This window comes from Marmota monax, unplaced genomic scaffold (assembly GCF_021218885.2).
Source record: "Marmota monax isolate L192 unplaced genomic scaffold, Marmota_monax_Labrador192_F-V1.1 WCK01_AAM20220418_F8-fsc00025, whole genome shotgun sequence".
NCBI lineage: Eukaryota > Metazoa > Chordata > Mammalia > Rodentia > Sciuridae > Marmota > Marmota monax.
This window is the reverse complement of record NW_026691950.1, coordinates 9,970,576-10,042,664: the sequence shown is the minus strand read 5'-3', so window position 1 is coordinate 10,042,664 and position 72,089 is coordinate 9,970,576. Positions and strand designations below refer to the sequence as shown.

Below are 72,089 nucleotides of genomic sequence, written 5' to 3'. Positions count from 1 at the left end.
CCTGTTCTGTTCTTAGTTGCTCTCTTTATATCAAAGAAGACATTTGGCATTTGTTTTTTAAGGATTGGCTAGGGCTGGGGATGTGGCTCAAGCTGTAGCGCGCTTGCCTGGCATGCGTGCGGCCCGGGTTCGATCCTCAGCACCACATACAAACAAAGATGTTGTGTCCGCCGAAAACTAAAAAATAAATATTAAAAAAAAAAAATTCTTAAAAAAAAAAAAAGAAGGTCAGATGCCTTCCTGGGGGGAAAAAAAAAAAAAGGATTGGCTAGCTTCGCTTAGCATAATCTGCTCTAATGCCATCCATTTCCCTGCAAATTCTATGATTTTGTCATTTTTTAGTGCTGCGTAATACTCCATTGTGTATAGATGCCACATTTTTTTTATCCATTCATCTATTGAAGGGCATCTAAGTTGGTTCCACAGTCTAGCTATTGTGAATTGTGCCGCTATGATCATTGATGTGGCAGTATCCCTATAGTACGCTCTTTTAAGATCCTCAGGGAATAGTCCGAGAAGGGCGATAGCTGGGTCAAATGGTGGATCCATTCCCAGCTTTCCCAGGAATCTCCATACTGCTTTCCAAATTGGCCTCACCAATTTGCAGTCCCACCAGCAGTGTACAAGTGTACCCTTTTCCCCACATCCTCGCCAACACTTATTGTTGTTTGACTTCATAATGGCTGCCAATCTTACTGGAGTGAGATGGTATCTTAGGGTGGTTTTGATTTGCATTTCTCTGACTGCTAGAGATGGTGAGCATTTTTTCATGTACTTGTTGATTGATTGTATGTCCTCCTCTGTGAAGTGTCTGTTCAGATCCTTGGCCCATTTGTTGATTGGGTTATTTGTTATCTTATTGTTTAATTTTTTGAGTTCTTTGTATATTCTGGATATTAGGGCTCTAACTGAAGTGTGAGGGGTAAAAATTTGTTCCCAGGATGTAGGCTCCCTATTTACCTCTCTTATTGTTTCTTTTGCTGAGAAAAAACTTTTTAGTTTAAGTAAGTCCCATTTGTTTATTCTTGTTATTAACTCTTGGGCTATGGGCGTCCTATTAAGGAATTTGGAGCCCGACCCCACAGTATATAGATCGTAGCCAACTTTTTCTTCTATCAGATGCAGTGTCTCTGATTTGATATCTAGCTCCTTGATCCATTTTGAGTTAACTTTTGTGCATGGCAAGAGAAAGGGATTCAGTTTCATTTTGTTGCATATAGATTTCCAATTTTCCCAGCACCATTTGTTGAAGATGCTATCCTTCCTCCATTGTAGGCTTTTAGCCCCTTTATCAAATATAAGAAAGTTGTAATTTTGTGGATTGGTTTCTGTGTCCTCTATTCTGTACCATTGGTCCACCTGCCTGTTTTGGTACCAGTACCATGCTGTTTTTGTTACTATTGCTTTGTAGTACAGTTTGAACTCTGGTATCGCTATACCTCCAGATTCACACTTCCTGCTTAGAATTGCTTTTGCTATTCTGGGTCTTTTGTTTTTCCATATGAATTTCATGATTGCTTTATCTATTTCTACAAGAAATGCCATTGGGATTTTGATTGGCATCACATTAAACCTGTAGAGAACTTTGGGTAATATCGCCATTTTGATGATGTTAGTTCTGCCTATCCATGAACAGGGTATATTTTTCCATCTTCTAAGATCTTCTTCTATCTCTCTCTTTAGGGTTCTGTAGTTTTCATTGTATAAATCTTTCACCTCTTTTGTTAGGTTGATTCCCAAGTATCTTATTTTCTTTGAGGATATTATGAATGGAGTGGTTTTCCTCATTTCCATTTCAGAAGTTTTGTTGCTGATATACAGGAATGCCTTTGATTTTATGCATGTTGATTTTATATCCTGCCACTTTGCTGAATTCATTTATTAACTCTAGTAGTTTCTTTGTAGACCCTTTTGGGTCTGTTAAATATATTATCATGTCATCCGCAAATAGTGATAATTTAAGTTCTTCTTTTCCTATTTTTATGCCTTTAATTTCTTTTGTCTGTCTAATTGCTCTGGCTAGCATTTCAAGAACTAAATTGAATAGAAGTGGTGATAGAGGGCATCCCTGTCTTGTTCCAGATTTTAGAGGGAATGCCTTCAGTTTTTCTCCATTTAGGATGATGCTAGCCTGAGGTTTAGCATATATAGCTTTTACAATGTTGAGGTAAGTTCCTGTTATCCCTAGTTTTTCTAGTGTTTTGAACATAAAGGGATCCTGTACTTTGTCGAATGCTTTTTCTGCATCTATCGAGATGATCATATGGTTCTTGTCTTTAAGCCTATTGATGTGGTGAATAGCATTTATTGATTTCCATATATTGAACCAGCCTTGCATCCCAGGGATGAATCCTACTTGATCATGGTGCACAATTTTTTTGATATGCTTTTGTATTCAATTTGCCAGGATTTTATTGAGAATTTTTGCATCCAAGTTCATTAGAGATATTGGTCTGTAGTTTTCTTTCTTTGAAGTGTCTTTGTCTGGTTTCGGGATCAGGGTGATGTTGGCCTCATAGAATGAATTTGGAAGAGCTCCTTCTTTTTCTATTTCTTGAAATAGCTTGAAAAGTATTGGTATTAATTCTTCTTTGAAGGTTTTGTAAAACTCCACTGTATACCCATCCTGTCCAGGGCTTTTCTTGGTTGGTAATCTTTTGATGGCTTCTTCTATTTCTTCCTTTGTTATTGGTCTGTTTAAATTGTGTGTGTCTTCCTGACTCAATCTGGGCAGATCATATGACTTAAGAAATTTATCGATATCTTCACTATCTTCTATTTTATTGGAATATAGGGTTTCAAAATACTTTCTAATTATCTTCTGTATTTCTGTAGTGTCTGTTGTGATATTGCCTTTTTCATCCCGTATGTTAGTAATTTGAGTTCTCTCTCTGCTTCTCTTCGTTAGCATGGCTAAGGGCCTGTTGATCTTATTTATTTTTTCAAAGAACCACCTTTTAGTTTTATCAATTTTTTCAATGTTTTTTTTTGTTTCAATTTCGTCTCTAATTTTAATTATTTCTTGTCTTCTACTACATTTGCTGTTGTTTTGCTCTTCCTTTTCTAGGTTTTTGAGGTGTAGTGTGAGTTCATTTATTTGTTGGTTTTTTTCTTTTTTTGAGGAAAGAACTCCAAGAAATGAATTTCCCTCTTAAAACTGCTTTCATTGTGTCCCATAGATTCCGGTATGTTGTGTCTGTATTGTCATTTGTCTCTAAGAATTTTTTTATCTCCTCCTTTATGTCTTCTGTAACCCATTGATCATTCAGTAACATATTGTTCATTTTCCATGTGATGTAGGATTTTTCCTTCCTTCTTTTATCATTGATTTCCAGTTTCATTCCATTATGATCAGATATGGTGCATGGTATTATCTCCATGCCTTTATATTTACTAAGAGTTGCCCTATGGCATAATATATGGTCTATCTTTGAGTAGGATCCATGTGCTGCTGAGAAGAATGTGTATCCACTTGATGATGGTTGATATATTCTATATATGTTGGTTAAGTCTAGGTTATTGATTGTGCTATTGAGTTCTATAGTTTCTTTATTCAGCTTTTGTCTAGAGGATCTGTCTAATGGCGAGATCGGTGTGTTAAAGTCACCCATAATTATTGTGTTGTAGTCTATTTGACTCTTGAACTTGAGGAGAGTTTGTTTTATGAACGTTGCACCTCCATTGTTTGGTGCATACAAATTGATAATTGTTATGTCTTGTTGGTGGATGGTTCCTTTTAACAGTATATAGTGTCCTTCTTTATCCCTTTTGATTAACTTAGGTTTGAAGTTGATTTTATTCGATATGAGTATGGCCACTCCTGCTTGCTTCCGAGGGCCATGTGAGTGGTATGATTTTTCCCAACCTTTTACCTTCAGCCTGTGTCCTATCATATGAGTCTCCTGAAGGCAGCATATTGTTGGATTTGTTTTTTTGATCCAGGTTACTAGCCTATGTCTCTTGATTGGTGAGTTTAGGCCATTAACATTTAAGGTTACAATTGAAATATGATTTGTACTTCCAGTCATGTTTATTTATTTATTTATTTTAGTTTGGCTAGTTTTTACTTTTTGGTTATTTTCCTCCCCTTTACTGAGATACCTCCCGCTGTTAGTTTTGGGAACTATTTTTCAATTCCTCTTCTTGTAGTATTTTGCTCAAAATGCTTTGCAGTGCTGGTTTTCTGGCTGTGAATTTTTTTAGCTTTTGTTTATCGTGAAAGATTTTAATTTCATTGTCAGATCTGAAGCTTAATTTTTCTGGATACAGTATTCTTGGTTGGAATCCATTATTTTTCAGCATTTCAAATACATTGTTCCAGGATCTTCTCGCTTTCAAAGTCTGTGATGAAAAATCAGTCATTAACCTAATTGGTTTACCCCTGAATGTAATCTGCCTCCTTTCTCTTGTAGCTTTTAATATTCTCTCCTTGTTCTGTATGTTGGCTATCTTCATAATTATATGTCTTGGAGTTGGTCTATTATGGTTTTGAATGTTTGTGGTCCTGTAGGCTTCCAGGATTTGGCAATCCATTCCATCTTTCATCTCTGGGAAGTTTTCTAGAATTATTTCATTTAATATGTTGTCCATTCCTTTGGTTTGAATCTCTATGCCTTCTTCTATCCCGGTGACTCTCAAATTTAGTTTTTTTATGACATCCCATGTCTCTTGAATAGATTGCTCGTGGGATTTAAGCATCTTTTCTGTGTTGACTATATTCTTTTCAAGTTGATAAACTTTGTCTTCATTATCTGAAGTTCTGACTTCTACTTGATCTAGTCTATTTGTAATATTCTTGTTTGAGTTTTTAATTTGGTTTATAGTTTCCTGCATTTCTAGGATTACTGTTTGATTTTTTTTTAAGATCTCTATCTCCTGGTAAAGCTCGTTCTTTGCCATTTGAATTTGTTTGTTTAATTCATTTTCAAAATATACTTTTATTGCTTGGACTTGCTGCCTCATGTCTTCTCTAATATTCCTTTCCATCTGAGTTAGGTATGCCTAGAGTTCTTTCCCTATCCATGTTTCTGATGCTTCTAGGTCCTCCTGTAGATTAAAGTTGTCCTGCATTGTTTGTACTCCTTTTTTCCCTTGTTTTTTCATGATGTTCACGTTACTTTCCAGCTGTATTTGATTGCTGTGTTTCTGCTCTCTTCTATAGATTTGTTTTGGTTTTGTATATCTCTGTTGTCTCTCCTTTGTGTTGGTAGACTATGCCTGCTAAAGTGGATTCTGCTGGGAAGGAATTCCGATGGCCGAGCTCCAGTGACGTCACCTCTCTGCTATGGCGGGCCCCAGGCTCCTTGCCGGGGTGTCCGAATGGGGGGGTGGGACTGGACTGTCTCTGGTTGGTTTCAGCTCCCAGTCACCGGAGGGCGGGTGGACTCCAGCCGCCGAGTCGCGCAGGCAGCGGATGGGCTGTCGCTGGCGGGCGGGCAATATCTAGCCGCCCAGTCGCGCGGTCGGTCGCCAGCGGGCGTGCGGTCTCCAGCCGCCCAGTCGCGAGGGCCTGGCCTCTAGTCCCCTGGTTTCTCCTGCTGGTCCTGGTTTCTCCTGCTAGACCAGATTTCCCCTGAGTGATGCCTCTCGGCAGTTCAAACTGTACTCTGGGCCTGCCGTTTGTTGGGTGTGGAGGGTGGCTATTGGGAACCCCAGCACTCTATTGTTTTGATTTTTTCTGCTTGCCCCTCCCCCAGCGCTGGCAAAACAGGTTTTGTTTTCACCGCTGATGGGAGGGGGAGTTGAAGGTCAGGTGTCTCTAGTTTTCCCCGCGTCTTTATGCAGGCTCGCTCTGATAATCCCTCCCCCAGAAAGCCTAGGAGAGATTTTATGTGAATTCCCCGCTGTATGGGAGATGAGCTGAGTAACACACACCTGTTTTATTGTTGCAATCTGTCGGAGAGTGGTGGTGGTTACTTCAGCTCTCCAAGTTGGTGGCCGCTGGTTTCCTTGGTGGAGTTTCCGTTGTGGGGGATAGAGCTGTCCCGCTTCCTTCCCCGTCTGAAATCCCGAACTCAGCCCGGGGCTCCGTGAGGGCTCAGCCGGCAGGATTCCACAGAATCCGCAGCAACGTTTCTCCCTGCTTGCTGGTCGCTTCTCGGCGGGGCCCAGCCGTCTGTAGCTGCGGGGCGGGCCGTGCGGATCAGTCAGCCCGGATCTCCGGTCGCACAGTTGGCTCGTGTTTGAGACTCAATTACCGGACCTTGGTGCTGGAAATCCTTCCTCTAGGTTTCGGTTCACCCCCATTTTGCTGTAAGTTCCTAACAAGATAGTTTTTTGTCGTTTTAACTCGTTATTCACCTGCACAGTGGCGCGGTACACAGGGTGTGATGCACTCTATTCACAGCCATCTTAGAGTCAATCCTAATATTTTGTTTAAATCAGTTTATGTTTCCGTTTTAGCCATGCCTTAAGCAATGATATCCATGAAATCATGAAAAAGTGTGCAATTTGACTAATACATTTTAAAATAAATACAAAATCATTAAAATAACAAATTTTGCATCCAGGCCAAATCATCTCATGCAATATTTTTTGGAAAACACTATTGTAATTCAGTCATTTAGCAAATAGCCTTTGAATCTGTACTTCCTGCCACATACTACCCTAAGTGTCAGTTACACACAAATTATCAAGGGGTTAGTGTGATGTTATTTCTGGCTAAGGTGATGTGCATGGTACTGAGGTCCCAGGTGCCAAAATGAAGTTATTTAATTATTTAATCTCACTTTATGCCAGAGGTAAACCTGTATCTTTGAAAAAGAATCCATTTCATGAAAAGGGTGCATGTGGGCTGGGGCTGAAATTCAGTGGTAGAGCGCTTGCCTCCACGTGTGAGGCACTGGGTTCAATCCTCAGCACCACATAAAAAATAAATTAATAAACAAAGATATTGTGTGTCCATCTACAACTAAAAATTTTTTTAAAGGGTGCATGTGTGTTTAAGGTTTTTATTTTGTTGTTGTTGTTGTTGTTTTATTTTTTGTTAACCATGTCATGTGACCATCATTCATAGTTCAATCATTGTCACTAGAAATTCCTGGAATAAAAAGAGTTTATGGCTTTTTTTTAATGTACTCAGGGTTTAACCCAAGGGTGCTCAACCATTGAGCCACATCCGAACACTTTCTATTTTTTGAGACAGGGTTGCCCTAAGTTCCTTAGGGCCTCACTAAGTTGCTGAGGCTACACTTGAACTTGCAATCTTCCTGCCTCAGGCTCCCAACTCACTAGGATTATAGGTGAGTGTGTGCCACTGCACCCAGCTGAGTTTGTGCTCTTTGAAAGCACTTTTGCAAGGAAGGAGATACCCACACCTCAATTAGTCAGGAACTTAAGTGGCCCCCAGTTCCTACTTCAGTATATGACAGCATCTGCCAAATTACTTAGAGTTATTATTATTATTCTTAAAAAGATTCCCTGGGCAAACAAATGGAAACCACTGGATTATAAAAGGAGGAAATGTGGAAATGTTTTTACTGGAACACATTTCAGTGCTAGTATGTATTGCAGCTTTCCGAGAGAGGGTTGTTGCTTCATTGTTTCTCAAAGTCATCTGAACCTGGAACCCTTTCTTAAGAATCATTGTATTGGACTTGTTTTTCATAAATACACTTGGGAAAAATATTCTAGAAACCTCCTGCAGTATAACATCAGCCAAGATCAAAAGACCTGGGAGAAGGGAGGCAGCAATTTTGTCCCTTCCTCCTTTGCAATGGATCCTGGCTGGCAAAAAACTTTCCTACGATCCAATCCTGAGGGCTGGAGAAATGGAATTTCATTGAGAATTAACAATTCTCAGACTCAATGTTAGAAGTAGAATAAGAAGAGAAATTCTAGAGTCTAGAGCATACCCTGAGCCCCTAACAGAAGGAAAGAGCTTCAGCTCACTCAGAGGCATGTCCTAGATACTGGGGTCAAGAGAGGACAGACAGCTTGAGGTGTGTTTGGGGCAGAGGTGGGCTCAACATTTACATTCAGAAGCTGATGGTGTTTGGAGTTCTTCCCTTGGAACATCTGAAGTCCCACAGGGAGCCAATGAAGATGACTCCAAATATTTTCCTAGGGCTGAGAATATAAATTCAACTTCAAAACTGGAAAATTTTCAAACCTATTTCTCCATAATGTGGTGTTTGGGTTTCTTTTAAAATACCATTCCAGTAAAGTTGCATAGTGCTTGTCCTCAGACGTAAACAGCGGCCCAAGGGCAGATGGTGAAAACCATGGTTCTCAGACCACGAGTTGTAAGAACATTTCTCCCTCAATTGTCATGGAACTTCTGAAGCCAAGTGCAGCACAACATGTGGGCCATGTTTATTCCCAAGGCAGCTCTTATTCTTATTCTCACCAGCAAAGGTTATGAGTCATGTTTGGGTGTCTCATAAATTGTGGTAAATTGAGTCAAATTTGTCTTTTTTTCCAATGTAATTGAGCAACAAAAATCACTACTCTTGAAAACACAAAATTCGAGTTGTTGGCATGTGCTACAGGACCTGCAACAGGTTTATAGGCACCTCTCAGGAGATCTCCCATATTTTAAGGCCCATGCGTTTCCAGGGAAGACTTGAGTGCCTGCTGTAGTGATTTTATTATTATTATTATTCCATTAGTTTCCTAGATTAAAATCTTAGGCCCTGGTCAAGTTCAATTTTTCAATTAAAAAACTCCAAATAGATTTAAAAAAAAAAGTGGCAGGGCTATAGTCAACTTTATCTAGTAAAAGGGTCTGAAGGCCCTAAGTAACCTCACAGGGACAGGTAAGCAGAAAACCTCCATTAATATCAGCTTGGTAGATGTTTCTAAACAAAGATTGCCGCAGTCTGGCTGGGCACAAAATAACCGAGCCACCACAAAAGCCTTGTAGATTCAAACAGCAACTCTTTATTCCCGAACTCTTACCGGCACTCTACATGCACGTTCTGGGAAAAAACACTCCCTCCACCGGGCTCTGCCTACCAATACTCTCAGAACCCCGGGAGAACTCAAGGGGAACTCCAAAGGAGCGGGCAGGCACCTGAGGCAGCAGGATACACCCTAAACCTGGAGCCGCCCTATTCCCAGCAGGATCCACCCTAAACCTGGAGCCACCCTAATCCCTGAGCAGGGTCACCTTTCAACCCAAAATGCCATGCATCATTCCTACTTGGCTATGGCTCTCAGCAAAAGATGGCTGCAACTATCCCCTCTCTGCACCCGAGTCCCTTGCAGAATGATGTGGCACCTCCTACTGTCAAGAGATGTAGTCTGTTTCTCCAGCCTGTGGATCCAGGTTGAATTGTATTTGGGGCCAATAAAATATAAAAGAGTAACAGTGTGCTAGGCCTTGCACATTTAGCCTCCCTTGGACCCTCGTGAGTAACCTATGGAGAAATAGATTTGAAAATTTTCCAGCTGCTGAAGAACTCAATTACACATGGCCTGTGGTCAGTCAACGCCATCATAGCAGCTGAGGCCTGAGCTGGTACATGTGGTATATGATATAGGAACCACATGTGACAAAGCCCAGCCAACATGAACAGCCCAGTTGAAATCGGCCAAGCCTGCCCAAATCGTCAGAACCCACCAGTTGCCTCATGAGCAATAATGCTTAGTTATTTTCTTAAACCACTCAGATTTGGGGTGGCTTGGTATGCAGCCATACTAACTGATATAAGCTTAACCACCACATCATCTTCATCACCCATATCATCATTCATTTTAACATTTTCGCATATACATCCTCCCCACACATTTCCTCTACTATTAACATTTTGCATTTTTTTTACAAATGATTAGCTAATATTGACATAATATTATTAATTCAAGTCCATAGCTCCAGCAGGGTTCACTGTGTTGTATAGCCTTTGGGTTTTGACAAAAGTATAATAGCCCATATCCACCAATACAGTATTGTCCAGAATAGTTTCACTGCCCTTTAAAATCCCTGGTTCTCTACCTGTTCATCCTTCTTTCCCTCCCCTGGATTCCTGGCAAACACTTGACATTTTATTGTCTCCATAGTTTCTAGAATGTCACGTGGTTGAAATCATACACTATGTAGCCTTGTCAGATTCGGTTACCTTACCGTGTTCTATATATCTAGCACTATGTTTCTTTCAACCCTGGGGTTATGTCACTTAACCTCGAAAGGTGTTTTACTATTATGTTCAGTTTACTAAACTCAGAGGAGAAAAGTTACACACACAGGTAATAAATGCTGGAGCTTGGGAAACACAGACCTACCTTTAGAGTCTGAGCTCTTAACTACCACAGCGAAAGTTGGGAAGGATGACCCAGAGGCCATATGCAGCCTCCAGTTTTGTTTCACTTGGCTCACCTGCTATTTTAAATACCAGAAAATGTCAGCTTTTCTTTTAAAATTGTAGATGTGGCAATTTTAGGCCTGCATTCTCACAAGGAATTATCTTAGTCAGCTTGGGGTGCTGTAACAGACCCTAAGGACTAGGGGGCTTAAACAGAAGACATTTATTGCTCACAGTCTTGGAGGCTGGAAGGTCAAGCTCAAGGTGCCAGCAGGATCTTTTCTTGGTAAAGACTCTTCCTAACTTACAGGCTACCCTCCTTCTCACTGTGTCCTCACATGGCAGAGAGAGGGAACTCTGGTCCCTCTTCTTCTCACAAGGACAATTCATGGGGCCCCACTCATTGAATCCTAGTTACTTTCCAAAGACTCTAACCACACTATTGAAACACAATCAAATTGGAGGTTAGGGCTTCAGGCTATGAATTTTGTGGGGACACAAGCATTCAGTCTACAACAGCAAATAATTGGCTAGTGTTGAGTGACAGTTGTGCCAGGAGGTCATGACATTGTCCTTTTCCAGAGTCCTTACTATTCCCTATGGCAATGACCTGAACCTAGTCACTTATCCTAGTCACTTGATCTCTCTGACACCAGGAGTATTTGAGTTTGGTTTGTTGTTGTTGTTGTTGTTATTTTTTTTTTGCTGTTGTTGTTTTGTTTTGTTGTTTGTTTTATTTTCTTTCTTTCTTTCATTTCTTTCTTTCTTTCCTTTCTTTTTTTAATTTTTTTCCCACTGATTTCCCTCCCAGTGATGTCACTGACCCTGGCTGGAGTCATGCAGGGCAAGAGTACAGTTTGGCTGTAACTATGAGGCAGCTCATCTGGGTCTTGGAATAAAAGGACTGTGCTGCACTCATAGGCAGTCCTCACCTGCAGCGTAGAACACCTTAAATGAGGCATGTCACTGGCTTGGTTCTTTTGGCCTCAAAATCCCTCCTAAAGTGGTGTAGGTTCATAAGGGCTTCTCACCTCTGATCAGGACACCTTGAAGCTGACCTAATGACAAGGCCAATGGGCAGGCACAGGTGAGCTCTGGTCCCTGAGAAGGTCACTTCATGCCAACCAGCTACCAGCCCCTAAGCATTCCCCACAGAACAAAGTCTTCTCTGTAAAACCTCCTGAAGAGTTATTTTCTTAGCTTTTCTTTGATCCAAGGTTTCCATTACTTGGATCACTTCTGCCATTTCTCATGCTTGGTGGTCAGGTGGACTACACTTTTACTCCGGGTTCGGATGCTTTAATGTGAAAACACTACTTGGCTTTCTCCCTGGTACTTTTAGTAATGACTTTCAGCTGCTTATTGTGGGTACACCTGAATCCTTTTAGAAATGTCTCCCCTGCCTTGTAAGGATGAGAGTCCAGTGAAAGGAATTTCTATCAGCCTGACACCTTGATGGATGGTCGGCTTGGGAAGGCAGGCCTGAAGCTAGGCTGGAAACAAGAGGTGGAGACAATTGGGTTAGAGGGAATGTGGAGTCCTGAGAGCAAACTAGGAGATAGGCAGAAATTGAGGAAGAAGGAAAGTAAGTGAAATCAAGGAAATTTAGACAGAAGAAGAGCTATCAAGACTGAAGAGAAGCCTACGCGTTACATGATGTAGCAGAGCAGGTGAGGTATGAAGCCATGCCAGGTGTCTTAAAACAAGCTTGAAGAATAAAATGATTTAATATGAAATTTGATGTTGGTTACTAGAGTGTAGTAACATGAAGCTCCCCCATAGTAATCCACAGACTTTTGGTAAAAGTTCTACTACAATCCATACTTGTATTCATAAGCATGAATGGGGGATGAGGAACATCGAGAAGGTTCTAAGTTTGGAGTCTTATGGGACAGAAAAATTGGAGCAGCTTTAAGACAGAGAGCAAAACAAGACTTCAGGGGACACCGGAAATGGAGCCAGAGGTGACAGTGAAGTTTAGAATCTTGGGAGGGCATTGAACTTCCTTAGTCTTTACCTGGGGGTTTGGGCTCCACTCTTATCTAGATCTTGAGGGTCCAGAACACTCTGGATGACACCCAAGTTACGTAACCACAAGTTACGTAACCACTGGGTTTCAACGAGGATTTTCCACTGAGATCTCCCAGCTGGTTCCATTCAACCTGCCCCAGGCAAATGCAAACAAACCACAGGTATTTGACCCTGTAGGAGGGACAGGGTGTCCCAGACAGAGTGAATGTGTGGGCCCTGGTGTGTGTGTGTGTGTGTTTTCCCAGCAGCCTCTGCAACTGGAGAAATTTGTAATTCAAGATTTGCCTGGTAGTTGCCTAAGAGAAAATGAAATCTGCTTGAGGTTCCTGGATGGGGTATGAATAACGCAAATCTTTAATTTTCACTGAGCTGTTTACTTTACAAGCTTGTCTTCAGAGTACAAGACATTTTGACATCTTGGTGAAAATTTTGATCGCAAATTTTGGTAGTAAAGGGCTATTTCACTACACATTTTAATCAGAAATCTATCAATATTGATGAATCTTCATAAGTCACTTTTCAGAGCAAATATAAGTAAGCCAGTGGAGCATTCAGGAACTACATTCAGCTGTGAATAGACAAAGACCTGAAAAAAAAAAAAAAAAAAAACAGTGCACTGATCACGTAAGAGTTCACTCTTTCTTGAAAGGGAGTCTGGACATGGACCCTCCAGGGACGATGCTGTGATTCCATGATGGGTTCCATCCCTCAACTTTTCTTTCCATCCTCAGGGCCCTTTTTCTACTCTGAAGGCTGCTGGAAATTCAGCCAGGGCAGGAGGGAAAAGGAAGAGCTTGTTTCCTTTTCTTAATGAGCCTTTCGGAAATACCTCTCAGCAGCTCCACTACACATCGTTGGCCAGAGCTCAGACCCGGGCCACACCTGACGGCAAGGAAGACTAGGTAGTGTCGTTTCTCAGCAGGGCACCTTGCCCAGCACTGCTGGAAAAAGTGGGACCAACAGACAGGAACGGCAGCCCTCTCTCTCACCACATCACCGCATTCTTTGGTTAATTCTCCTTTGGGGGCAGCTAAAAGCTGCTGGGGTTTTTTGTTGTTTTGGTTGTTGTTTTCATTTTCCTGAATTTATTTGGTTAGCATTAATTCCTTTTAATTTAAAATTTATAATGATGATTTAGTTCATTCCTTTGTGTTAGACCATCAGATTTCACCAACACATAGTATATGCTCTTGTGAGATTTCTTTCATGTACATTATTTCTACCAAAGTGAAAATTTCCAATATCAAATATGGTACTTTAAAATTACCTCAAAAATATTATTCCACCTGCTGCAGTTAGATATTGAATCTCCCCCAAAGGTCCAGGTGTTAAGGGCTTGATTCCCAGGCTTTACTGGGAGGTACTATGGTGCTCTAGGAGGAGGGATCACGTGGAAGGCCCTTAGGTCATTGGCGGAGTGCCCCTGAAGGGGATGTTGGGACACCAGCCCCTTCCTTTATTTATTTGTTTGTTTGTTTTTCTTCCTGGCCATGAGGTTAGCAAGTGGCTCTCCCACCAACTCCACGCCATTGCATCCAGTATACTCACCAGAGGCTGAAGGGAATCGACCAGCCCAATCTTGGGCTGGAACCTCCAAAACTATGAGCCAAAATAATCTCTTTATAAGTTAATTATCTCGGGTATTTCATGTAGTGATGGAAAGCCAACACACACCCTTATTAATATTGCAGGAAAAGTAAGATAATCACCATCAAACACTTTTGTGTGGCCTTCTAGGAAAAGCTGAATGTGGAGCTGGACAAAGTGGCAAACCACATGTAGTCCCAGTCCCTCAGCAAGCAAGTTTGAGGCCAGTCTCAAGAATTTAGTGAGGCCCTGTCTCAAAATGTAAAAAGTAAAATAAAATAAAAAGGAATGGGAATGTGGTTTGGTGGTACAACACCCCTGGGTTCCATCTTCAATACACAATAAAAAAATTAAGTATGCATTGTATTTATTATATTTATTGCTTAACTAATCTATGAGAAAGATATAGAGTAATTTAGTAAGAAAGAACATTAGAGATGCAGAAAGGGAAAAAAATGCAGGAAAGAATGACAGAAGGAGTTGACGCAAGGAAGCCCAAGCAGATAAGAGGTGAGTGAAGAAGAGCCCAGCCACCCAGCCCAGAAGGACTGTGGGCTAAGGCAGGTGTGACAGTGGTGGGGGAGACAGAAGGTCAGATAGGTGCCCATCTCCCTGTCCTGAATAGGGAGGAATGCAGTGACTAACTTAAAGATAAGTCTTGCCTTACAGGCTGTTCAAAGTAACCCTGTGAAGTGACCTGGAAGCCTTGGATGCTTGGACAGCCTAGGTTCAGCTTGCCTTCCTAGTTTCCATGTTTCATGAATACTGGGTTAAAATAAGTCAGCCCACAGCCCTTAAGTACAGGGTGGACAGCCTCACCTGTGAACTCAATGGACTTATGACAGGACCCGCAAGAGAATGGGGGGGGGGGGAATGCAGGGAATATCCTCCAGGTCCTGACCATTTGAGAAAGACCAGGTATGCAAGTATAAATCACAAACATCACCTGAGATACAGCAGAACACCTAAGGATAGGACCAGGTTGGTCATAACTTGGGGGACAGGAGGTATACATACCAAAAGACCAGCATGAGGTCTCAAGAAGCCCATCCCACACTCACTTGGTTTCCTCTTGGAGAAAAGTAAGGGAAGAAGGAAGGAATTTTAAATACCAAGAAATGATTTCCTAAGGCATGGGATTAAACATAAACCAGTATAAATAAGTTTAAATCATGAGTTTCAATTGGATTGGGGTCCATTAGTCCCCACTCCCCTCTCACACTCCCCAGAGAAGTAGGATTGAGAGGGGCACGGGAGGCAGAGTTTATCAGGCATATATAAATACAGGCACTTTCTCTGCACCTTTGATTAGGGAGAGGCCATCTGTGGCTGCACCAGAAATGCTAAATTCTTTAACAACCTAAGGGGTCCAAGTGTTCTGCTTTCTTCCACAACATTGTCTCTTGTGAGTCTCCCATGAAGTAAGTGTGGACAACATTTTTTTTACCTCCATTGCACAATGAATGAAGGGACATGGATCATAAACTAGAAGTGATGGAGGAAGGATTCAGTTTCTCCAGCTAGGTCTCTGTGCACTGAACAAGGGAATACAAAAGGCTCCAGGTGTTTCCAACGAGGACTCAGCAAGCAGGCTGACCAGACAATAGACACATACGGGCACTGCTCTCCAGACATACTGACGGTTCTCACTCTGACCAAAGAGTAAACTCTGGGTAGAGACAGCCCCACACAGCAAGCCCTGGGAGAACTACCCAGATGCCTATATGCTTCAGTGTTCTGGTTTTCCCCAGCATCCACAAAGCCCTGTTAAAGCTCCAGACCCAGTTTCTCATTTCATTTTGTGCCAAGGACATTTTATTTGCAGTTTTCTCAACTCCCACAAGGCCTCATTGTAGCTCTGTTGGTCTGATTTAATTAGCATCAATTCTTGAAAAGACTCACATACAGGACTGGTCCTATTGTTCTCTCTTGCTAACTTGCTGGAAAACCATACACAAACCCCACTGAACCCAACTGCTGCAGACCCAACCACATCATCATCCAAAAGTCATTTGTCACTTCCTAAATTAGTTATAAGCCAAGTTCAGGTTCATAGGAAGCCCCAAGATCTCAACAGCTTTTCCAGGGTCCCAAGATTTAAGCTGTGTTCCCTTTAACCCATTAAGTCTCGAGTTTTCAATTCAGTGAATATTTCAATGAAATTAATATAGATGCATTAAAATAGGTTGGAAATCATAATCTAGAGCTTATGTAATTTATTATAATTCGTGATATTAATGAATAGTAGCACTCGTAATTCACCTTTTACTTTTCTCAAAATAATGATACTCCAAAAAATGTAAATATTTATTTCAAAGTTACCACAGTGGCATGTTTGATGCTCAGTTTAAGTTTTTAGGTGTTCCATCAATGGAACTATGGGACGTAATGGGTTAAGATGGGCTGGGGACCTAGAATTGAAATGATGTTTGTAAATCAGCCTCTCTGGGTCTGTGGGCTCCAGCTGCTCGAGTTTCATTAGGATGACTTCTCGGGGCCTTCAGATCTTATTTCACATCAGGCTAAATCTGGTCTTGATTAAAGCTTCAGTGGGGGAAGCATATGGCAGTCAGAAAGGCAGAGGCCCTGTTACAAGCCCCTGCAGGTTCACGCCAAAGAAAGTCAGAGCCCATAAACTGTCTGCCATTCCTTCAAGTTGGGCTCCAAATGAAACACGAGCTTGTGTCCTGCCTTTTGTTTATGTACTTAGGTTAATTGAGTTTTTAATTATTAAAAGTAAGACCAGTCAGGCAAGGAATTTAGTGAACTAAGCATTAAAATTGTGCATTAGGGAGGCAAATTTACTCCTAAGTCCTCCTCACACAAATTAGCATGGGGATTCTGCTATCATCTATTTTAATAGGAAAATAGGAAGGGGTGGGACTGTAACCATTCGTAGTTTGCTAAGCTTTTGCATCTGCAGAGTGAACGGGATAATGGTTTACCTTTTGAATTCCATGAGGCCAAACAAAACTTTTTTTCTAAGACATACTTCCAGTTGTCTCCAGGACTAGCCATACAAAGAGGAAATAGATCCTTGCTCCCCATCATCAGAGCTCCCAGCCAGAGCAGACCAGAAATTACACAGCTTACTTCCACAGTTACAGGAGGGGAGGGTTTTTGCAGAGTGGTCTCATTACTGAAGGAATCATATGAAATTTTGTTCTGCATGGTCTTGAGTTCTTTATGTTGTAGAAGAAAAGCATTAGAGGTAGAGTTTTCTTGCAACGGACGGTTTTCCTTTTTTCTTATAATTATTCAAAATATTTCAAAATAAATGCTACTACAGCATATTCCTCATATTTTTTAAAAAATTGTTTTATTTTATTTTTAATCAACATACAATAATTGTACAAGTTCATGAGGTAGAAAGTGCTGTTTTAATGATCAGATCATGTAATCAGTATATCCATCATCTTAAACCTCTATAGTTTCTTTGGGGTGAGACATTCAAAATCCTTTCTTCTGCTGTTTTGAGGGCCCTTTTGCATTTTAAGATCTCTGCTTCCTTTCTTCTTAAAACAATATTATAGAGTCCTTTTTCTTATGAACAATTCCTATTATTTTTCAAAAGACTGTTAATTCTTTCTAAAGAAATAGCAGCAATGTGTTTTTACTGCACCTTGTAGGACTGTGCTGGCAACCTATACACTGTCCCCAATTAGCACAGAGTCCTGTCTCTGGCAGTTGCATCCAGGTAAAATCCTAGGATTCCTAGGAATGCCCACAATAGCCCATTCCCAGCAACTGAAACCCAGAAAACATAGATGGAGACCCAGGAACCACAGGGAGATAAGCAGCAGAGCTCACTGAGACAGAGGAATGGGGCTGGGGTTTGGGGTTAAACGGGAGAGTGAGATGCTCAGTATCCTCAGCAAGAGACAGTTTGTCCTTATAGATGTTTCTTTGATGTTCTATGGATATCTGTGTCCTCAGAGCATTTATATAGCACCTGCTCTGTATTGCTTCAAATTTAGTTCTCATAGATATCCTTCATTATCCATCATATTCCCTCTCACAGGAATCATGGCATCCTACTTCTGAATCTTCTAACCTGAGGGTTATTTTAGACCTGCTATTAACTCAACTCAGAAACAACTCAAACAAGGTGTCAACATGTACCCATGAGGCACGAGTGATTTCTGAAGACACATGACCCAGGCGATTCTCTCTGAACCCTCCCTCTCTGGGTCTGGCTTTTCTACCTAGAAGACTTTACATTTTCCACATGAAATTGCCCATAGCCATGTCTCCAGCCTTTGTTAGCATGTCTGTGGTAGACAGTGTGTCTCTGTGCTCCTGCAGAATAGACCAAAGCCCACACTCCCAGGGCTGGCTCAAGAAAGCATGGTTCTATGCCAGGAGAGAAACATTCCTGTGAAAGAACATGTTTTAGTCCGCTTTCTCACTGCTGTGACTAAAAGACCTGACAAGAACAATTATAGAGGAAGAAAGTTTACTTGGGGGCTCACAATTTCAGAGGTCTCAGTCCATAGTCAGCAGGCTCCATTCCTCAGGGCTTAAGGTGAAGCAGAACAACATGGTGGAAGAGTGTGGCAGAAGGAAGCAGCTCACATGATAATCAGAAAGGAGAGAGAGAGAGAGAGACAGACAGACAGACAGACTCCACTTACCAAATACAAAATATTTACCCCAAAGGCAAGCCCCCACTGACCACCGCCTCCTCCAGCCACACCCTATCCACCTTCAGTTACCACTCAGTTAATCCCAGTGCATTAATTCACCGACTAGGTTAGGGCTTAGTAACCCAATCATTTCTCCTCTAAACCTTCTTGCATTGTAGCTGCACCTCAGCCCATCTGTCTCCCTCATTACCTGAGCCCCACTTTTTGTATCAAACATCACCCAGCTGCTGCTTTCAAAGCTTGGCCAGAGGGGAAGTGATGAAGTAGACACCCAACTATCTCCTCTCAAAAAAAAGAGAAATATTCTATTTACTCTCACATTGCTTGTTTCCTCCAACTTTGATGTGACTTCCTCAAGGCTCTGGGACATCATACTCAAAGCTGCCTTGTGAATAGAATTCCCCAGGCCAACGCTGTTGGCGCTGGCACTGCAGTCAGGATGTGTACCTGGGACACTTCTGGAGCACTGTGGAGAGGGCTCCCCAATGTCAGTCAGATCATCGTAGCTATGTGTGTGCAGTAAAGGAGCTCAAGACACATTGCCAGGCATATGGGTGTTCTGATCTGGGTTTCTAGTAATTAAAAAAGTGAGCCCCTAACCCATGGAAACCTCTGGAGGCAGACACAAGAGGCTATGGGGACAGCAGAAGTTGACCATTTCCTATAAAGTCATAGAGCCTTGAAGAAATAATGGTACTCACCCCACACCCATTTATAATTATTTTGTTTTTTACAGTTTAAATTAAAATTAAGGGAGTCTAATAAAATTCTGGCTTTTTCTAAAGCTTCTTAGAATCCTTTTTTGAAAATAATAAACACTAAATTGTTTTATCTTGGGGCTTGACCTGTTTTGCTGTTATACTACTTCCTTTAAGTCTGACTAGGAGGTAGCCCAGGATTCATCCTGGTCCTTTTTTTCCAACTGTGAAAATCAAAACAGAACATTGCTACTGGTCATCTCTGTGACAAACAGACAGATCTCTTGGCTCACAGGAAGAAGAAAACAATTAAGTTATTGGTTTCAATAACTTTATTACCACCACGGAGAATATTTTGCAATTAATCTTAAATACATCAAATTATTTTCTGCTCTTGGAAAAGGGGTGTTCCCAGAGGAGGCTTCACAAGACATCAGGATTATCTCCAAATGGAATGTTTTTCTGAGGTCTCTTTATAAAGTCCTCACTGTTTTTCAAAACAGCGATGATTCTAGTATATACTCCACATCTTGCAATTACTGGGTTAATTCTGAAGGCAACTCTCCAGCAGAGATTGACCAAAGCCAAATAAGACACATATTTCAGAAAGCTCTGTCAAAGAATACACTATGGAATCACATTCAGTAGTTAACAAACCTCCATTATCTCATACTCTCCCAAGGAAATGTCTGTCTTTCTGACACGAGAAGTTCTCGTTCAGTATGAATGTTGAAGATTTTATTTTACTCAAATAAAACAATCCCAGTGCAGTTGAATTTCTTTCAGTATTCATTCACTATCTCCCTGAAGGATTAAAAATGCTTTTTAGGGAACCAGTAGTCATGTCTGCACATCAGACTGGCAGTGTGGTCCTCTTGTTCATGATAACACTAAGTTGCTCTGAGGAATAAGGCAAATTGTACTGATCACATCCACTTGAGGCAGTTTGCGTCAACAGAAACTGAGGCTGGGCAAGTCCCCATTATCTCTCAAATATAACACTCTTCATTTTTGTGGCAACAAAGAAAAAGTTGCTAATAAATATAATTTCATCTAGTGTAAGAAATGGGCTTCTTGGGTTTTGCTTTGTTTTCAACATGTTTTACTGAAAAGACCCAGAATGCAGCAGGACTGTTGAATCAAAGCCCAGGGATGGAAGCCCATTGAGCTACAACTGAGAGTGAACATTCAGAACCCAGGAGAATGTGTTACCATTTCTCTTTGTTTAAAAATGTTGACATTTCTCATCATATTTTTTTCTCATTAACTTGTTTCCTTAAATATTGAATTATCATATTATGTATTAGAGATATTAACGTCCAATGCAATTGCCTAATTTTCCTCACTCTTGTCTGAATGCTGGTCCATTATTCTCTTCCTAGAAAACTTCAGAAGAAAGGCAGAAGCCCTGTTTGAAGAATATGGCTTAATCGGGAAAATGAAAAATGATTCTGATGATCTCTTCTTAGATGTGGATCTCTAAAGACTTTGAAGATGTCATCAAACCAATACTAAGTCCTCCTCCTCGTACCCAGATCCAGTGCATGCTGTTGGGCACTGTAAAATTCCAGGGGACACGGTCCTCAGCATGGTCCACATCTGTGCTGTCCAGGGCTACTGCCAACCCCCAGCTTTGGTTATAGGCCCACAGTCAATTTATTTATTTATTTATTTTCATTTTACTTCTAGCAAGACATTCCAGATGAAGGAAACAATATATCAGTTTACATTCTGGCCCAAGTTCCTTCTTGTATACTGGTGTTTCAAGTAACTGCCATCCAAATGAGGGGTGCTCTGGGGGTTGTAAAAAGTGAAATACGCACAACCAAATGTGAAATTCCCTCCCTCACTTCTTCTTACCTTCCTAATAGTGAGACCAGCAGCCAAACTAAGCACAGAGGTCTCTTTGATAAAGGCCCTCCTTTAGTTTCTCCTTTAATACCCTCTCTCTTTATATTTTTCATATTTGAAATGTGTCTTTTCCCTTTCCTGGATTGGCTCTGAGGCAGAGGTTCCTTTACACTAGTCTGGTTAAGAAAGACAGGTTCTTACCAAGGACAATTTTTGGATTCCTAACACTATATATAGCATCTCCTTGTTAAAATTAAATACAAATAAAGTTGATGCTCAAGCCACTAGATAATACAGATCTAGTCTTGATGGCTATGATCTCAATTAGAAACGTCCCTATTTTTAAACATTTTTTTTGTGGTTGTGGATGGACAGAATGCCTTTATTTTATTTATTTTTATGTGACATTGTGGATTGAACCCAGTGCCTCACACGTGCTAGGTAAGCACTGTGCTACCGAGTTACAGCTCCAGTCCCTACTTCCTTATTGTTGAGAATAAATCCACACCAAGAAAACTTTCCTTCATACAGTCACCAGGGGCAATATCCCAAACCAATCCATCAGAGAAGATGCTAGGAAAGTTGAAGATGAAGTCCCCTCCTCAAGTCTGACCTAGATGGTTGAAGCCCTTGAAAGCGAAAGACAAAGCCTAAATGAGGGGTCAGGAGATAGAAAGTCCTTTGTAAAATTTTGCTTATAGGTTGGTATTTCCATTTACACTTAGCTGTGTGGCCACTGGCCCAAAGGCATATTTAACTTATCAGTTCAGTGTAAAGACAGATTTTATGATCAATGTTAGCTTGCAAAAAATAAAACACAAACACACAATAATCTAGGCCTTTGATTATAGGCCTAGAGAAGCTAAATTGAAAATCATTATTTTTGACAGAAAACTTCTGCAGAAGCGATTATTAACATTATATTTTTTTTCTTGCTTCTACATAGAATTTTGGCTTTTCAAACATTCTAGAAACATCACTCTGGCGAGTTCCTACAATTTTCTTTGAGAGCTGTTTAGCTACCTCATTCCATCTTCCAGGAGAAAACTAAAATACTTACTTTAAATAACTCTAAAGATTTCTGAATTGGAGGTCCTTGCCTAGGGCCTGGAGAGTTTGGACCATGTAAAATACCAAAATCTTGGAAATCTTTGAGGACAGTGAAAGAAATCCATCAGGGGGCTGGGGGTGTATATAGCTCAGTTGGTAGAGTGCTTTCCTTGCAAGCTCCAGGACCCTGGGTTCAATCCCCAGCATGAAAGAGAGAGAGAGAGAGAGAGAGAGAGAGAGAGAGAGAGAGAGAGAGAGAGAGAGAGAGAGAGAGAGAAAGGAAGGAAGGAAGGAAAGAAGGAAGGAAGGAAGGAATCCATCAGTTTCTTCTCTGCCATGTATATGCATCAAGAGTGGTATCCCAGACATTTATTAAGACACTACTTTTATACCAGTAAGAACTCTAAGTTGATTAAGACTATGGTGTCGGATTATACATTTTAAAAACTACTAAATTTTTTTCTTCTAGCTGAAAAATTCTCTCCTGAGCCTTAATAGAATCAAATTCATAAATTCTGTATGAGTTTTAATGACATATAATTTCACACATCACATTTTCTATCACACTCTTTGTTTTTTATGCCTGACCATCCTCCACCAATTTAAGTTATTCTCCAAATTTATGGAGGGCAGTAAAGCCAGTAATTAAGTTACAGATGTTATCTGAGGAAACGCTATTTGAATCGTGTTACCAAGGGCTTATTTCCTACGCAACATTGCCATCTCGTGGCTGATTTCATTCATTTCCAAAGGACACTCCAGCTGAACTAAAGAGACCAGGAGAGCTCCACAGATTGGAATGGATTTACGGCCCTCTAATATCCTCCAATTGTGGGCCAACTTGGTTAGGGAGGAAGTAATCATCCCAAGAAATTTTACAACTTTGTTTTCCAGTAATCCATGCTATTTTATATTACATTACCACCTTTGATTATTTAATGAAGAAAAGCTAAGTTCAGATCAAGGGACACATTAAGAAGAAAATCCATCATTTCCATCAAAAACACTTCTTTAGAGTGATTATTCCACCCATTTCAAAATGCCTCACACTCAAATTGGATTACATTCATGGTTGTTTCTTTCCTGAAGATTTTTTGAAACCGCTTGTTTCAACATTAAGACACGATGGTGATGAGACATTATATTAGGCTCTAAAAGAAAAGAAGAAAAAAAGTTCCGTTGCTCATGAATGGAAACTGAGCAGTTAGTTTCCATCTTCTCTTTGGGACATTTGGTATTTTGCCAAGTAAACAGAAAAAGCCAGATTCCTCTATTCAATGTTTGGGAGAGTTCCAGTTGAGGTAGGCCACCTGTGAGGTCTAATATTTGGATGTCAATTTCACTCATTTTTCTATACAGATGCACACAGATGATCATAAAGCAATTCCCAAGTCTGGATCATGCAGGTGACTTCTGGTTCCCTTTGGCAGACAATCATGATGATTCAAACTGTGACCAATGGGGACTCATTATTCTAACTAGGACTCCAACTTTCAATTACACACAATGAACAGAGATCTATAAGATGGAAAGGAATAACTTCTAAGTTTAGAGAAAGATACACATTCTGACAGCTCAGCAGGGAAACTATCCAAACATGAAGCACAAAAGGGGAAATTTTGACCACAAGGAACAGAAACAAAATTGCTATTCTGTCTCTTCCTTCTCATTTATTGAAAATCCAATTGCATAACCTATAATTTGTCATTTATATGCATGTACATATATAAAGAATAAATATATTCAATTTTCAATAATTTACCTATCTATGGATTGGGACAAATAGTTCAATATGCTCAGAGGTTTTTAAATTACATCATCATATTCCATTTAGAAAGTTAGGAGCAGCATAACATATGCAATATAATATTATTTCTGCAATAAATATGTAATAAATTATTTCTGCAATATTCTGCTTATGGGTTATTAAAGCTTGGTCTAGACCAGGGTCTTTAAAACCTGCTTGCTGCTATTAAAAATACAGATACCCCTGGAGATGCTTATTCAGTAAACTTGGGGTGAATCCAAGAATCTATCTCTGATAAGCACACCAAGTAATTTTCATCATCAGACAAATGTGGAAAGTACTATGCAACATTTTCATTGTAGTGACTCAAGATCTAAGACTAATCATAGTCCAGACATATTATAATCTATTTTGAAGGTTGTCATCTTTTAACAACCCAAATATTCAAAAAGTGAGAAAATAATTATTTGAAATTTTCATAGAATGTAATATACAGACCAAGATATAAATGAATTGTTTTATGAAGTGCTAGTCAGTGTGTTCTAATTTTGAATATTTGTCTCTTTCATTGACAAAGAACTAGAGGTTAAGTGCCTCTATTTTAAAAATGTAAATGAATTAGTACCAAGGAGATTAATTAGGAAAACTGAAACCCTGAAAAGGAAATCAGAACTAGAAAGAAAATAGAAGTGGAGATGAAAAGATATAAGAAGGTAAAGAGCTAAACCCAAGGCCAGCATCACTCTAAATGGAGAAAAATTGAAAGCGTTCCCTTTAAAAACTGGAACAAGACAGGGATGCCCTCTTTCACCATTTCTGTTCAACATAATCCTTGAAACTCTAGCCAGAGCAGTTAGATGAAAGAAATTAAAGGGATATGAATAGGAAAAAAAAAGAGTTAAAACTATCATTATTTGCTGATGACATGATTCTATACTTAGAGGATCCAAAAAACTCCACCAGAAAACTTCTAAACTGTGGTGTATCTGCACAATGGAATATTACTCAGCATTAAAAGAGAATACAATTATGGTAGTTGCAGGTAAATGGATGGAGATGGAGAATATCATGGTAAGCAAAGTAAGCCAAAGGCCAAATGTTCTCTCTGATAAGTGGATGTTGGTCCATAATGCCCGGGGAGGGGGGGATTGGAAAAATGGAGAAACTCTGGGCAAAAGGGAGGGGGCATGGGGGCAGGAAAGATGGTGGAATGAAAGGGACATTATTACCCTAGGTACATATATGACTGCACATACGGTGTGACACTACATTGTTTACAGCCAAAGAAATGAAAAGTTGGGCTGCTGTTGTGTACAATGAATTGAAATGCATTCTGCTGTCATATATACCTAATTAGAATAAATAAATAAATTTTAAAAACTAACAAAAAAAGAAGGTAAAAGATTAAGGGAAAATGTGAATGCTGGAAAAAAAACACTGACATAAATATTGGGGAGCAAGGGAATTTTATTTATGATACAATTGATGTGAAAAGTGGATGAAAGGAAAAGACACACATGTATAAAGAACTGGAATAAATAAGAGATTTCTGGTTTGGACATTTCGCTTGTAAGTATTTGTATTTGTCCATTTTTCATGACTCAAATGAAAAAATGGAGGCAGGCTACTTTGTAAAGAAAAGAGGTTCATTTGGCTCAATGTTCTGGTGGTGCAAGGTCTGGGGCTAGCCTTCTGCTGGCAGAGTCCCAAGACAATGCAGAGCATCACATGGTGATCCATAGGCATCACAAGTGTGTATACATTGTGTCTCTTCTAGCCTTTCTTCCTCTTCTTATAAAATCACCAGGATTTAATCGTGGGGCCACCCTAATGACTTTATTTTAATCCTAGTCACTTCTGGAAGGCTCCACCTCTATACACCATAGTAGGATTAGGTTTCTTCCTCACACCAAGGATTAAATTTTAAGACATGGTCAGCAGCACCTCTAATTTTTAAAAACAGTTTCCTGAAATCATTTTTCTAGAACAATACCTCTAGAAGGGCTCCATGAACAAAAAGATCTCATGGTAAAGAAAGTCTGCAGAATGCTGCACAGGACACCTGCTTCTGAGATTCCCTTGCATAGAATCAAAGGAAAACTATTTGACTACTTTAGCTCAGCATTTTAAGTCAGTACTTTCCAAACCAACCTGACCCAGGATACTTTCTTTCACTCCACATCTTATCAACTTCCCAGAGAGTCAGTGAGAAGAGGGTGGACTCAACATCAGAAAATCTGGGTTTGAACTTTGCTCCCACATTTACCAGCTATGTGACCTGGAGTAGGTTATTTAGTAATGACCTTGAGTCTCTGCGGCTCCATCTGTAAAATCAATTTAATAATGTCTGACACCTGGGAAATGTTGAATTGAATACCTATTACTAATATTCTGAGGACATTCTGGAAAACTTAAGGACATGTTGAGTCCTGTCAAATTATCAATATACAGTATTAAGTTATGTTATCATCTGTTTTGCATCTAGAATAAACATTTCCAAACAAACCAAACCAAAAGAATATATGTATGTATGTATGTATGTATGTATGTGTGTATGTGTGTATATATATATTTTTTTTCCAGAGAGTTTTTTATTTTTCCTCCATCAGACCAAGAAAGGTCAGAAGTTAGTCATATCACATACAAGCCAGTGACTTGCAGCAAACAGGGGTCATAAGCAACAGGACATTCTATAGATACTAACAGTTCTTGGACCATTTCTAAGGTGAAGTGCTTTATCCCGAGGACCCTCCCAAACAGACATCCTTAACAGTCACGCCCCTACTCTCAGAGACCACAGATCCAGCCTGAAGGCACACACTGCCAAGAAGTGACAAGAACCTCTTTCACAACTGAAAGCCTATTTACCACTGCGCCCGTGGGGCTTCAAGGTACCTAGAACACCATTTAACAAAACAAAGGCAAAAGCTTCTTAAATGAAAGGATAATGAATGAATACCTAACCTCTCTCCATTCCAAGCAGGCCAGGAAGCAAGACTGTGCCCCTGCCAAATGCCACAGAGGAAGAGGTAGAGCCTGCTTTTCCCACCCTCCCAACTCACCAACCCATTCAGAGGGAAAAGGCTTCCTGTAACATGCCATGCCATCCCTAATCTCATACTAAGCCTCAAAGTCTGTCCTCTATCTCTCTATCCGCAGGACTCCAAAACCTCATCCATATTATGGGGTCACTGCTCCAAGTCATTCCCATTCTAACATCCTTCAAAGTCTTCAGCTGGAGTAAGGTCTAAAAAGGAAAATATCAAACACTTGCTAATAATGTGTGGGTGGTGGGGAAGGCTCCTTAAAATGAGCACCCAGTCCTTGGAGAAAGCAGAGGCTTCCACCTTGATGGTGTCTGCTCTGGTTCTAATTAAGGCCACCTTTCCAAGGATGAATGCAAATTCCTTTGGATCTTTCTTGCCATTTTCATAGTCACCTGTGTTTCCTCAGATTCACTCACTAGAGCTGGGACAGCCTCTGTGTGATGCCTGAATGAGTATCACAGAATAGTGAGCCCAGGTTTCCATGTGACAGCGTCAGGGAAGACACTGACCCTACTCACTATTGACAGGAGGTTCTTAACATGACCTCCCAAACAGACATTCTTAACAGTACGCCCCTACTCTCAGAGACCACAGATCCAGCCTGAAGGCACACACTGCCAAGAAGTGCCAGGACCCCCTTTCACAACTGAAAGCCTATTTACCACTGCGTCCGTGGGGCTTCAAGGTACCTAGAACACCATTTAACAAAACAAAGGCAAAAGCTTCTTAAATGAATAGATAATGAATACGTAACCTCTCTCCATTCCAGCTTCAAACTCTTGACCCACAAGTTGGGCCAATCCTGGAATTCATTCTTTTAAGATATGGCTGTGAAGCTTACTCCCTGACCGATGAAGATAGAAGGAAAAGGGGGGATGTGATGTCCCCTGCCCCAGCATCCCAATAGCAGAAATCCCTTGAACAGTCTGATTCATCAAATGATCCTCAAGTTCTAACCAATGTCCAACCACCAAATAGCTTTTTCTAACATATATTCTATGCCATTTCTCAATTCACTATTTCATTTGTATCAAATAAAATGTTAAATGACTCAGACTCAGGATGTAGCTCAGTGGTAGAACATGCAAGAGGTCCTGAGTTCAATCCTCAGCATCATCACCCCCAAAAATCTTTCAACTATATTGAAGCAAAGCTGTAACATACTCATATATCATACTGAGTCCTTGTTCATCCAAAAGAAAGTAGAAATAGCTATCCAGTTGTGATGGGCAATTGCCAGTGATACCATGGAACATCTGATGTTCCTGATGATCCCCAGAGAGCAGTTTTTTAAGTGTTAAATTGTTCTATCATTTTATTTTGAAATAAGAAAATGAGTCCCTGTCTTATTTTCAAGGCCCTTGCTTACTTAGTGTATTAAGGTCAACACACTTCACTGCTTTGGTATTTAAATGGCATTTACTAAATGTCACTTACCCATATGGTTCCTGAGATCATATGTCAATGACCTAATGCAGTTTGTAATGCTAGTTTCTTAAAAGCTCCATAATACCTTATCCTTGATTATGGGTATGAAGTTATTCATAGCAATGCTATTAAGAAAACTTGCACTTGACTTTAACTTTGTAGAATGCTATTGGCAGTGACCTGCCTCTCACAGCAAATTAGAATGGTCTGCAAATGGCCCTGTTACTTAGGAATACAGCAGATGGAACACACATATGTGGTAATGGGAGGTGTTGGAACTGATCTTTTCTGGGCTCTTTCCTCCTCCCCAACTCATTATTAATGATGCCAGGAGTATATCAATCATCTGTGGATGACATAATTGAGTCATATTCTCTTGAGTTTGTCACATTATTCTTACACTCTTCACTTTGGTAAGTTTTTATGTTGAGATCTTTGCTTGATGAATTAATGTTTTTGAATCCTTCAATTGATGTGTAATATTTCCCATTTACATTTACATTTGCTGGATTCTTGATGCCATTTCCTGCCCCCCTCTCATACTTATTCCCCATGACAGGAAAGTCATCATGGCATGCACATGGACAGGACATTAAACTCCATAAAAACCAGCACTTTGTCCTCTCCTATATCCTTAGCACACAGGAGGTATTCAGTAAGCATATGAGTAAGTAGATGAACAAATCAAATTAAGATCACCATATGACATGAAGGAACAAAAGAAAACAGATTGAATCTTATTCTGATACAAGAGACTGAAACCAGAATGCAGTGTGTTGGATGAACAGGTTCCATCTCTGTGAGGTTGAAGCCACACCTCGGTGTTGTGGGGAAAAATTGAAGCAATGTAAGTGAAAACTTATGAACACAGAAAAGAGTCTAGAATGTGAGGAGGATCTGTGAAGAATAGTAAATTAGCAATTAAGTTATGGTATGGAATTGCAGTAATCCAGGGATCAACCTCAGAGCAGGGTGCATTATTTTTTGAATGAATATAGTCATGATTCAGGCCTGTTATAGTTTGGATGTGAGGTGTCCCCCAAAAGCTCATGTGTGAGACAGTACAAGAATATTCAGAGGTAAAATGCTTGGGTTATGAGAGCCTTAACCCAATCAGTGGATTAATCCCCCGATGGGATTAACTTGGTGGGAACTGAAGGCAGATCAGGTGGCTGGAGGAGGTCATTGGGGGTGTGACTTTGGGGCATATATTTTGTATCTGGTGAGTCTCTCTCTCTCTCTCTCTCTCTCTCTCTCTGCTTTCTGGACATCGTGTGAGCTGCTTCCTTCTGTCACACTCTTCTGCCATGATGTTCTGCCTCACCTCAAGCCCCGAGAAATGGAGCCTGCTGTCTGTGGAACTGAGATCTTTGAAACCTTGAGCCCCCAAATAAATTTTTTCTCCTCTACAATTGTTCTGGTTAGGTCTTTTTAGTCACAGCAGCAAAAAAGCTGACTAAAACAAGATCTCACAGATTAGAGATGGTAAAGGACATCACTAAACTGCAACCTGAGAGGAGAGCGCTTCATTGCAAAGAACTGACAAATACAAAAAGCATTTTTATTGATTTTATTATTAGATGTTAATCCAATAATATAGAAACTAACATTTACCCAGGGTAAAAAAAAAAAAAAACAAGTTTTTTTTTTTCATTTTCAGTGTTTCTAAGTTAAGTCACATACCCAGATGAAATAAGTCCAGATCAGCTTCCTTTGGTTTCACAGATTCTTTCCAAAAACAATTCTAGACTATTCCACTTTCCCTCTATAGTTAGAGTTCAAATCAGAAACTTGAGAAATGGCAAGTGGCCAGACTGGACCAAAAGCAAATAATTGAGCTGTGTGACCTTTTTCCAAATTAGAGTATACATCTGTCTCCTGAAAAGAAATTATGGCACATAGGCATTCTCATTGCTTACACTTCAGAAAAAAAATCTTTCAACACATAACACAAAGTAACTAATTGCATGGTTTTAATATATAATAAATTGTCCAGGAGTGCAATTTGCTGTACAAGTCAAGCAAGACTATTTGTTGTTGTTGTTGTTGTTCAAAACATTACCAAGCAAGCCAACTAATTGTACCCTTTTAATATGACCCTTTCCACTTCAGAAAGTTGTATCTAATGACAACACTAACATCTTCTGCTGCCAACACAACACACATCAATCTGCAGCTGTAGCTAGTGATTCCACAGGCAGGTATTGCATAAAAGCATCGAACACCTTATCTTCTAGGGTAACTATACCCATTCTTTTAAAATTTTTAAATACATTTTATTAAATTTGCTTTGCTTTCCCTCTGTTTTATTTTACAGTTTGGGGTACTATATCCATTGTTAAAATTCTATGTGTACATAGATTATATTAACTTTGGCTTTCATCTCAGGATATCCAGAATAAAATATTTGCTATAAAAGAGAGATTAAGCCTGACAGGGTTAAAAGAAGCACTAATTTCATCCAGCACTCTCACTCTACAATGAAACTGAGGTTCAGAGAGTTGATATAACTTGCTCAAGCCCACAAAGCAAGCTAATGACCAGAGGGATTCTAGGAGCTACCTAGGGGACACCTAGTGCTCCTTCCAACACACCACGAGATCTCAAAAAGGTGATGCCATAAATGCACAAAGAGAGAAAATTAAATTCACACCTCAGAGAGATCAGTGGCCATTGGATTCAAAGAAAAGAGACTAAGGAAGTCCTCCCACGCCCAGGACAGGGGCAAGATGCTCTAGAGAAGTTTTTTGTTCTACCCATCTGAAAAGCATCAGGTACTGAACTTCAGCAAACTAAGATGTGTCCAATTCAAAATTTCTCTCTAAAAGGTGTATGGAAACAGCAGTCAATGGTAAGGGCTCAGGTGTAAGGATGGATTGAGAAGAGGAGGCAGGGCAGAAAGAACATCATGCTTCTAGAGAAATCACAGTTCTTTATTATCTTGAATGTGAACTTTCAAGAGTACTTCACAGTAAACAAGTCAAGCGAGAAAAGCTCAATTTAAAATAGATAAATGATGCCCTGAGTTTTACTTCTTAAGTTCTAGTATTTTTAGTCAGTTGGAGTTTATAGGAGGAAGAATAGGTAAAGAACAGGTACCATAGGTAACTTGTATATTTAACATGTGCATTTAAACTGTTTAAGACATTTCTAAGTAGATAATGCAAGGTGATCAACATTTATCTCAAAGCCGCATCTAATCAAATTACTGCTCTGTGTTTATGAAGCAAGAAACTTCTCAACTAAGTGACTTCCACATTTGGTACTCCACAAAGCCAAAATGGGTAACTCTCAAAGCAAAAACAGAAAAGCAAGCCAACAAAGTGACATACTTTTAAATTATTACAGGTTACACTTAGTCTTACATCACTGCTACTAATATGATTGGTGTTGTCTTCCAAACCTTAAAATGCAATTAGAGCACCCATTTTTTTTTCAGGTTAAAAGCTGATACTAACAATTATAACATGTAGGATCAACCTATAAGCTAAAATGCCCTTTCTTTTGGATTCAGCATGTTAAAGACTTTGCACTCTTGTTCATATAGTTGCTATAAAAGAACCTAGTATTTCAAGATGGAAATCCTGAATCTTTGTAATGGACTTTGCTTCAAATGAATATGATCCTAAATGCCTATGCAATCGTTTTTTTATGAAATTAATGGAATTTGTACCTATAAAATAAAATAAAATGCAATATATCTAAAATTACAGATGCGCTAAGCCAAAACATTTAACTCTGTGTGTAGAGGGATACACAGAATGCCAGTTCACATCATGCTAATTGAAGTCGGAGGCAGACAAGGCAGGCAGCAGGAGGCCCAGGGGAAAGGTGGCTGCAATGATGCACTACATGCGGTGGCATAGGACCACCCGTGGTGGTTTTAAAACCCTGTGGAGAAAAACAAACAGTTCATCACTATGGCCAGTTCCTTAGAGTTTTCTTTTGGAAGTATATAAACGTAAAAGGGGTGATTGATCTAGGTTTACAGCAATTAAACCTCTCAACTAGAGGCTCTTCCGGCATGGGTCCCATCTGTGAGAGGACCCAGAAATGGATGATAGGAAGGGAAAGGATATTCTCTAAGGAGCCAAACACTCATGGTGCTGCACAATGCTGAATACTAGGAAGAGTATTCAAAAGCAGAAAACTCAATCCGTCTTAACTATCCTGCTTACTTGGCAATGTACATCTTATTGGAGAAGGACTCCGACTTCCATATATCTGAAAAATAAGACAAAGTGTAATGTGAAACACACAGTAGACAGAGCTCAAAGGATGAACCCTTTTGACGTGTTCTTTTTTTCCCCCTAAAACTATCTAATTAGTTGCTCCAAGGCCCTTTAGAACTATGATTTCTCCCCTGAGGCTGACCACTGTGAGTCCTTTTATGTTTTTTGAACTAAATGGGCACTCAATTTGGTTTAAATTATAGTATTAATTATAAACTGGGTTCAATGGCCATATTGAAATTAATGCTTTTCAGAAAATAATAATTATAATAATCAATGAAATCTAAAATAATGATATAATCGTCTATTACATAGCCTTAATAAGTCATGTCTCCAAAACCCTGCCTTTAAAATCTCATCTTTAATTTCAATAAGCAGAAGCTACCACTGCTACTCTCAGCTGACGCTGCCTGCAAGCATCATTCCTGCCCTGAGTTGTCCAACACTTTAAATAAATAGATTGCTAAGGTAGATAGAGTCTATTCTGGAGACCTCAAATAAGCCAAAAAGCCAGACTAACCAAAAACATTTACATTTTATTTTGCAGATATACCCAGTTTTGTTGTAGAGAGAGGCTGATGGAAAGAGAAGGAATGTTGGCAGAAGTTTCACCTTTGAGAATACATTCTAACTCCCTTGTCTAAAGTTCAAATTACTTTGTTCCCTTTAGCAAAAATGAGAAACAGAAGGTTTAGATGTGTCTAGGGCTCATCACGGAGGATACTGTCCATGGATGAAATGTCTAATCAGAGTCCAGAGTGACAGTCTGCCCCAGCTGTCACACAAGACATGTCTAACATTACTTTCCTCTAATATGCAGTTTCCTCTTGGAATGGGAAGACTATGATTCTCCCAGTATAATGCTCCCACTATTTCCCTTTTATTTATCAGTCCATTACATGCATGTCTTTTTGCTTTTACCTTTTTTAAATACTTATTCAGAAATACAGATAATCAAGTTATATTAAAATCCTCAAGAGCAAAATGACTCAGATGCATGCCTCTCTTCCACCTCCCCACCATTCTTAGGCCATTTTCCTCCCCTAAATATTTTCCCCAATTCTCAGCCCATTGAAATTCTACTCATTCTAAAAGAGCCAAAGAGCTCCCCAAAGAGCTCTTTTTTTTTTTTTTACTATCATGGCCTTTGTTTTACAGACTGTACCACTTTATCGACTGGATTACATTCAGTTAATTTGTTTAAATTATATTGATCTTCCTATACGGGGGTCCTTTCAGGGAAAGACTAATCATGCTTAGTTGTTTTTGTGTCCCTCCAAAATCTGACATCTATCAGTTACAGAAGGAATGTTTGAGAAGGAGCCAGCTGCAGAAACAAAATGCTTGCTAAACTCCTCAAGAAAGGTAAGTCTGGGCTGGATTGTGGTTCAGTGGAAGAATGCTTGTCTAGCACATGTGAGACACTGGGTTCAATCCTCAGCACCACATAAAAATAAATAAATAAAATAAAGGTATTGTGTCCATCTACAACTAAAAAAATTTTAAAAAAACTAAACTACAGAGCAATAGTAACAAAAACAGCATAGTATTGGCATAAAAATACACTTGTAGACCAATAGTACAGAATAGAGGACACAAGAGACCAATCCACATAATTACAGTTATCTTATATTTGACAAAGGTGCCAAAAATGTACGTTAGAGAAAATATAGCCTCTTCAACTTGTGGTGCTGGGAAAATTAGAAATCCACATGCAACAAAATGAAATTAAACCCCTATCTCTCACTATGCACTAAACTCAAATCAAAGTGGATCAAGGACCTAGGAATTAAACCAGAGATACTGTATCTATTAGAAGAAAAAGTAGACCCAACTCTCCATCATGTTGTATTAGGCCCCAACTTCCTTAATAAGACTCCTGTATATCTCAAGAATTAATATCAAGAATCAATAAATGGATGGATTCAAACTAAAAAGCTTCTTCTCAGCAAAAGAAATCATCAGTGAGGTGAATGGAAAGCCTACCAATTGGGAACAAATTCTTACATATGCACATCAGATAGAGCACTAATCTCTAGAATATATAAAGAACTCAAAAATCTTAACACCAAAAAAACAAATAACCCAATCAATAAATGCGCCAAGGAACTGAACAGACACTTCTCAGAAACGGATATACAAACAACCAACAAATATATGAAAAAATGTTACAAACTGGGTTCAATGGCCATATTGAAATTAATGCTTTTCAGAAAATAATAATTATAATAATCAATGAAATCTAAAATAATGATATAATTGTCTACTACATAGCCTCAATAAGTCATCTCATGTCTCCAAAACCCTGCCTTTAAAATCTCATCTTTAATTTCAGTAAATTTAATTTCAATATCATCACTAGCAATTAGAGAAATGCAAATCAAAACTACTCTAAGATTTCATCTCACTCCAGTCAGAATGGCAGCTATCATGAAGACAAACAACAATAAGTGTTGGCACAGATATGGGGGAAAAGGCACAACCTTACATTGCTGATGGGACTGCAAATTGGTGCAGCCAATATGGAAAGCAGTATGGAGATTCCTTGGAACACTGGGAATGGAACCACCATTTGACCCAGCTATCCCACTCCTCGGTCTATACCAAAGGACTTAAAAACAACATACTACAGGAACACAGCCACATTGATGTTTATAGCCACACAATTCACAATAGCTAAACTGTGGAAGCAACCTAGATGCCCTTCAGTAGATGAATGGATAAAGAAAATGTGGTATATATACACAATGGAATACTATTCATCAATAAAAGAGAATAAAATCATGTCATTTGCAGGTAAGTGGATGGAGCTGGAGAATATAATGCTAAGTGAAATTAGCCAATCCCCAAAAACCAAATGATGAATGATTTCTCTGATTTAAGAATGCTGATCCATAATATGCTGCAGGGGGGATGGGAGGATTAGATGAACTCTAGATAGGGCAAACGGGAAAAGAGGAGGGGGATGGGAGGGAGGATGGGGGTAGGAAAGACAGTGAAATGTGATGGTCATCATTACACTAAGTACATGTATGAAGATATGAAGATGTGACTCTACTTTGTGTACAACCAGAGATATTGTGCTCTATATGTATAATATGAATTGTAATACATTCTGCTGTCATATATAACAAATTAAAATTTTTACAAAATAATTTAAAAAAGAGAAAGGTGACTCTTGTTAGCTGTGTTTTGTTTTGTTTTGTTGCCAAGGAGATCTCGCCCCTTTGGGGCTGCACCTGCTATGTTAAAGAACACTTCAGAGACATCTAATATTATCAAGTGTGGTTCTGCTCCTCCGCTCTCTTCTAAAACAAGGCTGAACATACATGTAAACAAATGCTGTTTCAAGGAATAGATGATTGTTTGCCTCTCTGACATATACATGTCTTGCTCCAGTCTTGACTAAATATTATTTGTTGAATAAATGGACAGTGGTGAGTTGTAATAATGTTTCTAGGGATGCTATCTTCAAAATTTTCAGAGATGTTTTTCTGTTTTTTTTTTTATCTTGATGAAAGTGTTAGTAATTCTTCCAACAACCAATACACAAAGAAACTAATTTTTCCTACTATGAAATTGGGGACAAATAAATACGTTCAATAAAGTAATGAAATCCAGATCCATTTGGATTTGGATTGGAAATGAACCATTTCCCCAAACTCACACAGTAATTGTGAGAGGAACCAGGGACCTGTGACCAGATCAGTTGACCAAGGCATCTCCTTCTCTTTTCAGAAAGCTATGTGATATCTAAAGGCTAATATCAGAGATAATAAAACTACTAAGTAAGGAAAGTCTATTATTGCTTGAACTAATTAAAAATACCAAAAAAAAAAAAAAACCCACCCTCCTCTTCCTTCACTCCAGAATGGTAAAACTCCTTAGCCCACAGTAGTATAAAAATCACTTTAGGGTTAGTGATATTGCAACAAGCTCTCTTTATACCTATGAGAGACTTACAATCACCAAAGAGACTGTTGAAGCAAAGAAAACGTGGGCTGTAGGCATTTTGTGTAAAAATGATTAGTCAGATAAGTACCGTGCTTAAACCAATGCGGTTACGGGGGCAAATGGGACTTAAACTCCTGCTTCGACACCGACTCACAGCTCTCACTGAATTCCACTAAAAAAAAAGAGAGAGAGACAGAGAGAGAGAAGTAAGTAATTAAGAATGTACAAAAGAATATGCAAAAGCTGACATGGCTTCAAACAACATGTATATCCCATGAAACGAGAGGTTTACCAACAGGATTATCCTTGCCCATGACTGGTCACCAGTATGGGCTACATTCTTTTTATTTCCTATGACTGCCCAATATTTGGCAATAATTTTTCAAATAAAATCACACTAAAATGAACTTGGGGTTATTCAGATTCTTGGTACTAGAATTTTTTTTTAATTTCTTAGAGTAAACTATTAGAAACCCCATTTGAGTTTGCAAGTGTTGGAGAATATAAGCTCCAGGTGGGCAGAGATTGTGTCTATTTTATTCATTGCCAAATCCTCTAGCATTTAAGTACAGTGCTCAGGTCATAGATTTGAATAAATACCACTGAATGAAACACCACTGTTGCACATTGACTCTCTAACTGTAAATGAATGAAGACCAGAACTGTATCTCCAATTTATCTGATTGCATATATTACACATATGCTGTTTTTATTGTTTCAATAATAATACAACGATTTTATCTTACAAGTAAAATCCCTTCTTAAGATTTCTCTTTCAACTCAACCCTTTTCTTTTCCAAGTTTTTCCTTTTGGGGAATCAAAATCTTTTGATTTTGAGGTTTAAGCTTGGGCAAATGGCGGTGATATACTTGATGTGAGAGAAGGAAGATGGATAAAGGAAACTGGTGGAGAATATGAGTACAGTGGCTGCTTCCTTTCTCTCCCTGCCAAACTGCAGTGCAGCGGAGTGTTTAAGAGACAGGCAGTATTGGAGGCCAGGAAGCACACCTTATGCTTTCATAAGATCATTGTAGAGCATGTGTAGCTGTCAGATCAACAAAACCCAGTTTTGATGAGCTCCACTCTCATAGCACAAAACATTTTATTAAGATACAATCCACCACAATGGGATTTTTTAAGCTACACAAACCATTTTCCTAAGTACTTTGAAAATAAAATACACCCCTCCCCTTCACTATATGCTGCCATGAGGCAGGCACTTCCCCTATTGCCCAGTTCAAAGAGAATCGAATCAGAGACCACCCAGATGATGGTTTTGCTCTGGATCAAGGGGTTTCCCTTTAGAATTAACCCTTTTTAGATAAGGCCAGGTTCAACACTGTATCCCATGAACTATGTACAACCAGCACCTGCAGCCACCAGTTGCAGCACCCGGTCCTCCTACAACACACACATGCTCACACAATTAGACACCCAGGATTCCCTTATGAAGTCTGTTAAATTATTTAATATGTTTAGCACTTGTATAGCCCTGAATATAGAAAGCAATCTTCCAAAACTGATCTGTTCCTCTTCCCTGACTCCTCTTTTTCTCCATCCCTCCCCTTTCTACGTGTCATACCAAGGAGAGAAAAATGGCACAGTCATAGTTTCCCAAAATGAAGACTTATCAGTAAAAAATTGTCAAATTGTTTCCTGAAAGTTCATTAATCACTTTCAAATGCTTAGGATTATAGAAAGCCTCCAATAAGACGATTTCAAGGGTTTTCCCTTAAAATATCATAATCCCTCTAAGAAGAGGTAAATTTGACTAGTTCCATCTTATAAATAGAGCAATAAAGAAATTACTGCTAGGGAATAATGCAGAATGATGGAAGAATAAATAAAAACAATCTGCTTTCCTAAGGCCATCTTCTTCTCCTTTTTATGAAATCTTATCAAACAACTCTTCATCAACTTCTTCTATAGAATCTTTGGGTTTATAAATATTCTCGAACTTGTGAATCAAACACTGGGGATGAACTGTCATTATGCAAGGCCACCGTACAAAAGCCCCTCTCCTGGTGACAGCTTCTCCCTTCATAATGACGCAGTCATTCTCCGTGAGAGCAGGCCATACGTGGTAATAGACCAAGGGAGCGGTGAAATCCGAGTCATAGCTACGGTGGTACCTACAGTAAACACAAAAGAACAGAAAAAAGAAGTTAAGCAATTATATAGCATCATCGGGGGAAACCTTGCGTGTGATGTTTCTTTTTTGATTATGCTTAGATCTAGGTAAATATGGATCCCAATCCTGTTATTAAAGAGATGGCTGCAGGCTCTTAAAATAGAAACCAATGATAACTAGGACCTGTCAGGAAGTCACTTAGAGCAAGTCCTGGAGACTAATCTTATTCCTTCTCTGCCCAGGATTGTAAGATTCGCAAGACAGGGAAATGAGACTACCTGAAGTCCCATAGGCTTCCTATAAGATTCTCCATGCTGTCTCTGTGGACAAAGTAAAAGAAATACAGGTGGATGGTTTAACTTCTGCAGGTGGCCTAGAAACTAGTTCCATGATCCTATCCAAAGAGTAATGAATGGATCAACAAGAACCTGACTGAAGATATTAAAGGTTCTCTTTTAATCCTATACATCGACACGTTTACCAACGACTTGTACAAACGGAAACATGCTCAAAGGTGGGGAGGATAGGAAATGAAAAACAGATGATGATTATACAAAAATAGATCAAGAAGGCCACAAAAATAAGTTGGCTCTAATACGATAAACTAAAGGTTAATGTATATGAGGTCCTGCAATTGAGTCTAAAGAGAATTTAACTGAACAAATAAAGGAAACATGGTTTAGTCTCAACATGAGAGGAAATAAATAGCAGGTTTTAGTTGCCCTCAAAATGTGTGAACAGTATTTTAAGGCTAAATATGAGAAAAAAAAAGAAAAATGGCTGTAAGTTTGTTAACCCCCTCCACTGGTAGTTCAAACTCGCCTATATTTAATTGCAGACACTTTCATTAAAATGAATACTCAGCAGAGCATGAACTATGATTCCCTGGTTGGTTGAATCTGCAGATGGAGACCCTGGCGGATGCAGAGAGCTGAAGGCAGAAACAAAGCCGATCTTTGTTCAGAATCCCGATTTTAACTGGACAGCCATCCAGCAAGAAAGACAGGAGGTGCCTCTGGTTAAAGGCCTGTGACTGGGAGGGCAGACAGGTCTGGGAAATGGGAAAATTCTACAAACTAAAATGGGTGAAAGTTTGAGTGTTACTGTCCGTCCTCCAAAGGAGAGAGGAATAAAGGAAGGTGGATGACCATGATGACATATGCTCTGTAAATGAACCAGAAAGATCCACCTGTGATGTCATGTTCTTCCATAAGTGGAGGCATGCTGGGATCAGTGACCTAAAAGAAACTAGAAACAGATAAAAGCTGTGCTGTAAGGCAACCAGAAAGCCCAATCACTGATGTGATTTGCCTAAGCCCCCAAAAGGTATGTGGTCTCCCTCAACAACATGCTTTCAAGAGTCCTGGGTAGCCCCTTCCCCCCGACTCCATGACTCCAACAACACCCAGAGCTGATATTTCCTGAGCATGCCAGCAGTTACCTCAGCTATCCTTCTATTCCTAGGGAGTAGGCATCATTATTTCCCCCTTTGACAGAGAAGAAATTAAGGAACAGGAAAATGGAGTAGCATGCCTAGGACTACTCAGCTAACAGGAAGTGGAGCTGAGATTTGAACCCAGGCAGCCCAAGACAGAATCAGTGTTCTTGGCCTCTTCCCAGGTTAATCTCCAGTTATAGCTAAAATTTCATCAAATCTCGATAAATGTTTAAAATTAATTTAATATCTTTTAATTTATAAAGAGAATATCTGTCATGTAAAATTTAGAAATCTGATTCTAGATAAGAATACAGTGCATCCTCTCAAACTTTAGTGTGCACAAAGCACACTGGGTACTTTTTAAACTGCAGCTTCCTAAGCTCCACCACAGACTGACAGCATGAAACAGCATATCATGGAATGTGGCACAGGAATGTGCATTTTGCACAAGCACCTTGAGTGATCTGCACACTGCACACTGTACTTTGAGAAACCTAGCCTAAATAATTCAATAAAAGCCAATAAAAAATAATACACATTTGCATTTATAGAGCACCTTTCTTTTAAAATGTTCCAGACAGGTTCCAGGTACCCTTAGTTCTCCCCAAAGCCCAGTCTGTTTAGTGGAGAATGAACCCAGGAAGGGCCTGCTCAAAAGTACAGAGAAGTCCACAGCAGGCCCTGGAGAGCAGAGGGTCTACTCGCTCCCTCCCCCACCAACACACACATACACTGGAGTCCTCTCCCCGGCACTGTTCCCAGGAACAGAAGCAAGGCAGTTATTAAGAGGGATCCCTTAGCTTCTGCTCCTGTGTCTCTTACTTGGTGTCATTAAAAACTTCTCCATCCGCCCCAAAGGCAATGTCAAGGGGTGGCTCTAAGGACTGCATGGCAAAGGCGATGCAGCAAATCTCCTGGATAAAGTCACTGAGAAGGCAAAAGTCAACTTCAGGGGGGAACGAGATCTTGGGGTTGACATTCATGGCACGGATCACATCCTGAAAAACAAAACCAAAAAAAAAAAAAAATGGCATTATCTGGTGGCCAACCTGTGACAAGACACTCGGACACCCTGAGGACTCTAACATCAGCTAGGACCAATGGGAGATGGGAAAAGAGGGTTTCAGTGAAAATAAGCCAGAAAAATAGTATAGGTGCTACATAAAGAAGGATGTTGTCACTCTTTGATAAGGAAGGAGGAAAGATACACAGAGCACAAATGACATGCTGAAGGCCCAAAACTAAGAGGGAAAATGGCCCATGGATTCTTAAATTATTTTCTTATTTTTCTTTGCTGTGTAAGTGTATAAGGTGCCAACACAGAACTCTGACGTGTTCCTAATCCATAAGAATAATTAAAATAGCTTGCTTTTATTGAGTGTTTACTATGTGCAAAGTCTTGTGCTAAGCAAACGATCCGCTTTCTTTCATTAAATCCTCTCAATGACTCTGTGGGGTAATAATCATTGTTGTTTCCATTTAAAGGTTAGAAAATCTAAGCCCCAAAAGGTTATGTAAACATGTAACATCACATGGCGCAGTCAAGTGGCAGGGTCAGTATGCAAATCCATCCTTACTTCCCAAATCCCTTCCTCTTAAGAACTATGATATTCTATCTCCCAATCTTAGGGCCCCACTTGAAGAACAGAACTCTGAAGCTCGGGACATTTTTTTCCATAAAATTTCTAAGAAAAAAATAGAAGTGACTAGTGCTACAAGACTAACTGAATGCTGTTCCTTCTTCTGTTAACTGGAAGCAATACAAATGCTAATGAGTTCCTGAATTATGAATCTCCATTGCAAATGTCATCAACCACAAGCCAGTTCTAACAAGAGACCCAACACTTACGTTAACACTGCTAACGGAATCATACAGATCAAGATGGCAAATGATATATTCGGAGACAGCATTCTCAAAGTCATTCGACCCTCCATAATTTGGTGTTAATGTCTTCCTCACCCGGATCTTGAAGTGTCTGAATGCCATTTTCGCCACGTGAAATGCCTCCTGCATGTGAAAACACAGCACATTTATTATCTAATAAGAGGAAGAGGGTAAATAAGTTCAAAGAAATGAATTCAAAAGAATAACAAAGTCCACATCATATTAGACTTCAGATAACTGAACACAGTTGGTCGAAATGTTTTTAATATGATAGAAAATAACATCTCTCAATTTTGAAAAGCATGCAAGTAGATACATAACAGCCCACATTCACTAATTGCAAGCATTAGCCACTATTCTGGTCTTTCTGAGTGCAGTGAAGCAGGATAGTACAGATTTAAGGACAGAGGTCCTCTACCATGAGCCCACTACAATAGCATATCACTGGCCGAGAATGAGAGAAAACTATCAGTCTAGAGTTCATTCCCTACATAAGCACATTGTCATGCATATTTCCTGTTACATATTAATTCAATAAATCTTTCTAAATACCTTTTATATAGTAGGCCCCGGGAAAACTTAGTTACCAAAAAGAGACCCAGCCTCTATGTTTGCACAGCTATAACCAACTCAGTGATTCTTAATTATAAAAACCAGGGTTGGCAAAAAATTTTTGTATGAGGAGCCAAATCTTTTAGGTTTTTCAAACTACCTACAATCTCTCACATTTTTTTCCCTTACAATTCTTTAAAAATGTAAAAATCATTCTTACATTCTTAGTTTGGGGTCAGTATTTCCCATAGAAATATAAGCCAGGCCCAGGTATAGTCCATAGGCCATAGTGTACTGACCTCTGAAATAAATGAATAGACACAGGATTCTGGACAATTCTGCTGTCACAGCAACATTTTCTTTTTTATATCTAATTTTTCTCATAATAGACCCTTAGTATCTCAGTATGGCATTGAACAACCCATTGAACAAATGTATTTACTTTGGAAACTAAGGACTGTAGGTTTTTAATTTGCCCTACTCAAGCAAGCTGGTGTATTAGCAGTTTCATTAACTACTCTTCATTAAATAAATGAAGAGTTGACACAATTGCAACTTCTGATGTTTAGACCTGAAGTAAATGAATCAAGCAACAGTCATTTGCAGTGATTGATTATATATATATATATATATATATATATATATATATATATATATATAGTGTGTGTGTGTGTGTGTGCTCGTATGATCATATTAGACAAAGTTGATTTACAGTGCTAATCAACTTAGTATATACCCATTGAAAAGAGTGCTACATTTATGGACACTTCTTCAACAAATCGGTCAATACTAATAAATGCATATGAACAGTTATTGTCGTGAAAAGCAATTCACCCCCGAATATTTGTAATGAAAGAAGGGAGGGAGAGAGGGAGGAAGTGAGGGTGAAAGGAAGGAGTGAAGGAGAGGGAAGGGACAGAAGGGGAGACCAGAATGCCCCCATTCAGTGACCTCAAGATGCACAAGTCCCTTTAAAGTTGTACCATTCACTTTATCCAAATGTCTCCCCACTGCCCCCAGGACAGCTCAAGTCTGGCCACCAGAGTGTCACCTACCACAGTGGCGATGTAGATGATCCGCTGCACTGTCTCTGCTTTGTCGATGCAGCGCCGCAGCAAGCACTGGGCATCCAGGCGGGCCTGGGAATAGGCGTCGCTGAATCGGGACAGGAGAGCAGCTTTGCGTGCCACACTGGACATTTTGGAACCACCATTTGGGGACGTGCTTCTGATCTTGGCGATTTTGTTGTTGGGGCTGTTGGACCTGCTCCGGCTGGGGCTGTGGCTGGGGCTGTGGCTGGGGCTGTGGCTCTGGCTGCGGCTGTGGCTGCGGCTGTGGCTGTGGCTGCGGCTGTGGCTGTGGCTGTGGCTGCGGCTGTGGCTGCCGCTGCGTGGGCCAGGGCTAGGAGACCGGCTCCTGGGTGCCCTGTGGAGGAGGAGGAATCAGGCTGGGACACGCTGAGTCCCTGGCCTCTGCTTGTTCCTGGTTCTTCTCCCCACATCAACTACAAATGACACACCCAACCCTCCAAGGGAGGTCAAGTGGCTTTCTGGAATGACCTTCCCCCCAGTCTCAAAGGCCACCCCAAGTAAGAAATTCCATATCTGCCTAGAGAGTTGGGATTTGTAAAGCACTCCCCTTAGTGTGGCACATCTATCCTTGAAACAACCCCGAGAGGCCAGCTCTGCTTCTTAGCCATTTTACACATAAGGAACTTGAAGCTTTAAAAAATTAAAGGACCATCCTCAAGGAACACAGCTAGCAAGAGCCAGAGTTCAAGAGGAGAAGTCAGAGGTTGGTGTTTCTGACTCTGACCCTGGAATGTTAACACACCACAGGAGCACATCGCTCAAGCCTTGTGGGACAATCTGGATTGCTACCCAATAGGAAGTGAACTTATCAACCAGCTAATCCAGAGGACATGGCCCCAGAAAAGGGACGTTTTTACATGAGAAACTGTACAATGCTGTCAGTGTTGACTGGCAGGCTATCGGAAGGGGTGGAGAAGGCCTTATGTTTGCTAATTTCCAGGGTGAGGATGCCCCTACCATGGCAGAAAGGAAAAGGTTCCAGGGAGCAAGTACACATCAGCACCAGGACAGCACAGAGGGAGTCCCAAAAATGACTCAGGTGTCATTTAGGGAAATGGGTACAGGCAAGGATGATGTTTCAATAGCCTGAATTAGAGCATGCTGGGAGCCTGGAGCAGAGGGGGTAGAAAAAATAAAAGTGAGAGGAGACTCCCAAAATCAACATGCTTCTGTGTCTTCATCTCACAATGTCTTAATGACCCACCTCAACACACCTGCCCTTCAGTGGAAAAGGATTTCATAATACTTAACCTATACACACCACCCATCATGTGACATAGGAAAAAAAATACCATGCCCTTCAACAGATGGATAAAGAAAATATTGTTGCAGTTTTGGTTTACAGGGTCATTGTAGTCCCCAACTCCATCAACTTCAGACTTTTACTACTAGCTCAGAGAAAAAAAAAAGCCAAATGAAAAGATCAATGAGAATTTGTCAGACCTTCCTTGAAGACCAGCTTTTTCAGCAGACAAGACAGCAATCTCATCCTTCAGGTTTCGGAGCTGTTTCTCATAGTCAGAGATCACCTCTGAGTTCCGCTGCTCTGCGCACCGCTGCTCTAAGGTCCGTGGCTCCGAGTTCCTCTGATCAGAGCTCCTTCTCTCTGAGCCCCTCTTGAAGGAACTGCGGTGCTCAGGTCTGATCTGGTCTCTGCTCTGGTCTGTATGCCTAGGTTCTGAGTTCCTATGGCGAGCATCCTCCTGGGCTTGAAGAGATTTAAGCCTGAAGAGCAGAGAGAACAGGGTGGGGAGGGAAGGGAAAAGATTAAACAGAGGAAAGGAAGGGAAGGGAAAAGGAAATGAAGAGAAAGAAGGGAGAGAGAGAGAGAGAGAGAGAGAGGGAGGGAGGGCAATAAGCAACAACTGGTATACCTAACATCAGCCTGCCATTTTGCATTGGAAAGGTGAGATGGAAATACACATGAACAAACACATATGAGCAAAGAGCAGAATTGCCAGTATCTGGGGGTTAGTCCCCATCTGCAGCTTGCATGGGAAAAGGTCCCTAAAGAAAGAATGCTCATGCAGGGCCTCTAAGAGAAGTAGAGTGGACCTATACTCATGCTGTTCCACACTGGTCTCCATTCTATGAAATTCTGGAAACACCTGACCTTCAAATCCTAGTCCAGGGCTGAAGGTGTTGCTCAGTGGTAGAGCACTTGCCTAGCAAACATGAGGCTCTGGGTTCACTCCCCAGTACCTCAAAAAAAAGAGTTGGAGGGGTGGACTTCAATGGAAATTGAATGGTATTCAAAAGACTATCTAGAAGTACAAAACTATGAAAATAATGGAGTACAGAAACAAACCAACAAAAAATCTTTAGAAATAAAACTGGCACCCTCCTAAAGATCCAAAGAGATGTGGCTTCCACAAAACAGAAGCAAAAGCCATAGAAGAACATGCTGTGATGATCATGACAATAGTGCAAGATGAGAAGGTGAGAATTAAGATTCAGAAGTATGAAGAGAAGTGAAAAAAGGTAATAGGGTTAAAAGCTACACCAGAAACAGCAGATAACAGATTCAGAACTATGGAGACCAATGAGCAATATGATCAATGAACTTGCGAACGTGTACCAAATAGGAAATAAGAGTTTAAAATGATGATGAGGGAGAAGCTAGAAGTGGAAAACAGAACAGCTTCTAAGCTAAGAGGTATGTGTGTTCCTGAAGAAAGGAGAACAACTAGAATGTGAAAACCATCAGAAAGTGTGAGTTTGAGTATGTGTCTGTGAGTATAAGTGAGTAAAATACACTTCCCACTTGGAAATCAAAACTAACACCAAGAAACATATAACCTTAAAGGATCCACATGCTGATTTGTTCCCTTCTAGAAATTGATCTTTAGGTAATAATATGAAATTTAAGCTCATATTTTCCACAAAATTATCCCAGTGTTGTTTTCCAATGTTGAAAATCCGCATCTAAGTTAATATTCAACATGAAGGAAATATCCAAATGATGGAAATGATGAACGTATTTGAAACTAAGTTCTGCAATTATTTTTTCATGGTGATAGAGGAAAACAATGGGATCAAAAATATATACTTATATACTTTATTCTGTATTCTGCACTGTTAATCAGAAGGAACACCAAATGGACAGTTACTGGCACTAGGATTATGAGAGGGTTTTTAGATGTCTTCATATTATGTTGTACTTCAGAGACTTTAGTCTATATCACGTAAATAATATTTTTGTTTTCTTTTTGTGGTATTGGGATTGAACCCAGGACCACAAGCATCCTAAGTGAGCACTCTACCACTGAGCTACATATCCCAAGCCTTAGGTAACATTTTTGTAATAAGAAAAATATATCAAACATTACTAAAAATGTTGCTGCCTTTTCTCTCTAATTATGAATACTATTTTTTCATACTGTAACAGAGCATCAAAAAAAACTTGAGTCAATGATTAATTGGCAGGCTGCAATAATCCTATCATTTTTCTTACTGCTTTTTTAGCTGATTTATTTCCTCCTCTGCAGCCAAAAGGGATATGGCAGATCTGTTCTTGGTTTCTTCGAGAGACTTTCCAGTTTCAGCAAGACTGTAAGAGAAATCAGTAACTAAAGACAGATTTTCTAAAATCAGCAGACTTTCCAAATCAAGGCCTAGGTTCTCTTGGAGACCTTTGTCATATGATATAAATTCAATGAAAACAAAAATCAAATTATAAGACATCTGCACTCAATCAGATAATATTGCAGATATTATGGTGGACCTGGACACAAAAACATGCCAGCACCCTTAGCTCAAGGTCAAACACAAAGGAAGGTCAGAGCTACTTTAAAGACTGTGTGATAACTATTAATGTTAAAATGTAAAGGATGAAGGAACTCATTCAATTCCTCCTTCGCCTCTTCCTAATTCTTCTACTCTATTTATACCCAATCCCCAGGTTGTCTCTCTATAAAATCTCCATTTTTCTCCAATATACCAATACCTATTCCTGTTACTTTGCACTGTAGAGCTGCATTTGCCTTATTTTTCCCAAACTTCGTAATATAAAAAGCTTATTGCCCACTATGAAAGTCCTCCACAATCACATCAGACTACAAGTATTTCAGGTCTTTCTGCTTCTGATGTCTGCCACTTATTGTGCACAATTTTCCTGAGTTTTTGTTGTTAGTTTCAAGGATTCTCTTCACTGTAAGCAAATCATAATAATATACTCTCTTTTTTTAGGCCTATCTAAATTTAAAAATAAGTAGAAGTGGGATGGATGACCATGGACAAAGATCAGTGGTTCTCAGTGAAGTTGCCCTGGGAACCATGAGATAATCATGGGTCCCTGACTTCTCTGATCTGCCTCCCTGGAACAGGCAAACTCTTTCATCACAGTAATCCTGAGGCTAAGAAAACACAGGTGAAAGAAGAGTGGGAAATGAGACCTGGGATTCTGCTGTGGTTTGGATCTTAAGTGTCCCCCCGCCAAAGCTTGTGTGTTGAAGTCTTGGTCCCCAGATGATGGCACCATTGAGAAGTTGGGCCTAGTTGGAGGAAACAGATCATTGGAGCAGTGTCTTTAAAGATGGACCCTGATCCCTTTTCTCCCTCTCTCTCTTTTTTTACTTCCTGACTGCCAGAATGTGAGCAGCTCTGCTTCACCACATGTTGCCTGCCATGATATTCAGCCTCACCACAAGTCCAAAAGGACAGGGGCAAAGTGGCCAAGGATTGAAACCATGAACCAAAATAAATCTTTCCTCCTTTAAGTTGTTTACATCAGATATTTTGTCAGAGAGATGGAAATCTGACTAAAATGGAAAATTGCTACTGAGAAGTGAGGCGGTCGCTATGATTATACATGACCGTGTGGTTCAGGAGCCTTTGGAATTCGTTTGCAGGAGGAGTTTGGATCAATTTGGAGAAGCAGACTGGAAAAAGCTTAGAATGCCATAAAGAGAACTTCATGAATGATTCTGGTGGAAGCTCAAAACAACAATGCTGATAGGAATGTGAAGAGTAAAGACTATGCTCATGAAGTTTCAGATGGAAATGAGGACTCTAGGGTGTTTCAGTTCTGGCAAAGAATTTGTCTACACTTTGCTCATGCTGAGACTTTATGGGAAGTTGAGTTTAAAGGTGATGGATTAATTAATGTGGTGCAGGAAATTTCAAGGCAACACAGCATATAGGCAATGGTAGGGGTATTGTTGGCTGCTTTTAGCCAGATTCACAGTGAGAATCAAAAGCAAAAATCAGTGTGGAAAGATATAAAACTTGGAGTTTGTCCCAAAATAAAGCACATTTAAAGTTGCATCCAAGAAGAGTACTAAAGAGATTAATGCCATTAAGAAAAGAATCTGGGTGCAGTAGCCCATCCTTGTAATCCCAGCTACTTGGGATTCTGAGGCAGGAGAATAATAAGTGAGGCTATCCTGGGCAATACAGAGAGACCCCCATCTCAGAATAAGAAAGAAGAGGAGGAGGAGGAGGAAGAGCTGGAGAAACAGAAGCCACCAAGTATTTTGCATCAGGACAATAGGAAAGATGGCTTGAGGGCATCTCAGGAGTTAGTAAGACCCTACCCAGCAAAGACTTCGGTTTGAGAAGACAGCTCTGGGACACACTGCTTGCAAAGGGCCATCTGAGGAACTGAAGAAAAGGAAGCCAGAATCAGAGAGGGAAGAGGGAGCTGCTTACCATAGAATTTGGGGAACAGACTTACATTTGGGTTACCTTAAATTAAAAACACAGAATAAGAACTACAGGTGGGTTGAGCTCAGTGGTCCACACCTGAAATCCCAGCGGCTCAGGAGGCTAAGGCAAATAGATCACACAAAGCCAGCAATTTAGCGAGACCATAAGCAACTCAGTGAGACCCTATCTCTAAATAAAATATGACAAAAGGACTGAGGATAGCTCAGCGGTTAATCACCCCTGGGTTCAATCCCAGTACCAAAAATAAAAAAGAACCAGCAAAGTATTGAAGTCCTGCTTCACAACTAGAAGCATCTAGAGGGGCTCTTATTCCTGGAAACCTAAGCAGACAAAGCACAACTCAGGACCCCTCAGCACAAGACACTAGTGCCAAGTCCACTAAGGCTGAGAACACAGTACATGAGCAAAAGATCTTATCTGTAGCATCCTTTCCCTAGATGCCAATCTAAGGAAGGATAAGGGGAAAGGAAGCTCCATGCCAAGGCAAAACTACCTCTGAATAGAAGTTCTCACTATTAACTGAAGTTTTCACAAAAGTGACTATACTTAACCAGGAAAGACCTAGATGAGGCAAATATAAAGATCAGCTGACATGGGTTGAAATAAATAGAGAGTCAGAGAAATCATGTTCCCTGCATGTTACAGCTGTACAATTTGACTTCTGCAGTTGTACTCCTGCTCGCTGACTATGATTCCAAGTGGAAAATTGCACAGGTGCATGTAGAGGCATAAGTACGTAGAAAAATGTCTGGAGCCAAATATACCAACATGTTGACAGAGGTGAGGTAACATTTTTGGTACTTGTATACATTTGATGAGGAAATTAGTACTACTTTTATAATCAAGTAAAACTACATCAATAGGGATATCTTCATTTGGGAGAGAAGACAGGACATCTCATGAGAACAACACAGAGGGCTACAACTATATCATCACAGACTTAATTGGTTAAAACAGACTTCCTTTCCCTTCCCAGAAGCAATGGAGTGATACTGTGGGAGTGGAAAGACCTTATTAACAGACTTTTGTTAAGTTCTGTCAAAGGCAATTTCATGCATATTTGTCTATCTTCCTCAAGAATAAATCCAAACTTGCAATTTTCTTTGCAGTGATTCCCTGTGCTTGCTACCCTGACTGCCCAGAGCCTGCCTCTGACATCTGTTATTGCCTACCATTAACTTTTTAAAATATATTATTATACCTAAGAATTATTTCAAAATATTATTTTTTAAACTCTAACTCTCTCCATCAGGCATCAATAGGCCCTGAAAAGAACATTAGTATAGCTGCTTTGTCTTTTATTCTCTTCTTTTTCCTCATTAGTTGATCTTTCATCGTCTTTAACTCTTCCCCTTCTATATCTTTTTCAAAAAAATCTTTCCTCCCAAGGATAGATTTTCATCTACAATCTTTACTTATTTATAACTCTGAGCTGATGCTGGACCTGCAAAGGAGGAATAGCTCAGCAGATGGAGGCAAGGGACCAGAGATCACAGACCAGATTGGTATCTTGTCCCCAAACTCAGACATTGACTCCCAACTTGCACAAATCATGTTACTTATTTACAAATGCCCACACACACGCAAATCATGTTACTTATTTACAAATGCCCACATTTCACATGAGCCATTATTCTCCTTCAAATTTAAACAGTTAAATTGAAAACAATTATTTTTGAAGAAAGATAACTTGCATTCCTCTTACTCGTCTTTAACCTGGTTGAGTTGATTACGGGTTGAGTTCAAGTCAGAGTCTAGTTGTTGTAGGTCCCCAGGACTACTCTCTTTAAGGTCCCGAGGACTACTTGCTTTAAGGTCCCGAGGACTACTCCCTTTAAGTCTCTCAATTTCAAATGTGTCCTGAAAAGATTACAAAAAAATAAAAATTAGTCTGAATACACAAAATGACATGGATTGCAAAACACTGTGCTGAGCAAAAAAAAAAAAAAAAAGTCAAGACACAGAAGAACACATAATGTGTGCTTCCATTTGCATCAAGTTCTAGAGCACACAAAACTGATCTGGAGTCATAGAAACCAGAAGAGTGGTTGCCCTGGAGTGGCACAAGAAACTCTCTGGAGTGATGGAAATGCTTCATCTCTTAGTAAGGGATTTGTCAAAACTCACTGACCTGGGATTTCACTGTACATAAATTACACTTTGATTTACAAAAAATAGATAAATAAATACTTTTAAAGCATCATCCGATGTCTGTACAACCGGATGTAATACCCACAGGGAGTAAAAATTTGAGAAGCATTTAAAAATCCTCAGGGAGAAAAATTACTGATGACAACTGATAGCTATTAAAGTCTTAACCACACACCACACCTCTGCAAGGGTTTTTCATGTTTATTGCATTTCATTCTCACAATGACCCCATTATTAGGTCAGTAAAATCACTGTCCTAATTCAGTTAAATAAGGAAACTGAGACATAAATGTTCAGACCCTACCAAGGGCCATGGGAGCAGGACAGATTTCCTGACCCTAGATCTCCAAGCAGGAATTCTGTCTAGTTAAGACCCCTGCATTAAAACAGTCTGCTCTAAATGCTTCAGTTTTAGAAAGGGATTCATGTTTATCCATTTAAACATGTAAAAGTAAAGCTGGTTTGAGTTCTTTGTATACTCTGGATATTAGGGCTCTATCTGAAGTGTGAGGAGTAAAGATTTGTTCCCAGGATGTAGTCTCTCTATTTACCTCTCTTATTGTTTCTTTTGCTGAGAAAAAACTTTTTAGTTTGAGTAAGTCCCATTTGTTGATTCTAGTTATTAACTTTTGTGCTATGGGTGTCCTATTGAGGAATTTGGAGCCCGACCCCACAGTATGTAGATCGTAGCCAACTTTTTCTTCTATCAGACGGCATGTCTCTGATTTGATATCAAGCTCCTTGATCCATTTTGAATTAACTTTTGTGCATGGCGAGAGAAAGGGATTCAGTTTCATTTTGTTGCATATGGATTTCCAGTTTTCCCAGCACCATTTGTTGAAGATGCTATCCTTCCTCCATTGCATGCTTTTAGCCCCTTTATCAAATATAAGGTAGTTGTAGTTTTGTGGATTGGTTTCTGTGTCCTCTATTCTGTACCATTGGTCCACCCGCCTGTTTTGGTACCAGTACCATGCTGTTTTTGTTACTATTGCTCTGTAGTATAGTTTGAAGTCTGGTATCGCTATACCGCCTGATTCACACTTCCTGCTTAGAGTTGTTTTTGCTATTCTGGGTCGTTTATTTTTCCATATGAATTTCATGATTGCTTTCTCTATTTCTACAAGAAATGCCGTTGGGATTTTGATTGGCATTGCATTAAACCTATAGAGAACTTTTGGTAATATCGCCATTTTGATGATGTTAGTTCTGCCTATCCATGAACAGGGTATATTTTTCCATCTTCTAAGATCTTCTATTTCTCTCTTTAGGGTTCTGTAGTTTTCATTGTATAAGTCTTTCACCTCTTTTGTTAGGTTGATTCCCAAGTATTTTATTTTTTTTGAAGATATTTTGAATGGAGTGGTTGTCCTCATTTCCATTTCAGAGGATTTGTCGCTGATATACAGGAATGCCTTTGATTTATGTGTGTTGATTTTATATCCTGCCACTTTGCTGAATTCATTTATTAGCTCTAATAGTTTCTTTGTAGAGCCTTTTGGGTCTGCTAGGTATAGAATCATATCATCTGCAAATAGTGATAATTTAAGTTCTTCTTTTCCTATTTTTATGCCTTTAATTTCTTTCGTCTAATTGCTCTGGCCAGTGTTTCGAGAACTATGTTGAACAGAAGTGGAGAGAGAGGGCATCCCTGTCTTGTTCCAGATTTTAGAGGGAATGCCTTCAGTTTTTCTCCATTCAGAATGATGCAAGCCTGAGGCTTAGCATAGATTGCTTTTACAATATTGAGGTATGTTCCTCTTATCCCTAGTTTTTCTAGAGTTTTGAACATAAAGGGATGCTGTACTTTGTTGAATGCTTTTTCCGCATCTATCGAGATGATCATATGGTTCTTATTTTTAAGTCTATTGATGTGGTGAATAACATTTATTGATTTCCGTATATTGAACCAGCCTTGCATCCCAGGGATGAATCCTACTTGATCATGGTGCACAATTTTTTTGATATGTTTTTGTATCCGATTCGCCAGAATTTTATTGAGGATTTTTGCATCTAGGTTCATTAGAGATATTGGTCTGTAGTTTTCTTTCTTTGAAGTGTCTTTGTCTGGTTTAGGTATCAGGGTGATGTTGGCCTCGTAGAATGAATTTGGAAGTTCTCCCTCTTTTTCTATTTCCTGAAGTAGCTTGAAAAGTATTGGTATTAGTTCCTCTTTAAAGGTTTTGTAAAACTCTGCTGTATACCCATCCGGTCCTGGGCTTTTCTTAGTTGGTAGTCTTTTGATGGTTTCTTCTATTTCCTCAATTGATATTGGTCTGTTTAGGTTGTCTATATCCTCCTGACTCAATCTGGGCAGATCATATGACTTAAGAAATTTATCGATGCCTTCACTATCTTCTAATTTATTGGAGTATAAGGATTCAAAATAATTTTTGATTATCTTCTGTATATCTGAAGTGTCTGTTGTGATATTGCCTTTTTCATCCCGTATGCTAGTAATTTGAGTTCTCTCTCTTCTTCTCTTCGCTAGCATGGCTAAGGGTCTGTCGATTTTGTTTATTTTTTCAAAGAACCAACTTTTAGTTTTGTCAATTTTTTCAATTGTTTCTTTTGTTTCAATTTCATTAATTTCAGCTCTGATTTTAATTATTTCTTGCCTTCTACTTCTTTTGCTGTTGTTTTGCTCTTCTTTTTCTAGGATTTTGAGATGAAGTATGAGATCATTTATTTGTTGGTTTTTTCTTTTTTTAAGGAATGAACTCCAAGCAATGAATTTTCCTCTTAGAACTGCTTTCAATGTGTCCCATAGATTCTGATATGTTGTATCAGTGTTTTCATTAATCTCTAAGAATTTTTTAATTTCCTCCTTGATGTCTTCTATAACCCATTGATCATTCAGTAACCTATTGTTCATTCTCCAAGTGATGTATTCTTTTTCCTTCCTTCTTTTATCGTTGATTTTCAGTTCCATTCCCTTATGATCAGATAGGATGCATGGTATTATCTCTACTCCTTTGTATTGTCTAAGAGTTTCCCTGTGACATAATATATGATCTATTTTTGAGAAGGATCCATGTGCTGCTGAGAAAAAAGTGTAACTGCTTGATGTTGGGTGGTATATTCTATATATGTCAATTAAGTCTAGGGTATTAATTGTATTATTGAGTTCTATAGTTTCCTTATTCAACTTTTGTTTGGAAGATCTGTCCAGTGGCGAGAGAGGTGTGTTGAAGTCTCCCATGATTATTGTATGGTGGTCTATTAGACTCTTGAACTTGAGAAGAGTTTGTTTGATGAACATAGCTGCACCATTGTTTGGGGCATATATATTTATGATTGTTATGTCTTGTTGGTGTATGGTTCCCTTAAGCAGTATGTAGTGTCCCTCTTTATCCCTTTTGATTAACTTGGGCTTGAAATCTATTTTATTTGATATGAGTATGGACACTCCTGCTTGTTTCCGAAGTCCATATGAGTGATATGATTTTTCCCAACCTTTCACCTTCAGACTATGTATGTCTTTTCCTATCAAATGCGTCTCCTGTAGGCAGCATATTGTTGGGTCTTGTTTTGTGATCCATTCTACTAGCCTGTGTCTCTTGATTGGTGAGTTTAAGCCATTAACATTTAGGGTTATTATTGAGATATGGGTTGTTCTTCCAGCCATATTTGTTTATTTATGTTACTAAACATGGTTTGTTTTCCTCTTTGCTCAAAAAATTAGACAATAAGAGAACAAACAACCCAATCAACAAATGGGCCAAGGACCTGAACAGACACTTCTCAGAGGAGGACATACAATCAATCAACAAGTACATGAAAAAATGCTCACCATCTCTAGCAGTCAGAGAAATGCAAATCAAAACCACCCTAAGATACCATCTCACTCCAGTTAGATTGGCAGCCATTATGAAGTCAAACAACAACAAGTGCTGGCGAGGATGTGGGGAAAATGGTACACTTGTACATTGCTGGTGGGACTGCAAATTGGTGAAGCCAATTTGGAAAGCAGTATGGAGATTTCTTGGAAAGCTGGGAATGGAGCCACCATTTGACCCAGCTATTCCCCTTCTTGGTCTATTCCCTAAAGACCTAAAAAGAGCATGCTACAGGGACACTGCTACATCGATGTTCATAGCAGCACAATTCACAATAGCAAGACTGTGGAACCAACCTAGATGCCCTTCAATAGATGAATGGATAAAAAAAAATGTGGCATTTATACACAATGGAGTATTACTCTGCATTAAAAAATGACAAAATCATAGAATTTACAGGGAAATGGATGGCATTAGAGCAGATTATGCTAAGTGAAGCTAGCCAATCCCTAAAAAACAAATGCCAAATGTCTTCTTTGATATAAGGAGAGTAACTAAGAACAGAGTAGGGTCGAAGAGCATGAGAAGAAGATTAATATTAAACAGGGATGAGAGGTGGGAGGGAAAGGGAGAGAGAAGGGAAATTGCATGGAAATGGAAGGAGACCCTCAGAGTTATACAAAAGTACATACAAGAGGAAGTGAGGGGAAAGGGAAAAATAATACAAGGGGGACAAATGAATGTCAGTAGAGGGGGCAGAGAGAGAAGAGGAGAGGGGAGGGGAGGGGAGGGGGGATAGTAGAGGATAGGAAAGGCAGCAGAACACAACAGACACTAGTATGGCAATATGTAAATCAATGGATGTGTAACTGATGTGATTCTGCAATCTGTATATGGGGTAAAAATGGGAGCTCATAACCCACCTGAATCAAAGTGTGAAATATGATATATCAAGAACTATGTAATGTTTTGAACAACCAACAATAAAAAATTAAAAAAAAAAAAGAGATAATACAACCATCAAAAAAAAAAAAGTAAAGCTGGTGATCACTGTGGTTTGAATATGGTTTGAGTGTGTCCTCCAAGGGTGCATGTGTTGGAAGGCTGGTCCCCAGTATGGCAAGGTGAGAGGGGATGTGGAACCTTAAATGGCTTTTAGGTAATTGAGAGCACTGTCCTCGGAAGGAACTGATGTAGTTCTTGGAAATGGTTGCTATAAAAGAGCAATCCTGACCTTCTTCACATGTTGGATTCCTGTCTCTATTTGATCTCTGTTTCCCACATATGTTCCTGCCATATGTCCCCTAGGAGGTCCCTCTAGAGTCAGCATTGTGCTATTTGGACTTTCAGCCTTCAGAACTTAGGAGCTAAATCAAACTCTTTTATTTATATTTTATCCAATCTCAGGTATTTTGTTGTGGTCCTGGAAAGCAAACTCATATACTGATGTTGTATTTACCCAGACATAATGATATTGATGCATGAAGCAAGGCCCATATTCTATTCTAGTCTGGTCTCCAGCTGTTGGAATTGACACTCTCCCATGGAAACCAGTAATCCCAAATTATGACACTCTTTGCTAAGTTTTCTCATTATCTCAGAAATTTCAGTTTTATTGCATTGTTTCAGGGAGTCAAAGGTCATTCTTTAGCATTCTTACCTGTAGAGAGGGAACCCTGCTGTCAACAGGTTTTCCCATGGAAGCAGCAGTAAAAGAAGCCTCCAGCCAAGGCAAAAGGCGAGACTTGATTGTTTCCACACCATCATTATGTCCTCCTAAGAAAACATGCACAAGGTCAGAGACAGAAAGCGAAGTGCACACCAGTTCAGTCAGCAAACACCAACAATGGAAAGAGACTAGAAGAGAGAGTGGGAAGGGAAAAGTGGGGGCCATTCTCACCTTCTTGGGCTGCAATAGTGAGGATTCCAAAGAGCTGTCCCTGCAATCTGGCAACTTGTTCAATGATTTCAAGGCAGTAATTTAGATTCTGATCACATGTGTTTGTCTGTAAAGTCAAAACAGCAGTAATCAGTGTGATTCCTTTACTCTGGAACCCGCTGCAGACAGACACTGCTGGGCAGGCACCAAAACCTGTTCCCCTTTCCCCCCCTGGACACACAGTGGGACCATTTGCCCCAGAGTCCCAAGAGTGTGTGTGGCCCTGAGACTGAGTTCAATTAGTGGTCTGGAAAGTGATGTGTGCCATGGTCAGGCATGGCCAAGAAGAAAACCTCCTGAGCAATCTTCTTCTCTCATTCCCATTGGCCAGTCAAATGCAGAAAAGGGCCAGCAGAGAACCCAAGGGCATCAGGGATGGTGGATTCTCAAGATTTGTAAGGCTTCTGACTGAGCACTTGCACCAAACTACTACATAATCAAGAAAGTCGTTTTGTGTGTGTGTGAAACCACTAAGATTTGAGGTTGTTTTTATAGCATCATCCTACTCAGTGGATTCTGCAAAAAGTCCCCTTATAAAATGAACATGCTTTCTGTAGCACAGTGCAAATTGTTAATTTATCTGCTTTAATGGCTCTTGTCCTATACGTAAATTCAATTTTTATTATACCTGCAAAGAGAACACTAATTCTTACTTTATAATTAACCTTTTTTTAATTTGTTCTTTTTATAAGTACATGGGAGTACAGTATATTTTGGCATATCATACATACATGGAGTATAATTCCCATTCTTGTGGAATTATACTCCATGTATGTATGATACCTGATTGGAGTTTCACTGGAAATGTATTCATATATGAACATAGGAAAGTTATGTCTGATTCGTTCCACTGTCTTCCCTATTCCCAAATCCCCTCCCCTCCCTTCATCCCCCTTTGTCTAATCCAAAGTACTTCTATCTTTTCTCTCCTACCCTTATTGTGTGTTAGCATCAGAGAGAACATTCAGCCTTTTGTTTGGGGGGAGATTAACTTATTTCACTTAGCAAGGTAGCCTCCAGGTCTATCCTTTTGTTGGCAAATGCCATAATTTCATTCTTCTTTATGGCCGAGTAATATTCCATTTTCTTTATCCATTCCCCCATTGAAGGGCACCTACGTGGGTTCCATAGCTTAGCTATTGTGAATTGAGCTGCTATAAACATTGATGTGGCTGCATCACTATAGTATGCTGATGGGTATATACTGGGTATATACTGAGGAGTGGGATAACTGGGTATATACTGAGGAGTGGGATAACTGGGTCAAATGGTGAGAACACTAATTCTTAACAGCAAAAAAAAAAGTGTCTACATTGAAGATACAATGAAGAATAAGACAAAAAGATGCACAGGTTGACCAGAGGGCAAGTAGATAGATCCCCTAGCTCCCCTGCAGTGGAACAGTAAGTCTTACTACACAGTGAGTGCGAGGTCTACAGAGCCCACCATCTCAGAAAATCAGTGAAGGCTTCTGAGAGGAAGTGAAAACCAGCCCAAGAAGAAATGAGGCAGACTTGGAGAAGAGGTAGTAGGTCCAGTATATATGGAACCTTCGAAGCAATGAAAACAGAAGACGGGGAGGGGGGATGAGAGCCTTTAGCTATTATTCTGCTTTGGTCATTCTTTTGTGAGAGTTGACCTTTCACCATTAGCCAAACATCTAATTGAACATACTACTAAAAAGAAGAAGTAAAATTATAAGCAATAAATAAATCATGTGGGTGTAAAACTGTATATATTTATGTGTCACTCAGGTCATGATCCAGCATTGGCACCACAAGTCCCAGAACAGGAAGCAAAGCAGATGGAGGATGTAACCAGAATGAAGATAAATGGTAGCTCTAGGCAGAAGTTTACCAATAAAATTCATTATCTGTACCAACAAGGGAAATGGTCTGACATGCTGAAGCCCCCTCTAGGACAGAGACTACTTGTCTGTCCCTGTATGCTCAGTCCTCCATTCTGTCCTGTCTATATATTCAAACTCGGCATGCATTGGATGGATGAGTGAAAATTAGATGACTCACTCACTCTTTGATTTTCATACACACCCCCACAGACCAGGCACTACTAGTGCTTTACTCATCGAATCTCAGTTAATCCCCGCAATCATACCTTATGCTATTATTATCATTCCAATTTTCAGATGAGAACACTGAGGCACAGAGAGGTTAAGAAGCTTGCCCGAGGCTCTCCTGCTATGAGCTGTCAGAGCTGAGAGCGGAACCCTGGTTCCAGAGCGCATGCTCCTAACTACCGACTTACACTGACATTTTTGTTTTAACTAGTCTTTGGCAAGAAATGGCTGGTGTGACAAAGAGTAAATGGGGAAGACAACCAGGGAAGAGCTCTGTGAGGAGGGGACACTTGAGCTGAAACCTGGCTGATTCACGGATGTGAAGCAAAAGGGAAAGAGCATGCCAGGCGATGGGCACAGCAAGGCCAAAGGCCCTGAGGCAGGAACACATAGACAACCTGGAGGACTATGAGTAGGTGAGTGTGGCAAAAGAATCGGTCAGAGAGGTTGGCAGGGCTGACCCTGGAAGGCCTCATGGGACTGGTGAGGAATGGGCATGGGATGGGCTGGTAACTGAGGGGCTTCTGGATTAATTTCTGTGCCTGGCAACTAGCTTTGTCGCAGCCTATTTCCTCCTGTTGTCATTCCTTCTCTTCATCTTGTCCTTCCATCCTCTCCTCTCTAACAGACTGAGTTCTTCCTAAAAATGAGCCTGCCTTTCTTTCTGTGTCTGCATCTATTGTTACTAGTATCCTGAAAATTGAAGGCCCAAATGCTGATGAAGGAACGATTTAACGACACATTATTGACCTGATCAGGATTCTGCACCCCACAACCTGTGCAGCTCTGTCAGTTCTTCCTCGCTGCGCCAGGCCTAGGCTGTGGTATGCCTCACAATGACACTGAACTTCAGTGGCCTGCTTACAAGACTCTTGCCCTCTGGCTAGATCATGCCATTTGCAAAGAGGATAGAGAATGAGCTGAGGAGTCAAAGGAGACCCCAAGAATCGCAGCTCTGCCACCTGCCACAGTTCTCTGTGATCCTCTGAGCCCATTTTCTCTCTTCCACATGGGGACAATAAGGCCTTGCTGAGTGTTAGAAGAACTAAATGGAATCAACACATGCCTAGCTCCTCAGAGTCAGGAGGTGTTCAATAATCAGAAGCTATGAGGTGGTTTGCAGCAAGGCAAGGTGCCAGGAATTTAGGGACAGGGCAGGGTTTGGTTCAAATCTGGATTCCTTTCATTAGCTCAATTCCTTTAGATAGAAGCCTCCATTTCCTGATATTTTGGAGATGGTTAATCCCTCCAGTTAACTTAGGCACAGAGCTTAGCATAAAGGAAAGACTCAGTTAAATTAGAAGGAGGATTGTAGTGTCATTATGATCTGCTCTTACTGCTTTGCCCAGGGCCTGTGCATAATGGGCACCCAGAGGAATGTTTGTCAAATGTGTTTGCATACACAACTTAAATCACAGAACACAATATACTATGTCACAATTCTCCTGTTCCCAAAGACCTGTCACAACATGCCTCAGCTTCTTACACAAAGCCCTGCACAGGATATTCAAGCCATAAGAAGGTCACATTATTCTACTAAGATAAATAGAACAAAGACATGAACTTTTTGGAACTCAAAAAAAAAAAAAAAAAGCCTAGTCCCTAAAAAAAAAAAAGCCTAGTCCCTCCAGGTTCATTCACTCATAAATCATTGAGTTCCTATTACATCTTAAGTCCCAGGATTGGCAGTTGCAGTGATAAAGTTACATTTAAAAAAGAAAAAGAAGTTGTCTACTATCACTGAGTTCACCAGCTTTGGAAGCGGGATGGAGAATGAGAAGCACGCAGGGAGTAAATAACCATTAGAGTAGGTTAGGGCTTTGTGTGGACAGTGAACTGCAGACACAACAAGCTCTGCGAGGGGTCAGGGGAAGAGGGAAGGGCACTTCAAAAAGGAGAAACAGCAAGTATCAAAGATAAGAAGCAGAAACACTAGGGAAAAGTGAGTTCAGGGTCCAAAGACCAAATCTGAAAGCCATGACTTGCCACATGAAGGGTTCTGGGCTTTGTCCTGTCCTTGGAAGATCTCTGAGGCAAGCGTGGAAGGGTGATGGGGAAAGACCGGATTTGCTTGGCATTTTACAAAAGTACTTCTGCAGGAACAGACCACACAGAGTTTGTGTTAGAGAGCAAGTCTGGAGGAGAGGTAGGCAGATGTAACCATCTGGCCAAGAGATACGGAAGGCTATGGACATAACAAAGGTCTGCTAAAGGGCTTTCCCAGGCCCACGATACACCTGGGTCAGTCAAGGTCCCTCTGATTCCAGCATTACCTTGGAGGTCAGGAGGTTTAGAAACAGACAGAGGTAGGAGAGGGCTCAGACTACATTTGGGTTTGGATAGTTCAGGAGGCCATAAGACCCTCAGATGGAAATGTCTAGTAATAGTATCTAACAATTATTGAGCACTTACTCTATGCCAGCCAGGCACTGCACACAAAGCTTTATATACACTGTTTCATCAAATCCTCAAAACAACCTTACAAATTGAATGCCATCATCAACCCGAGTTTACCAATGCAGAAAAACAAAATGAAGTATTTTGAAGAGACTGTGGTTGAACAGGGACCTATACCCATTCCTGCAGCCTCCAGCATTAGAATCTAGCTCTCCCCCAGACGCTTTACCAAAAGCAGATGCAAGATAGGGCTGGAACTCATGTGAAAGGTGGGAGTTGAAGATGTGGGCTTGGAAGCCCTCTGCAGATGGGAGAAAGTGGAAGCCACATGCATTGAGGTCACCAGGGAGGAGTGTGGTGGAAGAGGGCTGAGGGCAGGCTGCAGGGCCATCTTGCTATATCAGAAGTGGGTTGAGGAAGAAGGGCCAGTGAATGAAAAATAAAACAAAAACAGGTAGTAGATGACAATCAGCAAGAAAAATGAAAAAGAACTAGGAAGCCAGGGAAGAAAGTGGCTTCAAGAAGTAGAAGGCACAGTTTCTTCTCTGCTTCACTCAGGTACTTATGTTCTCCACCAATCTTTATGGGGGGGCCTGCTGGTGCTAGATGCTAGGGACACAATGGTTGAATGAAATAGTTTTTCGCCCTCAAGGAATGCATAGTTTAAGATAAACACAAATAAATGCATGTTGTCATAAAACTAAGTCCAGATTTCAGAGTCCAGACTCAAAAGATGTAGTAAGGAGCCAAGATGATACAGGAAGGTCTTCATCTGAGGAACCTGGGGAGGGGCCACCACACTAGAAATTCTGCTTTCACTGCTCCAGTGTGGGAACTGGGCCTTGGTTATTTTAAGAACTCGCCAGATGTTTCCCATGTTCAACCAAGATTGAGCATCACAAAATTAGTGAGTAGTGAAGTCAGTTTAGTGAGCCTCAGTTGATGACTACCAAATCATAAAATAGTAAAATAAAATACATCATAATTAATAAAAGTAAGAATTGTTCATGTAACTTGTTTTCAGTCATTTAACAATGGTGATGTTCTGAGACCTGTGTTGTTAGGCAATTTCATCATTGTGGGAAAATCTTAGGGTACACTCACACAAACCTACATAGTCATGTCAATGCAATCAAGAGTCACGGTAAGTAGGGTGTCTGAGGATGTTGCTGGAATATCACAGCAAACAGTTTAATGGTAAACTGTTTTTATAAGTAGGAGTACACTCCAAACTAATGTTAAAAAGTACAGTAATTTATTATTACTATCAAATGTATTCTATACATAATTGTGTGTGCTACTGAATAATATAGGATAGTTAATGGATCCCAATTAAAGTTTTTCTTTTTTTAATGTAAAAGCTCCTCCATAAGGTCAACTTGTAGAAATTTTCTAAGCATTGCAGCTAAACCTTTGTCCCAGAATAGCAGTAAAAACAAAAGTGGGGCAGACCCTAAGAGAGGTTACAGGAAAGTTCAAATTCAAGGTCTAAAAGGGCAGAGCCAATTAGAAAGTCATGGACTAAACCAATACAGCTGGTACTTTTCCAGTGTCATGTATTAGCATAGATTTTTGTCCAAAAGAGTTAGTACTTTTCCAAGGCCTGATTAGCAAAGATACTTATCAAGACCCCTACCCAGTTGCTATATAAGCCCCTAGACAAATACATTTAAGTGGCAACCCCTATCAGGTCCCCTCTCGCCTTGCAGGAGTTCTCTTTTCTTTTCACTTGAATAAATCCTACTCCTTTCATTCTTGCCTTCCATTATCATCCATGGATTTCATTCTTCGAATTTGCAAGACAGGACCCAGAAAGAAATTGGTGGTGAGCTGCTGGGGTCTGCTCTGACACTGGAGGCCATAGTCTGCCATTATAAGCTGCAACACATTTTAGTAGCAGAGAAGAATCCAGCTTTGCCAGCTGCAACCCTCAGAGATCTGATGCCAGCAGGCATCCCCCGCTGTCATTAGCTGCTAACATTAAATGGCTTTCTTGGCTGCAGAGCCCTGCCACTCAAGCAGACCCCACCCACAAGCAGAAGCAGAGCATCAAGTTTTTTTCTCAAACTCTGGTTTCACTGTACTTCCATTCAACTAACAGGGCAATAAGTTTTCTTAACAAGTATCTCCACAAACATGTGATTAATGTGATGTGCTTACCAGATCAATGGGCCATGATATCACTGGGTAGTAGGAATTCTTCAGCTCATTAAGTTGTAGGGGACCACCAGTTGTACCTGCAGTCTAATGTAGTTTTGTGGCTTTTGACTGTATAAATACAACAGTTTATGTGTGTTATGCGGTGAAATAAAATGCACTGACCACTGTGGTTAAGTTTTTAAAACATGGCCCTAGAGGATAGTTGTCTTGCCTGTGTTGAGAACTTCCAACATGGGCAAGAAGGGCCACAAAAATGATTCCTTGGAGACCTGAATCAATGTTGACTGGAAGTAGGCATGCAGAAAGGCAGGAAGATCAATAGGAATATGTCATTTTATAGAAGTGAACTTCATCAAGTGGGACCAAACAAATTCAAGTGACTTTGTGTAGATAAGAAAGTGAGAGGAAATAAAAAGGAGAAAGTTATTCAGGAATGTAACCCCACCCTTATTAACATAAAAGAAAATGTTTCTTTTAAACACTCTATACAACAGTTATGGGCTCCCTGCCTCCTTTTGTAAACATGATGACTGTAAAAGCATTCAGTTTTGTTGGAGCAGAATTCTCCGCCTTGCATGAAGCTGTTATGCCTGGGAGTTTGCTGATGTTATTGTTTGTTTGTTTTGCAATGAAGTTCTCTTGAGATCTATCCTGTACACATCCTAGAAGCTCGTTTTCCCACATATGTAAGAAATAATGGAAGCTTAAAATAAGAGGAGCTTGGTGTGGGAGGCTGAGGCAGAAAGATTGCAAATTTAAAGCCAGCTTCAGCAACCTAGTGAGGTTTTAAAACAAAAACATTTTAAAAAGGGTTGGGGATGTGACTTGGTGGTTAAGCGCCTCTGGGTTCAATCCCTGGTACCAAAGGTGTGGGGAGGTGGATAGGAGCTCGAGGGGGAAAGGGGGAGGTATTTGAGAACTATTTATCAGGCAGAATCCTCAGGGATTAAATGAACCCATTTGTGAAGTGGGATGGAGAAGGAGGGGCCAGGATTCTGACTTGGTCAACTAAGGGGATTATGACACCACTACCCAGCCAGGGGCAGCGAATAGTCCTATTGGACTTATTTATTCTCCTTAAATATTAAACTTGAAATGCTTACATTAAAAAGTTTGTCTCAAGAGAAAATAAGAAAAGTCAAATTAAAAAGTTGACAGTCTCTGTTAAAAAATAAAACGTTCTGCCTTAGTCCCTCATCAATTTATTTTGCAATAAGTTGATCATTAGAAACATGACAGAAAAGGCAGCGCCAATTCAATATGCTGCGTGCTTTCTCACATTTCTTTACAATTAGATTGGGGCCACATAACTACAGTCACATGCTATAAAATGTGACTATAATCACATGTGGCATAATATGCTGTTTCAGTCGACCACAGGCTACTTACAAGATGGTGGTCCCATGGGATTAAACAGCCTAGTAACCTATTGTGTTTGCACAACCACAAAAATCACCTAGTCAGGCATTTCTCAGAACGTATCTGCATCATCAAATGTTGCCTGGCCGCACCTCTGGTTAAGGGATGACAAACAGAGGTGGTGTGCATCACTTAAGAATGGTGCAAGTTTCCACTGCTCTTCCCTGCAGCCCCTTGAGGTCACATAATAGGATGCTGTCACCACTAGGCAGAGGGTGCTGAAGCTAAGCCAGTGATGGAGCTGTCTCTGAACTTCAGGGGAAGCCAAGTTTTAAAAACATAACCCTCAGAGACCTGCCATCAGACCACATGAAAGAAGAAGGAAAAATCTCTCTTCTACTTGGACACTGAGATTTGGGCGGCTATTCATCACTGAGTCGTGGTCTGGCCAGGAAACAGATAAGCATCTTAAATTGAAGAAAATGCTTCTCTAGAAATTTATTAATCAGATTGACTCCTCAAGAATGTAGAAGTATGTCTCCCAAAGAGGAGGGTGAAGGCAGGCAGGGAGTATGTTTGTACAGACCATAGCAACGGACAACAACCTTTGTACTAAGAATCAGGCATATTTTGGCATAGATCTCTTATTTCAACCACAAAGTTTATTCTAAACCAAACAGAAGGCAAATCTCAAATAATATCTCCTTTTTATATGTGGATGTTTAATAATGCTCTTTCCCCCTCTTCCTGTAGATGTCAATCACACAAACGAGACTAATGTGGATGGAAGTCTTGTACTTCCAGTCCTTTCCTACAGCTCCACTCACACATTAAATAATGCAAGATTTCTAGACTGTACTGTCTTGGTGACTATTATTTTACTTTAAGAAATCTCATCAATCCTATCTTGGGGTTGGGGTTACCAAAGATACAGTTAAGTATTACATTTGCTGCTATAATGGGGGAAATTTTTTGAAATAACAAATCTCAGAGCATCTAACACAGCTTAAAAACTCCCTAATCCAAAGGGATCCGAGGAAAACAAAAGCATCTCAGAGGGAGGAGAGTTTCCATCCAGAGTTGACTTACCCCAGAAGCTGCTAACTTGGTAAGGGAATTTCTCTTCTCATGCTAACATTTCCATGAAGTAATTAGGGAATTGGAATTTAGTTCTGCATAGAAGGTGATTTCAGATTTTTGCGGTTTGTCAATAAAACATACAGATGTTGCACGATAAATTGGGGGTATTTGGGCGCTATACTCTTGCAGTATCCCTAAGGACCATTCTTGGAATGATCTTGTTCACTAAATGTGCTAAGCAAGTTTATGAGAGGTTGATTCATACAATGTCTTGCCTAAAGTATTACCCAACCCCATCTACTTTCCCTAGAGTTTTGAATTTCTCCACCATGGGACAATGAGAACATTTCCTAAATCTGACTCAAATTTCTCTCTTCCTGCATTACACTTTTAGCTTCTCCCTAGGGCGCTTTATCATCTGACCCCAACTCTCCTCCTACTTAGCCTCACCTCACTTCCGTCCTGTTTTGAACCAATCACAGCACACACACCCCATTGTCAGCTTCTTCAGTTTTCCCTGCCTCTGTACATGCTGTCTCCACTCCTTCCTCCCCTTCATCAGATGGAGGTTCATTGTTAAGATGCAGCTCACTGGGCTGGGTTGTAGAATGATAGAGCACTTGCCTAGCACTCGGAGATAGACAGCTTGCCTAGTGCATGTGAGGCACTAGGTTCAATCCTCAGAACCACATAAAAAATAAATAAATAAAAATAAAGGTATTGTGTTCATAAAAAAATGATGCAGTTCATATTGTTATTACCAGCAACCAGCATTAATAAGCACACCACAAGCTCTGAAAAAAATATTTATAAAGGTACACTGTAAAAATTGTAAATAGTGTGTAACCCACTGAGTAACCATTTTTAATCACCATTTGTTGAATATTAGGCTTTTGATAACTGGTTCAGTTCTTGGTGAACAAGAAGGAATTCTCTATGACCTATCACCATAAAGGCTCACTCAACTACAAAGGAAGAAAACAACTTCCAAAAGTCACATGGTTCAAACCCAGCTGTCCATGAACTTCAGGGGAAGTCAAATTTTAAAGGCATAAACCTCAAACATTTAAAATGGGGCTTACTCAAAGGCAATACAACCACAGTGACTAAAAGAAAATGAGTCAGAAATGTTTGCTGCTGTTTTTAGTATTTGTTTCTCTTAAGGAGGTTGAAAAATACCCCTTTCTCTGCAAATATTTTTAAAATAAGCAAGTAGATTGGGCGCGATGTCGCACACCTGTAATCCCAGGAGCTTGGGAAGCTGAGACAGGAGGATCGCAAGTTCAAAGCCAGCCTCAGTAACAGTAAGGCCCTAAGCAACTCAGTGAGGCCCTGTCTCTAAATAAAATACAAAAAAGAGGATGTGGCTCAGTGGTTGAGTGCCCCTGAGTTCAATCCCCAGTACACACACACATACACACACACACACATACACACACAAAGGCAACTAGTTTTTCCCTGGGCCCAGAAAACTTAGTTGTCATAAGATTAAAAGGCAAATTATACACACACACAAATACACACACACACACACGACTGTAAAGCAGAAAATTACATGTTTAAAGAATTTACTGTCTAATAACATATACAGTAGTACCCCCTTTTATCAGTATGTCTGTATATGGGTTGTAGAGAACATATTTCCCAACACTTAGAACAATGCTTAGCACCTAATAGTTGCTCCACAATTGTGTAGAACTTCAAAGTCCATTAGAACTGAGATTTATTCCAAGTGAAATAGGAAGTTTGAAGAGTCTTGACAAAGAAAAGTAACCTGATCTGACTTAACATTCAGAAGAATCACTTTGGGTTACTGTTTTTGCAATAGTCCAGGGTGGTAGCAATGGAGGAGGTGAAAAGTGTTCAGAGTCTGTATGAATTCTGAGGCTGGACCAACAGATCCTGATGGTGAAAAGGATTCAGAGTGCACCATAATGAAGACTAAGTTAGGAAGGAGATCTGTGTGTGGGGTGTGGGAGAAGCTAAATTCAATTTTAGGCTGATTTGATTTCAACATGACAATAGTACTCACCATTTAAAATGTCCATGGGCAATCAAAGAAGTGAGATCTCAGATGAGAACAAGCCCCAAACACAGATACTCAATTCATCAGCACATGAGTAAGAGATGAAATGATTAGTGTGGCAATTGAGGCCAGAGTTTCCACAACAAAGCAGATTTCAGGAGGACTTTTATAAGAAGCCAATATTCTATCATCAAATCCATGCACTGTTCAAATCTCATTAATCCCTACTTCCACTCTGGCTTCCTGTAATCAACCCCACCTTGTCCCCCATCCCCAAAATAGAATTCAGAGTGCTGGAAACACCTTACATCTGGGGTCTGTCTGCCTTAAATAGGAGGTTCCCCTCCTTACATAGCAAGTAGAGCCATCAGGCAGAAAAAAAGGCTTTGAATAGAATTTGCCGAATAACCCAGGGGCAGTTTACTTAATGTGTCTGGGTTAGGGTGCTTGATCTGTACCATGGAAAGGATTGGACTAGATGATATATAAAGTTCCATTCCTCATCTCACAGTTGTTTTTTGTTGTTGTTTGTATGTTTGTTTTTTTCATTTAGATCAGATTCTTTCTGAGCTCTGCCTTCTCAGGAGTCCCTTGGGCTTCCTGGTTCACCCTTTAATTAATCAGGGCTTCTGAAGTGGAGGGTGGCTCAGAGAACAACTAGAACTTTTCCTTCTAGTGTCTAGTAGGTTCTCTCTTTGCTCCCTTTTAAAGAACCAGCACTGGACATTCCTTCATCAAGAATTCAGAAAAAATAAAAATCAGCTCTTTTTTTTTTTTTAATCACAAAGGACCTGGGTTCTCTCCACCACTTTTTAAAGTAACTGCTTGTTACCTAGTCTCAGAAAATTGAGAGTAACAAATCCTAGTGTACGTATTTACCCTTTTTTATTGCCCTGTGGCCTTAACTTTGAAATTTTAAAAAGCATTTTTTTCACAGTGCTTAACACAAATGGCACTAGCATTTGGTGGAACAAATTAAATTATTGTTTTAGAAATATCCTGTAAGTACTGAGAAGTGCCATTGTTTGTTACAGTTTTCTGTCTTGGTAGCAAACTGTTTCTCTGTTCTCATTAAAACCATTTCAACTAGCTTCCCCTCACCACTCTAAAGACTGAATTCACAGGGACCAGCAGATTTCCAAACCATTCTTCACCCTCTACTTACCTTAAATTCCAGTTAGCATCTTTTTTTCTGCCTGATGGTTCTACTTGCTATGTAAGAGGGGAACCTCCTATTTAAGGCAGACAACCCGAATGTAAGGTGTTTCCAGCACTCTTAATTCTATTTTGGGGATGGGGGGCAAGGTGGGGTTGAATACAGGGAGCCAGGGTGGAAGTAGGGATTAATGAGATTTGAACAGTGCATGGATTTGATGAGAGAATATTGGCTTCTTACAAAAGCCCTCCTGAAATCTGCTTTGTTGTGGAAACTCTGGCTTCAATTGCCACATTAATCAGCACGCAAATGTTAACCTGGTGTCCGTTTCTCTAATTTCTGAGCAATGACTCCTAGGTATATATTTATAAAAATTCATTCTGCTGCGTCTAGATATCTTCAGAGTAGGAGACTTGCGAAAAGGCAGGAGAGTGTACTAAAACATAATTCGGGTTGGGGTGGAGGGCAACGTGGATTCCACTGGCTGGGGGCGAACAGGAGAGGATCAAGTAGGACCTGGCACTGATTTTCCGGTTGCTAAGGTCGCCGGCCTCCTTGGTTACCGCTCTAGGTAAGGTGCTCCGCCAACAGCCCGGTCGCCGCGGAATCCCGCGCTCTGCAGGAAGCGCCACCAAATGGCACCGGAGAACACGTTCCCTTCCTTCCCGCCATCCCAGCCCAAGGCCCAGGTTCCCGTTAGGAGTCACAAACACGGGGACTTTGCAAAGCGATCTCACCGACGCCTGTCCCAGAAAAGCCCCGCGAGGAATGGGCGGGGATCTACCGCGGGGCGAGTCCCGGGGGCCTCCCACCCCGACTCACGTTGTACTCTTTCGCCCAGGAGTCTATCCTGTCCTGCAACCGTCGTAAAGTTTCGTTCGAGACCAGCCTCCTCAGGTTTTCCGCCATCGCTGGCTTTTCTACGCGGCTCGGCTATGGGAGACAGACGTGGAGGGGCCGAAGCAGTGGCCTCCGTAGGACCGCCGCGTGGTGTAGCGGGAGGGTTGATATCTTCCAGGGGGGCTCAGATAGCAGCTGGTGTTTCCATCCTCCCCTTCGGGTCGGACCGGGCAGGGTTCGGGATGCCAGTGGGGGGTGCCCTGGGCCGCAGCTGTCGCGCCTCATCCGCTGCCCGGCGCGCCCTCCTGGTTCCCCCGCCGCCGCCGCCCGCGAGCCCCAGCCATTTATATACCCTGGCGATTATTAAACAAAACTTGACGTGGGCGGGCGGCTGCCAGGGACGCCGCGTCGGGGCAACGCTCTTGCCACCCCGCCCCGCCCTGCAGCGCCCGGCCTCTGGACTCAGCCACTATGCGCCACGCCGCTGCTCCTGAGGCTGCTTTTCCTCCTGCTCCTGCTTTTGTTGCTGCTTTGGGTGCAGTGGGGCGAGGGCGAGGAGGGCCAAAGCCACCCGGATTCGGGATCGGGCAGGGAACTGGAAGGCTCCGAGATCCGAACCGAGGCGGTGCGACCCCTCGATGGGTCCAGACCGATGGCAGTGCTGATTGAGGTGGCAGGAACCCTCCTCCGCACGCCAGACTCTGGGTGACAACACGTGCCAAGCAAAAGTTAACCCTCCATGGACTTTTTTTTTTTTTTTAGACTTTCAGGAAATCACTTCTTTGGCCCTTGCTTTATTCTTTCTCCTCTCAAACCTTTCATGCATCTGCAGCCTCTTGGGATTTGCCTGTAGGAAACTCACTGGAACTAAAACTTCTATATTTTGCTTTATTTTTTTAGCCCACAGGGTGGGTGTCCAAGTTGATGGCACTAGGAGGTTCACAAATTAGAACCGATCCCTCAGGTTTGGATAGGATTTGGTAGTATGTGCGAGCATATTCAATTGTGCCATTACAGCTTCATTTAATTATGAATTTCTTAAATGAGACTTAGTAAAAGTTCCCACCGCGATCTGTCACAATTTCAAAAGAATGCATTCAGCCACAGTGAGTTGTAGCTTGAACTATTAAATTAAATCATTTCAACCATTAACATGTTAGAAGAAATCTCTTGTTTTATATACTATCAAATGATGTGCTGATTGCAAATCACCTGTCCATTAAATCATGGAGGTGAAGCTAACAACTTTAAACTCGGTTTCATTTCTTTAGGTACTTGAGAGGAAATTGAACATTGTGTATATCAGATTACCATAAAATTCAGAATTTGCACCACCTCTTGTTTTTATTCCTTTTAATTGCAGTGGTTTTAATGTTCAATAATGAAAATGAAAGGTTCGTTTCTGGAGTCTGCATTCCTGCTAGTTTTTGTACACCACAAAATTGGGTGTGTCACAAAATGTTGGTGTGTCACAGTAGAAAAATTACTAAAGTAAAAATAAAAAATCCTACTCATTAAACATCTCCTTCCTAAAATGTGGGAGCAGGGAAGAAGGAAAGGAATGGAGGAAAAACAGATTTCTTAATTTGGAACCAATTGCGTATTCCAATAGGTAACAGGAATCTGAGCATTCCTGCTTACTTATAATAAAAAATGAACCGGGACAGTTGTTTATGATAAATTAGAGGCTAAATCCTTTTTCCTTGCTCTGAGCACTTTAATTAGCCTGTAATCCTTGTTTCATCATCTGTAAAAACACAATAGTTCTTACTTCATAGAGTTATTATGAGCCCAAATAAGATAATTCATGTAAAGTACTCAGCATAGAGTTTGGCAGTACTCAAAAAA

At 40.3% G+C, this 72,089-nt stretch overlaps 1 protein-coding gene across 2 annotated transcripts; it reads right to left on the bottom strand.

Annotated features, from left to right (window-relative positions):
* Window positions 1-31,238: 31,238 nt before the first annotated feature.
* Window positions 31,239-70,577, bottom strand: Spata18 (spermatogenesis associated 18). 2 transcript variants are annotated; one of them, XM_046460103.1, is made up of 13 exons: window positions 70,224-70,577; window positions 57,108-57,213; window positions 56,868-56,983; window positions 50,983-51,137; window positions 47,065-47,160; window positions 45,054-45,335; window positions 43,575-43,944; window positions 41,932-42,090; window positions 40,905-41,080; window positions 38,522-38,645; window positions 36,601-36,684; window positions 32,505-32,550; window positions 31,239-32,217 (listed from the first exon to the last, which is right to left on the bottom strand). In XM_046460103.1, exons 1-13 carry the CDS (start codon window positions 70,308-70,310, stop codon window positions 32,210-32,212), a joined length of 1,809 nt encoding a protein of 602 aa, XP_046316059.1. In that variant the 5' UTR covers window positions 70,311-70,577; the 3' UTR covers window positions 31,239-32,209. The 2 variants fall into 2 exon arrangements, with proteins under 2 accessions (XP_046316059.1, XP_046316118.1); XM_046460162.1 differs by lacking the exon at window positions 47,065-47,160.
* Window positions 70,578-72,089: the final 1,512 nt, after the last annotated feature.

Bases quoted from the DNA above. Each gene is read 5' to 3' on its own strand.
- Spata18 (XM_046460103.1), bottom strand. From the start codon at position 70,310: ATGGCGGAAAACCTGAGGAGGCTGGTCTCGAACGAAACTTTACGACGG. The intron at 42,091-43,574 runs GTAGGTGACACT...TTTCACATGCAG, and splicing joins TCATCTACATCGCCACTGTG to GAGGCATTTCACGTGGCGAA. The intron at 36,685-38,521 runs GTACGGTGGCCT...CTTTTTTTTTAG, and splicing joins TCACCAGGAGAGGGGCTTTT to TGGAATTCAGTGAGAGCTGT.